Source organism: Andrographis paniculata, unplaced genomic scaffold (genome assembly GCF_009805555.1).
Source record: "Andrographis paniculata isolate CXL003 unplaced genomic scaffold, ASM980555v1 Contig80END, whole genome shotgun sequence".
Taxonomy (NCBI): domain Eukaryota; kingdom Viridiplantae; phylum Streptophyta; class Magnoliopsida; order Lamiales; family Acanthaceae; genus Andrographis; species Andrographis paniculata.
The window spans coordinates 3,386,831-3,447,778 of NW_026137618.1; the positions used below are offsets into that span (position 1 = coordinate 3,386,831).

The 60,948-nt window shown below is 32.9% G+C and overlaps 4 protein-coding genes and 1 long non-coding RNA gene across 8 annotated transcripts; 1 reads left to right on the forward strand and 4 right to left on the reverse strand.

Moving 5' to 3' along the window:
* Window positions 1–1,547: 1,547 nt before the first annotated feature.
* On the reverse strand, window positions 1,548–4,224 carry LOC127240970 (viridiflorene synthase-like). The gene is made up of 7 exons (XM_051259843.1): window positions 3,910–4,224; window positions 3,529–3,802; window positions 2,814–3,186; window positions 2,514–2,735; window positions 2,262–2,400; window positions 1,941–2,186; window positions 1,548–1,853 (listed from the first exon to the last, which is right to left on the reverse strand). The coding sequence occupies exons 1-7, from the start codon at window positions 4,222–4,224 to the stop codon at window positions 1,548–1,550; spliced, it is 1,875 nt and encodes a 624-aa protein (XP_051115800.1).
* Window positions 4,225–8,982: 4,758 nt separating this feature from the next.
* On the reverse strand, window positions 8,983–10,875 carry LOC127241014 (uncharacterized). The gene is made up of 2 exons (XM_051259889.1): window positions 10,466–10,875; window positions 8,983–9,203 (listed from the first exon to the last, which is right to left on the reverse strand). The coding sequence occupies exons 1-2, from the start codon at window positions 10,764–10,766 to the stop codon at window positions 9,187–9,189; spliced, it is 318 nt and encodes a 105-aa protein (XP_051115846.1). The 5' UTR covers window positions 10,767–10,875; the 3' UTR covers window positions 8,983–9,186.
* Window positions 10,876–37,193: 26,318 nt separating this feature from the next.
* LOC127240910 (protein ACTIVITY OF BC1 COMPLEX KINASE 8, chloroplastic) lies at window positions 37,194–42,609 on the forward strand. Its single transcript, XM_051259761.1, has 20 exons — window positions 37,194–37,827; window positions 38,109–38,244; window positions 38,351–38,517; window positions 38,599–38,719; window positions 38,835–38,935; window positions 39,016–39,114; window positions 39,226–39,336; window positions 39,434–39,513; window positions 39,603–39,672; window positions 39,856–39,929; window positions 40,053–40,122; window positions 40,243–40,331; window positions 40,887–41,011; window positions 41,198–41,278; window positions 41,353–41,413; window positions 41,542–41,596; window positions 41,692–41,790; window positions 41,891–41,980; window positions 42,057–42,116; window positions 42,204–42,609. The coding sequence occupies exons 1-20, from the start codon at window positions 37,381–37,383 to the stop codon at window positions 42,318–42,320; spliced, it is 2,253 nt and encodes a 750-aa protein (XP_051115718.1). The 5' UTR covers window positions 37,194–37,380; the 3' UTR covers window positions 42,321–42,609.
* Window positions 42,240–46,840, reverse strand: LOC127240911 (uncharacterized). 4 transcript variants are annotated; one of them, XR_007836410.1, is made up of 3 exons: window positions 45,367–46,840; window positions 44,067–44,538; window positions 42,240–43,937 (listed from the first exon to the last, which is right to left on the reverse strand). It is a non-coding gene; the product is annotated as an uncharacterized LOC127240911 (long non-coding RNA). The 4 variants fall into 4 exon arrangements; XR_007836411.1 differs by lacking the exon at window positions 42,240–43,937 and having other exon boundaries at window positions 43,950–44,538; window positions 45,367–46,361; window positions 46,461–46,840; XR_007836413.1 differs by lacking the exon at window positions 42,240–43,937 and having other exon boundaries at window positions 43,950–44,538; window positions 45,367–45,958; window positions 46,103–46,840.
* Window positions 46,841–50,741: 3,901 nt separating this feature from the next.
* LOC127241039 (viridiflorene synthase-like) lies at window positions 50,742–54,019 on the reverse strand. The gene is made up of 7 exons (XM_051259920.1): window positions 53,668–54,019; window positions 53,294–53,567; window positions 52,771–53,143; window positions 52,482–52,703; window positions 52,239–52,377; window positions 51,330–51,575; window positions 50,742–51,234 (listed from the first exon to the last, which is right to left on the reverse strand). The coding sequence occupies exons 1-7, from the start codon at window positions 54,001–54,003 to the stop codon at window positions 50,923–50,925; spliced, it is 1,902 nt and encodes a 633-aa protein (XP_051115877.1). The 5' UTR covers window positions 54,004–54,019; the 3' UTR covers window positions 50,742–50,922.
* Window positions 54,020–60,948: the final 6,929 nt, after the last annotated feature.

Here is a 60,948-nt window from a genome sequence, read left to right on the forward strand (position 1 = left end):
CTCTTAATTGTCCATCGCATGATCCTCTTTTAATTAGATCTCATTTGCAATTAAATCCCACGTGATCTTTATATTGTCAATTTAGCCCTGAGGGTCTTTCTTCTGTAAATTTCCATAACTTTTACATTGTGTATTTGCGTGATCACATCTAAAACCTTTATGCGTTATGCTTCTTTTTTCCCAAATACGCCCCAAAACTTGTCAACGGCATGAAACCTATAAAAAATACATCATAAGGAGCATATATATACAAATTTTCGCATCAAAAAATTGTCCAAAAAATAGCAAAATATTATCATATATATAGCACATATAAAAAAAGCATTCCATATTAACTTTATCATATTTCTCACAGCCACGCCTGCGCCCTCTTGCATGTCGGTGCTAATCAGAATTTTCAAAATCATTATCCTATGTGCCTCCATATCGAGGTTGTTATTAGTACAAGGAGATATGACTTTGGAAATTCTAAAATCCACCACATGGTATGTGTCCTCTGCCATAGAAACTGCTTTGCTTTTTTTTTTTTTTTTTTTCTTTCTGTGAATAAATACCATATATATCTTATAGAGACTTAAGTTTGCGAAGCTACCTCAATTGGTTTTTTAACTTCTTTTCTCGTTCTTACATTGCTCGTTTTCTTGCAATGTACTTCTAAGCTCTTCCACTGTATATCATCATTGATAAATCATGGGTTTCTTCTATCCCACCGCAACATGCTCAAATTTGGATGTGAGTGTTGCGATATCTTCACTACTTTAACTAACCGAAATAAATTTTCTCCAAAAACCTTCATTTGGTTGATTAGATTTAAAAGTCGAATGATATAGCCACTCTCCGATTATGTTGTTTCCATGTGCAAAAGTTCGTATTGACACCTTGAGGTTTAAAGGCAAACTTTTTTACCCTATCGGCTCCTTTGAATGACATTGTAAGGATATTCCATGTTTCCTTCACGTTATTTGCCCCTTCAATCTTGTAAAACATTTCCATCATTCACACCCTGGTGAATGTAATATGATGTCTTTTTCTTTCCTTCTTTTTATTCTCACGATGAGTAGCCCTCTGAGCATCAATTTCGCTTTTGTCAGTCCCAAGAAATCCATCTTCTATAAAGGAAAACAAATTGATAATAAAAGATCACCCTCATTTGAATACTCCACCAGTTAATGTTCTTTCTATCAAAGATGAGAATAGATGAGGATTGGGAAGAGTTATTAATCATATGTCAAATAAACCAGATTTCAGTTTGGACTTTTTCCAAACACCTTGTGAGCATCAAAATTAAACAAGGTTGAAGAGGATAGAAGGAATATAATCAAAGTAGCAAAGAATAACATAAAATAGAAAACAGAAAGATATTACCACAAGAAGAAGATTACAGATGTTTTTTTAAATTGCAAGGAGGAAAAAAAAAGGTGTAATCTCCACAATTACTTTTTTATTGTCTTGCCATTACACACAATCAATATTAAAAGGGACATAAAATGACAATAACAATGTTATTAAATATAAAAGAACAGGAGTATTCTCCCAACACCATGTATTCATTCATCAATTTCTATGGGATTGAATATCACTGCTTCTATGTAGCTCTTTATCCCTGTTTTTGAATATGTAACAGCATCTGTGCCTTGATTGTAGCATAGGAATGTAAACCGTGCATAGTTTAGTGCAAGCTTCAGAAACTCCCTGGGGACACCCTTTGTTGAAACCCATTCCCTATTTATTTCCATCCTTGCATCCTCGGCGAGCTCACGAACCTTACCCATTGCTTCTTCTTTTGATACACCATAATCTTTCATGTAGAAATCAATTGATGAAGATGGAAATCCACTTGCATTGTGCTCGCGCTTCAAGCCAATCGATGTAAATTAGATATCGATATTAATGTGTGCGATTTATATACTCGAGTATGAGAAACGGGAAGTGAAACATACTTCATAGCTGGCTATGTCATTACTCAATCGAGTGTGTAAACCGGTGGCCTCCACAATTTTAGGCCTCCTCATAAGCCATTGGAATGCTTCCTTTGAGGCAAATTCCATGCCCATTATGCACGATGAAAATACTCCCGGGGCTGCACTGTCTACGCAAGCAATGGAAATACTCTCTTGAAATGTTGGTGTCTCGAGCCCCATACACCACTTGGCTCTTGTAAGGTAACTTCTAACAAGCATTTTCAGCTTCATATATGACCACACAACATAAGAAACTTCCTAAAATGATTTTATTGAAAGTAGGAGAGTGTGCATGCTTACTTCTTCTATTGCATAAGAAACTGCGAAACTTCTGCCTTGTTTGGACATTTCTTGATCAAACTCTTCATATGCACTCAAGACAAGTTTGTAAACAATCTGCATATAATGTGGAAGTCTGTCTATTTTTTTGATATCCCACCTGAAAAGACATCAACAAAAACAACAAAAAGAAAGTATAGTGAACTTAAAGTCTTATTTGTTTACAAGGTAATGTTTTACCTTATGTAATAATGAGATTAAACTATGTTTTACCGTTCTTGCAGAACCTCCAAGAAAATTTTTGTTTCTTCATATGTCGCGTAACTATCACTCGTATCGTTTATGAGTCCCATTAGGATAAAGCTCTTTGCAGCAAAAGATCGTGCAAGTGAGTATTGAGGTTCAAAAGTGAATTCTGTACCAAAAAAATACATTTCCACTGGCCAGTCTCTTGCATATGGAAGTTTCGACTTGAGGTCCAAGCCTTTATACCACCTGTGACCATGAAACACTTGTTCCATTAATTCACCTTATTTTCTTTCTTGCATAATATTTATTGAATTCATTGCTTACTTCATGAATTCGCATAGCTCTTCTCTATATAGATTCTGTACCAAGTTGAAATCTAATTTAGCTAGTTTTAAGAGCAACTCATTCTTGGACTCTTCCTTTGCGTAGACTGATATATAATAATGTGCTTCGACTCTTGGAACACACCATTGAAGTGGTTGGATTAGAGCTCGAGCTACTTTCTCTTTAAGAGGAGGTTCCAATAGCGGCAAAGCTTGGTTTAGATTACAAGTTGCGAAGACATTGGCATTCTTTAAGATGTCTTCTCCCGGATACCTTAGATAAGTTGCTTCATACAAGCTCAGCAAACCCTGGATGTCATTTGAAACGGCTTCATTGAATGTCCCGTCGTCATCCTTAAATTTATTGAAGACGCCTGTTTTAAGAATCACTCGGTCACGTTAGCTTAAATTTAATGGACACCAATTATTAAGTTTCTAATTTTAATGGATTCTGTAAATGATCATAAATCTTACTTGTCTTCGTTCTAATGATCCTATATTTTTAAAAAAGAAAATGTTTGTGAAGGATCAAAATAATAATGAATGTTAGTTATTGGACAAATATTATATTTTTCTAACAAATTAAATATGTCATATATGTTTGAATTAATTAATGTTTCAGTGTATCTTCAAGAAACTATCTCGATTTGAAATAGAATCACACCTTGGATTAAGGAAAATATTAATATATGCGATGAAGATCAGAAGCAACGTACTGCTAGGAGCATTGTAGCCATGTTGTCTGAACAATCGAAAATGTAGTGCAGTCGTGAAAAGGTCACTGTCTTTATCCTCATTTTCCATCTCAGATTCGAAGATCTGTGCGATCTGGTCCTCGATCTCTTTCTCAAAGTGATAGGCCAATCCCAAACGCTCTATTGTGTCGATGAGAATCATCTTATCCTTTGGTTTACTTTCCTTGTTCATCACCATGCTCCTCACCTCTTCCTTCAATCTTTCAATGACCGCTTTGGTTTGTGTTTCATCTACCTGCAGGAGCTTGAGCTTTCGCTTTATTATTTAGTACTCAGAAATCACGAGTTCGATCATGTATATGCCTCAAGAAAATAAAAACTCGAAGCCAACTGGAACATAACCTGATTTTTTGCAGAAAACAAAGCATCATTCCAGAAACTTGCAGGATGATCCCTTTCTTGTCGGATAATCAGTTCTTCGGACACCGGATTGTCGCGGTCACCGGAAACAGCCTTTAGAGTGGTGGTTCTTGACAAGAAGGGTAAACTCCTGTCATCTTGATGCTTTAACGTTGTAGTAAACTTCACTACTGCAGTTTGGTTTGATTCGTGCTTCGATTTATTTCGATGTAATGCAAGAAAGGAGGTTCCTACGTAGTGAAAAATGGGTTTTGGATAATTAGGGAGAAGAAGGCTCCAAGAACATTTAAAAGCCATAGCCATGAAAATCTTATTTTCTTGATGATAACTAATGGTTGAACTTGAAGATGGTGCTTGTTTATAATTTGTCTATATATAATTGTTGGAGATCTTAGATGTGTGTAGTAATAAGTCGGTTCACTTGTTGCGAGACAATTTATCGTTAAAATATATTTATTTGTATAAAAAAAATAAATGTGATAGTTTTATAAATAAATAAATAAAATTTGAAGAATAAAAAATAAGATGCAAATTCAACCTACTCAATTCTCAATTTGTTGGGAAATGTGGTTTATAAAATATAAAAAGGCTAAAAGGTAATATCCCTCCGTCCCTTGAGAATCTATCCATTTTTCTATTTTTGTCCGTCTTATAATAAAATATCCATTTCGTTTTTTTAGTAATTGTATTATATCCCTAACATTATACGTATCCTTCTAATTTACAATAGATATTATTACCTTTATATCATGCAATATTAATAAAGTTAATTTAATCTTTTTATTTTTATTTCTAATTTATCTTAATATAATATTAATATTTCTAAAATTTCACACAGAAACAAATGGATATATAAATATGGAACAGAAGAGTACAGTATAACAAATAAAAAAAAAATTCAGGCAACCACGGGGTTTGTGCTCTTTTTCTTTATTCTTCTTTAAACTCTCATTTATTTAGATAATGTATTGTTTTTTATTTTTGTATCTTATATAATATATGTTGATAAATATATATTTTTTAAATATAAATAGAATTGTTGAAGTAAAGTATTACTAAAAGATATTCCATCTTTCCCATGTGTATAGTCTCATTGTTTACCGAGTGAGTTTGTTTAAAATGAAAATGTCTAAAATACGTTTCAATAAATAAAAATAAATTTGAATTTAAATTAATAATTGAGTGGAGATTATGTAGAATAAAAATAAATAAATAAATAAAAAGACAATATTCCTGGGACAAAGAGATTAGTAAACATAAACCATTGTAACATGTACTTTGCTTGAACAAATTAACATAATTTTTTACAGAAATCAATTTCAATATGATATATTAGGATTGGTAGACAATGATGTATCTTATTTAATCAAAGTAAAGGTAAATGGACTCCATACACTCGCATCAAAATAATTTAATATAGAGAAAAAAATTATTTTTGATCTCAATATAATCAAAATTATCAATTTTGGTATCAATATAAAAATCTTATCAATTTTGATATCAGTATAACCAAAAACTCATCATTTTTTGTCTCAATATAAAATTTTTATCAATTTTAATCTTACTATAACTAAAACTCATCATTTTTTGTCCCAATATAACCAAAAACTCATCATTTTGTCCCAATATAAAATTTTTATCAATTTTGGTCTCAATATAACCAAAACACATCATTTTTTGTCCCAATATAATCAAACCTTATCTTTTTTGTCCCACCGTCAACAAATCGACGGAAAATGCTGACTTGAAAATAAATCAAACCTTATATTTATATTTGAAGAAATTGCATAATCTTGCAAGTCCACGTCAGCATTTTCCGTCGGTTTGTTGAGGATGGTACCAAAAGAAGATAAGGTTTGATTATATTGAAACTAATGATGAGTTTTGGTTATATTGGGACTAAAATTGATAAAAAAATTTATATTTGAACCAAAAATGATGAGTTTTGATTATATTGAGACCAAAATTAATAAATTTTTATATTTGAACCAAAATTGATGAATTTTGGTTATATTGAGATAAAAAATAATTTTTTCCATATAATATAATTGACATAATCAAATCTAATCTAAATTAACTAAATATAATATTCTCTCCGTACATATTTAAAGTATCACTTTTTTCCTATTTCTCCAGAGTGAAGAGGAAAAAATAACTTCAATCCAGGTGCAAATATGCAATTTACACCATCTCTTATGAGAGGATGCTATTTTTAATATTTTTATTATTTGTATTTACTTTTAATTATAAATTATATTTATGTTCTATTTATTTTAGTTTTAGCTTTTTCTAATTTTTTTAAAAATTTATTTTAAAATTATATTTTTGTCTCGTTTATTGTTTTTAGTTTTGTTTATTATTTATAAAATAATATATTCATATTATAATTTTTTGATATTTATAGGAAATTATTTATTTATTTAATGTTTATTAAGATTTATAGTTAATTAATTATGATAAAATAACTATAAATGATTTATATTAAATTTAAATTAATTGATATTATGTTTAATAAGATAATATTGCTTATTTTTATCTATAATTCATATAAATATTTTTAATAATATTAAAATTTTAATTTATTTATTTTAAATATATATTATTTTAGATCAAATAATAAAACTGTTTCCTCCGTCCCACTTAATTTGTCCACTATTTCTATTTTCGTCCGTCCCACATAATATATTTTTTTAAAAAAATATATAATTATACACTTTAATCACTTTTTAAGTTTTATAATTTTTTTATTTTAGTTAAACTATTTAGTCATATTAATCTTAATTTATAATTATTATTATAAAATCATAATTATTTTTATTAATATACTTCTTAATTACTTACTAATTATACGATACCTAAAACTTTATATCTAATCTAAATGAGACAATTTAGTTGGGATGGATAGAGTAATAAACATAATTTATCGGTATAATATTTAAAATGTTAATAGAAAATATTATAATAAGTTAAATGTGTAAAAATAGTAAATTTTTGAGTTTTTTTATCAATTTAAAAGGTTATATAAAATAAAATATAAAAAAGAGTGTTCTTTAATTCTGCGAAAATAGAGAATATGATTCGAAATAACTTAGAGGAGTAGAATGTTTCAAAAGAGAACTGTTTAGGATCATTTCTTGAAGAAACTATAACCGGTCCTATGGGCAAAATGATCTAAACAATGAGAACGGATGTAAAACGTGACTTTTTGTGTCAGAATGTAGTTTATTTACCAGGTAACTGAACTGGATAGTTGAGAAATACTATATATTATTAAAAAAAATGTTATAAAAAAAAAAAAAAAAGCTATTTATTCTATACAAAATTCATTTTTCTTTCCTCAAATCATTTCATCATCCTCTTCTAATTCATATGAGGAACTGTTAGGTATATTAATGTGAAAGAGAAAGAAAAAAAAGTTGTAGAGACACTATCTCACATGGAAACACAAAGATATTAAATTCACTTTAAATGATTATTGTACTCTAATTATTATAAAATGGATCAATTAATTATAAATTGCCCATATTTAAGTCATAGATGAGTCTGGGCCTCGTGGACCGAGACCAAACATCTAAGATCACTTTTTGTTTTTTATTTTTTTATTTTAAATAGGCTCAGTTGCAATATCTGTGGAATGTGGAGAAGGTTACAAAAATAGTGGAGTACATTTTTATAATAAGTTTTTACTTTGCCATTAAATTCAAAGGAAAAATCAGTGAAAATTTCTCTTTAAAAAAAAATATTAGTTTTCTTTTTTTCTTTTGTAATACATTTGCTTTGTTTTCAAAAAAAAAAAAAAAAAACTAATTTTTTAAAAAAATTCTTAGTTAAAATTTTCTAAAAAATCCAGTGAAAATCATACGTTTGGTTCGCCGCGGAGTATGTAACTTCGATCATCATTCTATCCTAAAAAGAGGTCAATGGCGGACCGAAATCACTTTAATGTTCATGTGTAATACAAAGCTCCAATCTAGTATACTACAAGAAACACACAACTATGAAATTTGTTCGTGTGTAATACAATTAAGAGCTTTGTGTTGGATTTTTTTGTTCAAATGCATCCACCCCAATTATTAATACAAATACACTTAATTAGCAGCCCAATACTCCATGGCCCTGGCCCACTTCTCAGATCCGCGACCCGAGCCCACGCCTTGACCCGCGCCCCTTAACTCAACCTAGTCCCATGATCCACTATACCGCCCGCGACCCGAAAACCTGCTGCTCTGACCTGCCTCTAAGATCTACGTCTTTTTATAAAGCTTCATCTCTGCCGTTGAATCTAGATCTTGCATTTGAGCCGTCTATCGTATTAAACCCTAAGTATACACTGAGTGAGAAGGTGAGGGAGTCGTCAATCTATATGCACACTTATTCTCTCTAAAGCTATTTCCCTCTCTAGCCTCCTCCTCCCTCTCTCACTTGTGACCTCTTTTCCGGCGACTTTTTTCGGTGATTCTGCGATGGTGCTTTCCTCCTATTTATGTGGAGTTCCTTGGCGTGATTCTCTCCCTATTTGTGTCGTTCGTAGCCGTAAGGGGCTCATTTAACTTGTTAGGCGTGTGGTTTTGTTCCAGTTGCCTTGTATATTTTTTGTGGAGATATTTTCGTTATGTTGAGTTGGTTTTGGGCCAGTATTTTTGTTTTCGTTGCTGATTGGGTGTGTTTGTGTTGATTTTGAATTTTCGAGTTGGTTTTAAACTGAGCCTAGTCAAATCTAGTTCAAATTCTTTGTCGATTTCGTTAATAAAATCTCAATCTAGTTTCTTTATTTTGATTAACACTTTGTATTACACTACAAGAAATACACAACTGCTAAATTCTCATTCTATCTGTACATCCACTACAAAAAAATACCATATTTGTAACGGAATTTCGTTCCTAAAGTTCACGTAGCTAACGTAATTCTATCACTAATTCCGTCTCTAATATCATTAGTAACGGAAAAAGTGGATTTAAGAACGAAAAAATCTCGTTACAAAATTGATATTTTTTTTGTAGTGATCATTTAGAAAATACAGTTAAGGTTTTATTATTCAATACACAACTGCGAAATTCTCAACAGTCATGTATAAATAAACATATACAACAACCACAAATAAAATACAACATAAATCCACAAGTGCATCACTGAATTTATTACAGTGTAAGAAACACAACACAAGAAACATTGGAAATTATTATTATTATTATTATTATTATTATTATTATTATTATTGCGTGCATTCGACAGAGCAAGTCCAATCCGAATCCGTAGAACTAGCTTGTCTCCTCATCTGCTTCAAAAATTAAGAAAAAAAATCTCATTAGCTGTGTTTAAATATATTTTGAAAGTATTTTTAAATTTTAAATTAGTTTGAACATAGTAAAAAAAAAATACACAACAAAATATTTGATGCAATACAACACATGGGCGGAACTACATGGGGCCAAGGGCCCAAGCCCCCAAAATATATGCATTTTTTTTTTGCATAAAAAAAATAAAATTATATATAATATAGTAATTTGTCCCCCTTAATTTTTTATTTTATAATATAAAAAATCATAAAAATTTTATTCATACGTTGATTTATACTTTTAATCTTTGAATTTTATTTTTTATAATAAAAAATATTAAATTTTATGTAATTTTGTTGAAATTTTTTTTAAAACATTTAAAATTTCTATTTATTTTTTTTCAGAATGTACTATGAATAAAACAAAATAACATTGAATCAATAAAAAAAAATAATTGATATTTTTCCCCGTGAACTTTTATGTTGGTTCCGTCACTGCAAGTAAGCATTATTAGACGTGATGTTTTAATTAGGAATACATTTTCGATATAATTTTTGAAATAAAAAATAAACAACTAATATAATAATTTTTTAAAGAGAAAACTACCAATAAATAAAAATAAAAATATACATAAATAGCAGATCGGATCATCTGTCCCATTAACACACCCATTATGTGTGAGGGGATAAAGGTATGTTAATGGGATAGAGAATCCAATCTGCTATCTATGTATATTTTTATTTATGTATATATACACATTATGTATGTAAAGATAGAATAATAGAGTTTATTTTTAAAACAGAGGATCCCATGGACATAGATAGAGGTTTAGTAAGGTCATCTCTGACCCATCAACTCCATTTATCTAATTTTAACTTCAAATATGCAGTTGCTACAGTAATTTTACTCCAACTATAACTCTATTTTTTACTATTATTCTTCAAATATTCAATTTTTCCTATTATTTTAAACAATTTTTTTTATTTTTATAATTTAAAATAAAATTTTTAAAAATTAAAAAAAATAAAAATTAAATTTAAAAGTCAAATTTATAATTTTAAAAATTAAAATAATAATAATAATAATAATAATAAAGCAACGTCATTTTTTTGCTACAGTGCAACACCAAAATTGACGTTGCACTATAGCAACGTCAAAAAGTGACATTGAATTTGGCGTCGATCGGAGATAACCTATGTCAAATAAGCCAACCCAGCGCCATTAATGACGCTGGATTGGAGATGCTCTAACTAACTCGTACCCTGAGAGCAGACTTGGGGAAGATCCAAACCACAGGATCCTCCCATATTAATCAATGTAATAGGAACTGGGATGCCCGGCAGAGGCCCGGTGGCGGTGCACAGGCACGTGTAGTCGACAGCATCCAGCCCGTCGCAGCAAAATATCTTGTAGCCGCGCGCCAGCAGCTTTACACATTCGGTAACTTCGTTGCCGGGGACTTTCATGCACGCCAGCTCTTCGTCTTCTCGTGTTGCGCCGAATCGGAGGAGGCTGAAGCAAAGAACCATTACCATAATCACCATAAATCTTGAGCCTTCCATCTTCGATTATTCTTCTTTTAGTGATGATCAAATTAGAACTATAATGGCAATGAGCTTATCTATTTATGTATATATGTTTGTATGTAACTAATGTAATGTATTAATTCGTCAGCAGCTGATGCATATTATATATAGAGCAGCAGCCGTGTGGTACAATATATGATTTATTAATATATGTATTTCAAAGAGCACCTAAAAATGGACTTGACTCGGACTCGGGCGTGATCTATTAGTAGATTGGATCGAATCTGACGTGGAATGACTTTTTTTATTAAAAATATTTATAATAACAAGAAGAAGAACACAGAAATATAATCTTATTAAATATATCATCCAAACTCAAAAAATTATTATTATTATTATTATTATTATTATTATTATGTCACTATATATACAACATAGTTTAATAAATACTATCTCCGTCGGACTACAAATCAAATACTCCCTCCGTCCAGTTAGAAAGTATACGTGTTTCTATTTTGGAACGTCCAATTACAAAGTAATCATTTTATTAAATACTCTATTTTTTCTACAAATACCCCTACTTTACATCACATAATTACTTTTATACCAAAAAAGTAAGGGCAAAATTGTCATTTCACTACTTTTACCTACCTACTATAATTAAAATATTATTATTTCTTAATCTCCGCGCCAAAAGTAAATGTATACATATTTTATGGACGAAGGGAGTATTTATTTTTTATGCGAAGTTTAATAAATAATAATATTTTTATTGTAGTTAGTAATTAAAAGTAATATAATAATATCTTTGCCTGTATTTTTTTTAAAAAAAAAAGTAATGATGTGATATAAAGTAAAAGTATTTATGAAAATAATTTGAGTATTTAATAGAATTGTTACTTTATATTGAACAGTCTAAAATAAAAATACGTATACTTTTTTATTGGACGGAGAGAGTATTATACATAACAGGAACTCCCGTTTGTAAATATATGATTAATGATTGCGTTTTTCTAACAGTTCGAGTTTTTAGGTCCGAAAATTCTTAAAGTATGCTTTAATAAATTTTCAATTGAACCTAATAGTCTACCATATAAGTTTGATCAAACAAATTCTAATAGGCCAATATATATATAAAAAGACAAATAAGATGCAGAGACATCGAGAGTTTGAACAAATATATTATTTTATATTGTTTAATTGCACATGTGTTACTGCTATAAAATAAAAAAATTAGGATGATGATGTAGAATGATCAACTAAAAAAAAAAATGATAGTGTAGATTTTAAATAGTTCTTTTTGCATTAGTAGTTGTCCAATTGCATCTATTCAAAGAATTAAAAAAATAGGTTGCTTCTTTCTATATCTAATGTGAGCTTATCTTTACAAATTTGAAAGTATGGTGCGTCCGTGACGGCTAACTGGAGAATTTTGGTTTGTTTATTATTAGACCTGGCAGTTGGTTTTAATTGGGTGAAATCAGCCGATATCGGGTTTGTATTGTCCTGTATATATAATTGAGTCGATATTCTTGATTCAAATTTATTATAATTGGGTTGCCACATCGAATTCGGTTTGAAAGCAACTGAATCCGTAAACCCTCGATCGAATTTAATATACCCTGGAAACTAGATCCGACAGACAAGTTACACTAGACGAATCATGTGTGGCAGGTGACCTGAAGGCGTCGGAGATTTGAACCCCCGACCTCATGGTTATAAGTCCACCCCTACACCTCTAAATCATGCCGAGACTATCTTTTTTTTTCTTCTTATCCAACTATTCCATCCGCCAACATGAAATGTTTTTTTTTTTTTTTTTTTTTTTTCATTTTGGTATTATATAGTTCTTTTTCCTTTTTAAAAATATGATTAGACTATCAATTTCTATATGAACTGTTCTTCTATTTTTATTTTTTTTTCTATCATATCATAGCAATTTAAAAACTTACAAAAATTGTATTAATGTTTTTATTTTCTTTGAGAGTATGTTCCACTGATGTGGCATTTCTATATTAGAAATATATATGTTTGACAACGTATTTAATTTCGTGCATTTTCATAATTTTAGAGTTATTATTTTTAAAAAATAATAAACTTGGATGATTGATTAAAATTTGTTAGAATAAAAAATAATCTAATAAAATTTAAATTTATTGAGATAATAAATAACAATTAAAATTTTAAACTTGATTATGTATAAATTAACTATCGTATTATATTAATTTTATTATTTTTATTGTTATGTATTCTTTTCAGTTTCTACTAATCTGTTGGGTGTTGAATGACCGTCTCACCTAAAGGTCGAATTGTTAGGAAAATACAACAATTAATCATATATTCGAAAACGGAGTCTCCAACACGCCCCCTCAGATGCAGGTGGGGTCTGCGAAACTTGCACATGCATATGCGCCCAAATGGGGACGGTAATAATTAAAAAAAAAATTAGAAAGAAACAAAAAAATACAATGTATGTATTTTTAATTATTTATTATATTATTTTACTAATTAATTTTTTATTCTTATTGTATATGCAATTTTTATAATTGATTTGGTTTTTAATATAATATTTTAATAAATCTTTCAGATTATGTTTAAATTTTGGATTTTTTTTATTTAAAAAAATATTTGAAAAATTCATACAAAAAATTTTATGTTTTAACATATAAAAATTTTATTTCTATTGTAGTATTTCCATTTGCGTATACATATGTTTTTAAATTGTTATTCTTATTTTCTATAAATTATTTTTTTATTATTATTTTGTATGTTATTTTTTAAATTGATTTGATTCAAGTAATATATATTATGTATATATATAACTATAAATATTATTTACTAAAAAATATTAAATTAAAATATAATTTAATAAAAAAATAACACATATATCAGACGAATTACACGCTAGTAAATAAATAAATAAATACTTAAACACGAGCTACTGAAAGGTCTTTGTAGGAACGTTGTCAATTTATTCTCTCTCCTCTACCATGGAGGAGAGAAAAAATATATTTATATAATATAATTTTTCTGTTTAACTATAAAGTATTTATTTTTTTATTTTGGGATATTCGATTTCAAAATAACCATTTCATTAAATATTTTTTTTTTTTCATAACTATTTTTACTTTACATTACATTATTACTTTTATATCAAAAAGAAGAGCAAAAAAGTCATTACACAAATTTTATCTATCAACTATAATTAAAATACGATTATTTCTTAAACTCCACGTCAAAAATAAATATATACTTCTTACTTGGATGGATGAAGTATTTTATATTTTATATACTATTTTCATCGGATAAGAAAGCACCATGAACTTTTTGTATGTTGATTTTGAATATCAATTATTATATTAATTAGTATAAATTAAGAAAAAAATATAAAAATATCTCTATTAGTCTATTACAATACAAATACAAGCTCAAACAATATCATTCTTATCAGATGAAAGTAATATTATAATTATGTATTATAATTATATTTTAACTATTTAATATATAAAATATAATATTAAATAATATGACATAATATTTTTTTATTTTTTAAACAAAATAACATAAAATTCTTTTATAACTTTTAAAATTTTTTAAAAATTCTCGAAAATTCGATAAAATCTACTTGTAATTTTGTAGCATACTTTGTCATTTTCTCTAAATCATACTAACAGATGATAACTTTCATCATAAATGACCGTCAAGACCTTATATTTTTTAATATCGCCATTACCTTCTTTATCTTCCATTTTTTTCTTTCCTTCCTCCTCTCTGCTCGCTCTTCTTCTTTCTTCCCTCTTCTCTCCTCTCCATATCTCCATTGTCATCTTCTTCTACTCGTGGATTAGATTTATGGTCTGCCAACCCGCTTCTCATTAATTTAATTTAATTTTATAACACAAACTGAAATACAGTTGCATATCGAAAATTCAATTTTCCTCGGAGCTTAATGGGCTTGAATACTCATTGAAATCGGGTTTCACGGACCCCCAAAACCTCTCGAATCAACTACCCGGCTTCACGGCGGCGCCCTGCAGTGCGTCAACCCACGGCCCCACCTTCTTCGCCTTCTTCCTAATGGCAGAGGCGGACAAATCGAGTGGCTCTCCGGCGGCGACGTCTTCGAGCACACACTCGGGAAAGTTGAGGCGGGCGGAGGGACCACGGAGGTGGAAGACTCGTAGGCCCGCGCGGCAGCGACAGGGGAGGTGTAGGACCCAACTCAGAGCCTAGAGTGCTTGTTGAGTTCCCGGATCTCGGCAATCCATTTGCCCCATTTCCTCATTCTGATCCCTCTTAATTGCCTCTCCGGCGGCTGCCGCTGCAACTTTCTCTTCGGCGGCGGCTTAATCTGATCGGAGCTGGAAGACGCTGTGAAATAAAGTGGATGAGAGAATAGTATATTTAGGGTGTGTTTGTTTGAGGGTTTGGATTTTGAGTTGGGATTTGAATAGTAAAAATTTTGAATTTGAATAGTTGTACGATGTGATATAAATAGGGTTTGATGTGATGTTTTGAAAGTAAAATTGATTTTTAGTATAATATAAAAAATAAAAAATAGGTGTTTGATTTGATGTTTTTAGGGAGAAAAAATTGGATGAATAGTGGAAATCCACCAAAATCCTTCAAACAAACACACCCTTAATAAAAGCACCAAGGTATTTTAGTAACTTCGTATAGATATATATCAGTTTATGGACCAAATATTATATTTCAGATTTGTGACATACAATAGCAGAATCAACTGATGGAGTTTTTTTACAATATTTTAAAAATTGCTAATAAAATTTTTGAAATTTTAAAATTATGAGGATTTTCAGCCACTTGTGAAAATTACATGAAGATTTTATGTTATTTTATCTATTTTTTAATAATAATTATCATTATTTTATTTTATTTTATCTATTATATATTTTTTATTAAATAATTTATGTAAAAAAATACACATTAATTAGAAATAAATTAAAATATTCTATTAATAATAAATAAGCACAAAATAATTTTAAACATGCTAGATTGATCCATTAAAAGAGGTAAACTACAATACATAAATTTAAATTTCTTAAATAAATAAATAAATAAATAAACTTCTAATTGTCTTCTAATAATCATTTCAATAATTTCTTCTTGAATGTTTCTTCATTTGGAGTTAGTTGATCATTCGCAAGCAAATGTTTTCAAGATTTTATATTTTTTTTCAATTGATTTTTTTTTTCTTATTGCTCTAGTTGTTGTTTTATCTTTTGTTCTTCGAAGTAGATGATTCGTTCTTATTGTTCTTGTTTATTCTTGATTTTTTCTTTTTATAAATTCACAAGACGTTCTAAATATGACATAGTTTGTGTATCGGTAGCTTGCATACCTGCAAAATACTCATCATAATTTTTAGAACTTGATTTTTTTTATACTTTTTTTTCTTCTTTTTACTCACCTTCACACTTGGAGAACAAACAATACAAGGATTGTCATCACTACCACCACATGATGTTGTTGGATTAGAATTTGATGAATATCTTCCAGCTTCATTCATCTTTGACTTCTTTAGGCTACCAACAACATATTGTAATACATTACTTCCGACAATCATTGTAATACATATTGTGTGTGATATTTAATACATTATTTTGAGATTGCCCACTCATTTTATATAGGTTAACTTGCTTATAGCAACCAACAAATTTTGATATTGCTTATTTAATTTTATGTCAATGAAACTTAGATTGAGATATGCCTCTTGAAACTCACTGATCTTTTTTATTTTTCATATAATAGTCCACCACACGTTTTTTTAGAAAATAGAAGCTTTTTTTATAAGGATCTACAATGGTAAATTTGCTTGTGTTAAGTCATCCACTGATGAAGAGAATATCTTCTTTGAGGCTTCACATTTTCCTTGTCTCTCTCTAATAGAATTGATAACTTGCACATCATCATAATCTTGTTTTTAGAACTTGATTTTTTTATACTTTTTTTTCTTCTTTTTACTCGCCTTCACATTTGGAGAACAAACAATACAAGGATTGTCGTCACTACCACCACATGATGTTGTTGGATTAGAATTTGATGAATATCTTCCAGCTTCATTCATCTTTGACTTTTTTAGGCTACCAACAACATATTGTAATACATTACTTCCGACAATCATTGTAATACATATTGTGTGCGATATTTAATACATTATTTTGAGATTGCCCACTCATTTTATATAGGTTAACTTGCTTATAGCAACCAACAAATTTTGATATTGCTTATTTAATTTTATGTCAACGAAACTTAGATTGAGATATGCCTCTTGAAACTCACTGATCTTTTTTATTTTTCATATAATAGTCCACCACACGTTTCAGAAAATAGAAGCTTTTTTATAAGGATCTACAATGGTAAATTTGCTTGTGTTAAGTCATCCACTGATGAAGAGAATATCTTCTTTGAGGCTTCACATTTTTCTTGTCTCTCTAATAGAATTGATAACTTGCACATCATCATAATTTTGTTTATCATGATTGTGAATAGGAACTTGTATGATAGTTAGAAATCGCATGTATTAAATGTTCATATCATATGCGATATTTGAGTGATTTTAATTGGATTCTACCTAATTTATATGCGAATTGTTTATTTGCTGTGTGTAGAGGGCAAATATTAAATTTGACATAAGTGGCAGAAAAAAGAAATAAAATTAATTAAAGGCCCAAAGCCCATCTACAAAATAATTAGGGCAAAAATTAAATAAGAAAGAAAAAGACACGCCTATTTGACAAGGGAGAACGGCTAGGGCAGAAACGCACGGGAGTATGAGACTGACAGATTCATAGACCGCGCAGGAGCAAATCGACAGAGAAGATTTCCCCTCCCACTATGACTTTATTCTTCTCTTTTGTTCTTTGTTATTTGATTATGGAGTAGACACTTTTTTTGTTTGAGGGGTGATAATGTTTTGGTTCTTTTGTTTTGGAGATTCTTGATTTTCTTTATAAAAGTTCTTTTTGATTATCAATATTTGTCTAATTCAAATAATAGCGTTTGTGATTGTTAGATTGATTGAATATTTTGGTACCGATATTTAAATTAGTCTGATAATCTAAAGTTAATTCAAGTAGGATATCCGTAATTGTATTCGCACTTGAATAGGTGACAACCGGGTTGAATAGTTCATTCCCGCGGGTTAGACAATCAAATCTAATTGCTCCTCTAGGTAGTAATTGTTTTGAATTGGGTTTTTCTAAATTGGAATGCGGTTAGGTAATATTCTTATGGGCGCACCTAGGTTTATTTGCTTAATTAGGGGTAGTTAACGGTCGTACCTTAATTACCTACACTGTAAGGAAAAATTGGTTATCAGAGGTTGTTGATAACTGTAACCAATTTATTGATACTTTAATAAGAATTAACTTTATTGAATTAATGATAAAACACAAGTGCCATAACTGCATCATCCCTATCCCTTGAGCCAGACATCCCCTTGATAGTCAGTTCCCCTTTAATTTAATTGCTTTGTTATTTTATTTTTATTAGATAATAAAAGAAAACCCCCCCTTTATTTACTGCATTAGAGTACGAAAGAGTGAATCACAGAATCCCTGTGGAGACGATCCCTTCCCCTGTATTACATTAAATTGTGATCACGGATTATGTGAAATATTTGATTGACCGCGCGACAGGTCAGTGCGCTAAATTTTAGGATATTCACACCCTCATGTCTTTAGTTTGAACCACTTTTCCAAGTACCCGAAACATTTGAAGATTGGTTCATAGGATATGGTGTGCCACCAATTGATTGAAAATTTGGAGGATGACAAAGTTTGGGCCAAATAAAAATGGTGATTGTGGATGGCAGAGTTTGATAATTTTGTTGATGGCTCGGATATTGGGAGTTTTGTAAATCTCCTTGGTTACACAATATTTTCATAAAATTTTGAAAGAAGAAAAGAGTTTGAATGTTTGATGAATTGGAATCCATGATCAAAGAAAAAATAATTAGAGGAATTTTGGATATACTACCATATGCACACCAATAGTCTATTTATATTGATTTTTACTTACATGCATATGTGCCATCAATATAAATAGACTATTGGTGTGCACATATGCTTGTACCAAAAAATATTAATTTCTTCATTGTATAGTCATTTCTTTTCATCAACATCTGATGCATTCTATTTATTGTATTGTACTAAAAGAAATTGATTCTTTAGATTTTGTATTGACACTTTTTATAATTAATATACAATATATATCATATGCTTTATTGTACAAAAAAGAATTAATTAGTGAGTACTATGTTGTCATTTTTCGAATTAATATAATTAACAGACAATGCATGTCTTCATATCTATTCATTATACTTAAAGGAATTGATTTTTCAAATATTTTGTTGTCAATTCTTTCAATCAATAGATAATATTATCATATCACATTATTGTCCTAAAAAAAAATTGATTCTTAAAAAAATTGTACCACTTCTCATTATATCTTACAAAATATATTTTTAAATTATTTTTATTAAAAAAATTTAAGTATATAAAAGTATTTAGTTTCACAATCTTTTAAGACATCGTGTTGTCAATTCTAACAATCAATAGACAATATTGTCATATCACTTTATTGTACCAAAAAGAATTTATTATTAAAAAAATATATTGTCACTTCTTATTATATTTTACAAAATATATTTTCAAATTAATTTTATTTAAATATTGTACATATATATAAGTACGTAGTTTCACAATCTTTTACTATATTTTCTTGCAATACACTAGTATATAATCTCCTTTAAAAAACAAACAAAATGTCACTTACATCCCTTTTGAGTTCGAATTCTAATTTAGATGAATAATTTGAAATTACTTACCAATGGTGGATGTAACGCCGTCAACACCGTGCAACAATTTTGGAAAAAAAAATTCCCACAAAGAGGAAGAAAATTCACATCAAATCTAAAGAAGAGCTTACATAGAAAGAAATCGCAAGGATGACCATAATCGTTTATTTTGCAATTATTTTGATGAGAATCCAGTGTATACCCATTCTCAGTTTTATCGTCGGTTTTGAATGAGGAGACATCAGGTTCAGCGCATTATGGATCGTCTAGAGACGAAGTTTGACTTATTTTAACGATGCTCTGATGCACTTGGTCGACTTGGATTATCACCATTGTAGAAATGTACAACCGCTATACGCATGTTGGTCTATGGAATATCGGCTGACTATGTATATGATTATGTGTGTATTGGAGCAAGCACTACAAGGATGTGTTTGATTAAATTTGTCGAAGCCATAATATCTTTGTTTAGTGATGAATATTTCAGAAGTCCAAGTGCAACAGATATGCAACGACTACTATATGTTACAGAGGTAGGTGGTTTTCCGGGGATGTTGGGAAACAATGATTGTATGAACTGAGAATGAAATAATTGTCTAACCGCTTGGAAATGTTAATTTTACATGGAGATGGTAAACCTAAAATTACATTAGAAACTGTGGCATCATATGACTTGTGGATTTGACATTCTTTTTTTAGCACACAAAATACATGCAATGACATTAATGTTCTTAATCGATCTCCATTATTTAATGATGTTTTGAATGACAGAGCCCCACAAGTAAATTTCGCCGTTAATGATCAGGAATATAGCATGGGGAATTATCTTACGGGTGATATTTATCCTCCATGGGCAACTTTTATTCAATTTATTCGTCTTCCACAAGGTTCTAAGACACAATTATTTGCACAACATGAAAAGAACGTTCTACATCTTTTCGAATTGGTTTTGGAGTGTATAGGCTCGATTTGCAATTATTCGTGGCTGATGTGCTATTTGGGATCTAAATATAATCGGAAAAAGAACAATGAAGGCTTGCATCATATTACATGATATGATCATTGAAGATAAAAGAGATACATATATGCATTATTACGATACTTTACAATTTAATCAAGTGGAGATAGATGCGAATGAAAATTCGTCTTGGTCATACTCACGTGATACACATATTGATATGACAAGTTTTCTATCAAACAAAATCTGACTTCGAGACAGAAGGACCCACAATCAACTGAAATCGGATTTAGTGAAATACATATGGAAAACTTTTAGTTCTTCTAAAAATTGAATTGCATGTTTAAATTTCAGTATTTAGTTATTTGTTATGTTTATTTTATTGAATGGTGATACTATGATTATATTCAAATACTATTTTTTTCAATAACTTCACATGTTAATTTTTATAAATTAATTTAAAATAAATTATCAATAAAATCATATATAAATAAATATATATAATGCACTAATAATATGAATGTAATATTTAAATTTTATTTATTAAATTATTTTAATTTAAGTATTAAATTATTATCGTTAAAATTATTAAGTAGAAGTTATTTTATTAAGTAGAAAATATTATAATGTTTATATAATATATTATTTTAAAAGTTATTATATAAAATTTGTATTAAATAAAATAATAAATTTATTGATGTGAAATAAAAAGAAATTCCGGAAATGCAAAACTCGAATCTACAATATAAGTAAAAAATTACATAAGTTCTTGATGGGTTATAAGTTTATGTAACATGATGTGGAAGAGAGTTTTGCGTTATTTATGGTTTCACTGTAGAACCCAAAATGATTTTTTTCAAATTTTTTTTTCTTTTGCATCAACAAATTTTTTATTTTATTTAGGGTGTGTTTCTTTAGAGGGGGTTTAGGGAAATTTGGGTTTGAATTTGGTTTTTATTTGGGTTTGAATTTGGTTTTTATTTGAATTTTGGGATGAGTTTGAATTTTGTTGTTCCTTTTGTGTTTGGGATGAATTTGAATTTTTGTATGAGTGCAGGCAACACAGGTTAACTCATTTGAGTTTAACACTTTTTTTATCTTTTAATGAATGGCCATGCAAGTTCTCAAGTATTCGTCTCATCATTATACTGCCAGGATACCTAAGGCGATCATGCCATATTTGAAAATCGGTAATCTTTTGATCTACCGTGAGGTGTGTTTTAACAACACGTAATCTGGCATAATATAAGCCAGTAGAGAGTGAGGGTAATATCTCAATTATGCATTTCTTTTTATCAATGATATTGGTGATCAATAAAAATTCACCATCTGTATCACTCATAGTTTCAATGTAATAACCATTTTTCCAAATGTCCTGAAAGCTCAATAAATTTTTTCGAGCTTTAGTGGCCAACAGTGCACACTGTATCACAATTTTCGTCCCCGCGGGAAGAAATATAATGGCTTCTCCAGAGCCTTCAATTAATTTTGTACCGCCACTTATTGTATTGACATTGATTCTTTCCCTTTTCAAATGGGAGAAATATTTTTCGTATTTCAATATAGTATGTGTCGTTGCACTGTCAATGAAACACATATTTGCATAATTTTGATTGGCATCCATTTAACCTTCAAATATAAATAAACGTAATTGTAGACAAAAAAATTGTGTTATATTTTTTTATAAACACAAAATCGTACAAATTACATTTAATTTAATATATGCGGGTCCTATTCTCTATTTGGATCCTTTGATTCTCTCTCCGGGTCGATCCATTTTTTCAATTTGGATTTGGGTGGCTTCTTTGATCCGAAGGGACTTTGGTCTTCGGTTTGACTTCGTCGGTTTTTAGGAAACTTTGGTATCCGTGTTGGCGATTTTGATCGTCGACTTTGGATCGATGCCTCCTTTGGATGATCCGACGGAATTTGACCTTTGAGGGAGGGATTTGGTGCTCCATAACGCTTTTGGCGGCGTGTCCCTTTGACTTTTGGATCGAAGAGGGCCTGGTTTGCGCCTTTTATGAAGAACGCGACGAACATCTTCAAGCTTTGGGAGCGACTTTGGAGGCTCTTCCTTGGCTTTGATGGATTCCTCAATGGCTTTGAGAGATTTGATCCTTCATCCGGCTCGGACATACGACGAAGAACGTTAACTTCATCGATTCGTCAACCAATATTGGATCATTTGTCCAAATCGGTGACTTTTCGACGAAGAACGCTTCGAAGGACACGAAGAACAATGAAGAACATTGCAGAGAGTCTAGAGAGACTTACCCTTGCGCGAGTCTTCAAATGAACTTCGGTGTGTAAATGAATTGGCCAAGGCTCCTATTTATAGGGGAGGGTGGCCTTGGCTTCCTTTTCGGATAGTGCCACGTGGATGGAAAGATTTTATAATCTTTCCTTTTTCATCGGATGCCGTTTTCCATTTTTTGACGGATTTGATTATGCACTTCCTTTTTCGCCAAAATCTTTATATCATTGCCTTTTTTGGAAGATATTAATTTATATACTTCATTTATTGACAAGATCTTTATATCATTGCCTTGTTTGGAAGATATTAATTTATATACTTCATTTATTGACAAGATTAATTTATTTTGCCGCCAAATTTATTATGGCTCTATTTATGCACGTAATATTTGTACGATATCTTCCATTTTAAGCAAATTTTGCATTAATGGTTGATATTTATTGTACAAAAATTAACATATGTGCATAATTAAATACCATATATTTATTTTATTGGAATTTTATTTTCTTCCAAAATACATGATATTTATTGATTTTAGACATATATTTTTAGTGTCTACAAAATGCCCCATCGAGACTTGTTTAAGCCGACGCAAAATGTTTAAGGCGTGAACGAGTCTCGAAACATAGAAATTTTTTTTTTTTTTTTGATGGCTTTTTTTTTTTTTTGCCCTTTTTTTTTTGACAAAGTTGGCATTTTTTTTGCATTTTTTTTTGTAAATGGCGTTTTTGCCATTTTTTTATGCAAAATTGTTTTTTGCAAAATTGTTTTTTTTTTTCTCTTTTTTTTTTTTAATGGCGTTTTTGCCATTTTCTTTTTTATGCAAAATTAGCATTTTTTTTTTGACAAAATTCTCTTTTTTTTTTTTTTTTTTTTTTTTTTTTTAATAAATGGCATCTTTGCCATTTTCTTTAAATGGCGTTTTTGCCAAATTTTTTTTTTTTTATATATATATATACACATATCATATATATATATATTCTTTCCTTTATTCTTTGTTTTTATTTTTTATCTTCCTTCATTTTTTTTTTATTTCCTTATCTTCTTCCTTTCCTTATGCATGTCTTTCCATGTCTCAATTTTTAGACACTATATAAACCCCTCACCATGTGAGAACTTTATCATTCTCAATTTCTCACAATTTTGATTTCTCTCATTCTAGGGTAGGCTTATTTCTCTTGTGTTATTTTTTTTTTTTTTTTTTTTTTTGTCTTTTGATCTTTGCTTATATATATATATATATATATTTTTTAGGCGAGATGGCTTACTTCAAGGATGTCTCCTCCCCCTCTGGAAACGTCGAGTTGGTGATTTGCGAGTTTGAAGGTCAATCGCTGGACAAGGCGACTCGTCTATTGGTGCATCCACCACTCATAGGACGCGGAGCTGCTCGCCCTCGCTTGGAGGTCCCAAATTTCCCAAAGACGTGGTCTCGGAATGTCGTTGGCGGAAAACATACTTTGCAATCCTCACTCCATCAACACATGCCAAACGATGTTCTTCCACTTCCAACCTTGGGGCGGCGGATCATGGAGGGAGCGTGCGTTTGGAATGGTCTTCCTTCATTTGATGGCAACTTTTCGTACGTGGCCGGCTATTGGGAATGGGCGGAGGATGTGCTGGATCGATGCGAGATTCAACTAAAGAGAGGATGCATTTACGATGCGGTCTATGCTTCCTTGTTCTCCTATGACTATTCTCCGGAGATCGTCAAGGCCGTTTGCGAGGCGTGGTGTCCCAGAACCAACACCCTTTTGACTGCTGCCGGTGAAGTGTCGATCTCTCTCCGTGACTTGGCGTCCTTGGCGGGCCTCCCCATACTCGGCTCATTTTACGAAGAGGTGGTACCAAGCGCAAAGGAGCTATATGGCAGTAAAGAGGATAGGAAGCTGGTTCCCCGTTCGTGCCGATACCTGTTGCATGCCTATCACCTTCTTCGGAGTCGTGACAAAGGTCGACGTGGCGTCCGCACAACCGACTGGATTTCTTTTTGGTGCGAAAAGACCGTCAAATACGAGCGTCCTCAAATTCGTCGTGGCAAGGAGTCTACTCGTTCTTCTCGGCCTGATGCGACTTACAATCCTACTGGAGAGATTGGTGCCCATGAGCCATGGTCGAAGGCGCAAGAGTCATCTTTTGCCAAACTCAAAGTTGGACGGGAGCACCTTGAGGAGACTTTTCTCGCAGCGTTCCTTTCTTGTTGGCTTTGCATCTTTGTGCTTCCGCTCGACGATGTTGGTTTGATACGTCCTTCAACTTTCAAGATGGCAAGTGTCCTAGCGTCGGGATTTCCAGTAAGCTTGGCCATTCCAGTCTTAACCAGTATTTATAGAGGGCTAAACCAGATTGCGGATTCATCATGTCCTGGGAAAGTTCGGTCGACAATTCCTCTCCACTTTTTGACCGGATGGATCGCTGAGTATTTTCAGACCCACTACGGCGTATGGAAGGGAATCCGTGGTCCGGGGATGGTGAAGCACTCCGGGGCTGTTAGTGCTCGTGCGTATAGAGCAGATGTTGCATGCCGAAAGATCTTGCGCGGTGACTACTTTCGTTGGGCTTGCACCATGATCACGAAAGATTTCGACGTACGGTTTGTTGATGACGGGAAACGCGAAGACTACGAGCAAGAATACTTCATCTCCATTCACTCTTGTTTTCTGACTTTGCGGGATGGATTTCGATGCTTCGTGGAGCCGTATAGTCCCCACCGTTTTTGCCGTCAATTTGGTTTTTTCCAAGAGATTCCCGGAGTTCTTTTGAAAGACATCCGTTGCCGCGCTTTTGAGGAAGGCTATCAACATTGGCACCAAAGTACTTACTTGAAATCTTCAGCCGAAGTTATTCTTCCACGCATTCCTGCGATTCCGAGGGGATTTTCTTCCGACGTATACAAGAAGTGGTGGACTCAAGTTTACGGGTCTTTCTTGGATAAGTATATCCCGCCGGTACAAAAGACCACCGATCAGACCAAGCCATCGGATAAAGTTCGAAAAATGCCGCTACTTATCTCGGGTGTTCCTGAGTGGAACAATGGAAATTCAAGTACTCACAATGTCGGTTCTTCAAAGCGGGCGGTATCCTCTGTCTCTGAACGAAGCAGTAGTGAGCATGATGTTCATTGGAAGCGAGCTCGTCGAGATCCTCATATCATCAACCCGTCAAGTCCTCGTTCGAGCCGACACCATTCTTCGAGCAATTTTGCGAGAGAGGTAACTTCTATCTCTTTTTTTCTTGTTTTGTTTTTTTTTTTTTTTTTTGACATGATTCGTTTTTTTTATCCCCTTTTTCAGTTGGAGCAAAGAATCCCGAGTATGGATGAAAAGATGGCGAGCCGAGATTCCATTGTTGAGGTGATTGGAGAAAGCAGAGGTGTTTGCAATGAGCAAGTAAAGGATGCTCCAACCAAGCCCAGAGTTGTTCATTCTGTTGTGCCCGCGGTTTCAGAATTCTGTGGCGCGAATTTTGTGAAAGGGATCCAACGCGAATATATAGGAAAAGTATGGTCGGATCTTCGGGGTAAGCTTTTGAGGACACCAGCTCGTTTGCTTTCCTCGATTAAGGATGAGGTTGATGTAGTGCTCCAATCAATGAAAAGCTTTCAGTATTCTGACATTTCTCATATTGAGGACCGAGTCAAGGCCCTTTTTGATGACGCTGCATCTTTTGATGAGGCATGTTCTGACTCGATCGACGCCGTATCCTTGGCGGCTCGTAACAAACAGATTTCCGAGATCAAAGATCGATTGTTGCACCTTGAGACGAGGCATGTTGAGAAGTGCGAAGCGATCAAGGAGTTAGAGGGGTGTGTGGAGAATATTGACGTGAAGCTTCGCTCTTTACAAGAGCAAAAAAGAGAGAATATTTCCCTTATTAAGCGACGCCAAGGAGTTGATGAGAATATCACCATTCAAATTGCTGAAGTCAAGGATGAACTCGCCGCTGTGGAGAATGTCCCCGCGCAAGACGAAGAATACTTAAAAAGTTTAGAAGAGTTGTTGGATATTAGCAAAGAAGAGTTGTATAATCTTAATGTTTAAGATCAATTTGTACTCTTCATTTTGATTGCCAATCAATAAATTTAAATTCTCTTTTCTTTTTTTTTCGTTTTTTTTTTCGAGCATTTTTTTTTTTTACCCAAATCCTTTATCACTTATCTATTTATTTATTTATTTATTTGTTTATTTGACTGAACTTGAAGGTATATCTCAAGCTGCCTACGTACCCGGTAAAGGGATCAAGTCATAACGTAGTTCAAAGCAACTTGAATTTGCTTTTATTGTTATTTTGCAGTTTATCCTCATGCTAAGAGTCTTGATTTGATTTGAAGGTCTCACGCATAATATCTTTTGAGGAACCTCCCGTTGATTGGCCCTATCCGGAGTCCGTCTTGAGATGTCAACTTGTATGCACCATTCGTGTAAACCTGGGTGACGACGTAGGGTCCATCCCACTTGGATAAAAATTTATTTCCCGAACGAAAGTTGATCACAATGGGCCTTCTCACAGCAAGAACCAAGTCCCCGATTTGAAAGGATCGTGATTTGACTTTTTTATTGTAAGCTCGAGACAATCGTGCTTGATAACACTCCAGTCTTTGTTGAGCTTGTAGTCTTTTCTCATCGAGAGCCTCTAGCTCTTCGAGTCTTAATCTGACATTTTCTTCAGTCGTCAATTCTTCCTGGAGAGCAATCCTTAGTGAAGGAATTTGTCTTTCCAATGGGAGGACAGCTTCGACCCCATATACAAGTGAGTATGGTGTCGCTTGTGTTGGAGTGCGGAATGTAGTACGATAGGCCCACAAAGCTTCACCAATGCGGTCATGCCAATCTCTTTTTGATTTGGAGACAACCTTTTTCAGCAAGTTACAAAGTGTTTTATTGAATGCCTCTGCAAGTCCATTTGCCGGTGCATAATACATCGAGGACTTCTTTTGTTGGAAGCCAAACTTTTCACAAAGCTTGTCGATGTGAGTATTGGCAAAAGATCTTCCATTATCAGTGATGATACACCGAGGAACCCCATAACAGTAAATGATGTTGACTCGTATGAAGTCAGCTACCGTCTCCTTTTTGACTTCTTTCAAAGGAACTGCTTCTGCCCATTTGGAGAAGTAGTCTGTTGCGGCCAAGATATAGAGATGTCCAACGGACGACTTTGTGAGTGGTCCTACAACGTCCATGCCCCAGGTATCGAATGGCCACGAAGCAATAGTTGGGTGCAATGGTTCCGGTGGTTGATTGATAAAGTTAGCATGAAATTGACACGGTTGGCAGCTCCGTGCGAACTCTATACAGTCTTTAACCATGGTTGGCCAATAATATCCCATCCTCTTTATTCGGAAGTGTAATTTTGGGCCAGCTTGATGAGCTCCACAGATTCCGGCATGAGTTTCCTCCATAGCTTGTTTGGCTTGATGATTGCCGAGGCATCGAAGGAACATGTTGTCGAACGACCGACGATAGAGTATGCCGTTGAAGTAGGCGTAGCGTGCAGCTCTTCTTCGAATATCTGCTCGTCTGCGCGGGTCACTCGGGAGCTTGTCATATTTTAAGAAATCTAATATTGGTTGCCGCCAATCTTCTTCTTCTTCTTCAATTTCAAACACCTCGATGAGGTGATTTACTTCTTTTTCAACACATTCTTCTTCTTCATACTTGCAGGAATCCACCCAAACTTTGCATATCGGAATATACGCCTGTTGATCCGGGATGGATAGAGTCGATGCCAATTTAGCCAGAGCGTCAGCTTGCCCATTCTCTTTCCTTGGGACATATTCAATAGAGACATCCCCGAGCAACTCAATGAGTGCCTTAGCATACTTTAAGTAAGGGATTAGTTCTGGTTTCTTCACTTCAAACTCTCCAGTGATTTGATTTACAACCAGCTTGGAATCCCCGTATACTTGAAGTTGGCGTTGCTTGATATCTACCGCCATTTTTAGGCCGAGGATGAGTGCTTGATACTCAGCCACATTATTTGAACACTTTTCTTTTAAGGCAAAAGAGTATGGAAGGACTTCTCCTTGTGATGTGACAAATATTACTCCGGCTCCAGCTCCATTTTTGTGTGATGAGCCGTCAAAATACATTTTCCATGGTGGGGTGATTTCGAGAAAAAGCGCGTCTTCATCAGGGAAGTCGTCAGACAACTCCCACTCAGCGGGGATGGGATGATCAGCAAGGAAGTCAGCCAATATTTGTCCTTTTACAGCTTTCTGTGGTACATATATGATTTCGAATTGTTGCAGCTGCAGGTACCACCTCGCGAGTCGATCAGAAAGGACAGGCTTTGACATGACATATTTCAAGGGATTTGCTTTGGACACCAACTGGATAGTGTGCGCTTGGAAGTAATGCTTCAACTTTTTTATGGCGAAGATGAGCGCCAAGCATATCTTTTCCACCGGTGAATAATTTAGTTCATTTGGTGTCATCATTCTACTGAGGTAGTATAGGGCACTTTCTTTCCCTTTATTGGCTTCCTGTGCTAACAAGGCTCCAACTGAACGCTCTTGTGCAGCGATGTAAAGCGTCAACGGATGTCCAGGAATTGGGGCTGTCAGCACTGGTGGCTTTGTCAAGTAGTCTTTGATACTTTGGAATGCCTTCTTGCATGCTTCATCCCAATGGAAAGGCACTCCCTTCTTCATGATTCGGCTGAAAGGTTGACATCATCTAGCGAGGTTAGAGATAAATCTTCTTATATATGCTAATTTTTCTTGTAAGCTTTTTAGCTCGTGGATGTTACGAGGCTCAGGCATTTTTGTGATGGCATCTAAATTTGCCTGTTCAATCTCAATTCCACGACTATGGACAATGAATCCGAGGAATTTTCCAGAGGTGACTCCAAAAGCGCACTTGAGAGGATTCATTTTTAATTGGTAGCGCCTCAACCTTTCAAAAACCTTTCTTAAGTCTTGCAGGTGATCTTCTTTTCTCTTGGATTTGACAACCAAGTCGTCAACATAGCACTCTACATTTTTGTGTAGCATGTCATCAAAGATCTTTTGCATTGATCTTTGGTAGGTTGCCCCAGCATTTTTCAATCCGAAAGGCATAACTTTGTAACAGTAGATACCTTTCGGTGTACGAAAGGCGGTTAACTCTTCGTCTTCAGGTGCCATACGAATTTGGTTATATCCAGATGATCCATCCATAAAAGAAAGCGCTTCATGTCTTGTCGTTGCATCAATCATCAATTCAGTTATGGGTAAAGGAAAATCATCTTTTGGGCATGCTTCGTTTAAGTCTCGGAAATCCATACAAACTCGGATTTGTCCATTCTTTTTCTTTACAGGCACGATGTTGGAAATCCATTGGGGGTATTTGACTTCCCGGATGAACCCCACTTCAATGAGTTTGTTGACTTCATTTTCAATTTGAGGGATGAGTTCAGGACGGAATCTTCGTTGCGCTTGCTTCACAGAGCGAGCTCCCTTCTTCACACCTAGATGGTGGACCGCAACTTTCGGGTCTAAGCCGGGCAGTTCTTTATATGACCAAGCGAAGACATCTTGGAATTCATTGAGAAGTCGGATGTAGGCATTCATATCATCCTCACCCAGCTCTTTGTTGACATAGACAGGTCTTGGGTGATCTTCATTTCCCAAGTTGACTTCTTCTAACTCGTCCACTGCAGCTTTGATCCCTTCTTCAAGCGCGGCGGGTGCATTTCCTGCATCTTCTTCAATCATTGTCTCTTCTCCCCCTTCAGTGATGTAGCAGGATGATGCAACACTTTCTTCATTATCTTCTTTGGGTTTGGTGAAGACAACGGTTTGCCATTTAGCCTTTAAAACTTTACCGCAATGTATCGTCATTTTTGTTTGACGCGTCATGCGGGATGGAAAGCGGCTCTTGATTTCTTCATCCATCTCCACATATTTTGTTGATGTGGAGTTCGTCTTGTTTTTCTCTTTATTGATCTTTGGTCCTAACCTTGTGAAGACAGAAGGTTTTAGCCTCTTGAAAACCGATACTCTTGCATTCTTCCCCTTTTGAGGTGAATTGGAAGGCAAAGTCTCACTTTCGGTGATATGATGATTTGCAGCCCTTTTGATAGCGATGCGTACGGGAGCTTGTGGCATGTACCCAAGACCAGCCCTCGAACCTTGGGTTGTCTGTGGTGGTAACTTTCCCAGCAGTGATTCCTCATTTGGATTATATCCAGCTTTTGTGAGAAGTTTGTAGGCTTTTGGGCCAAAGCTTTTGTCCTTTTGCAATCGCATAGCCTCTATTTTTTCTTCTTTTCCATTCCTTGTCTGTGATGGGGAGATTGGGTTGAGTGGGGTCTTCGGAAGAGTCAAATCTTTTAGAGGCTCAATTAATGAGTCTGCAGAACCTGAGGCAGGTGTTTTTTCTTTATCTCTTAACTTTGCCCCCAAGTTTGGTTGTGGTGCTTTGACATCTTCATGTACCTTGGATTTTTTTGCTTCTGTAGAGAAATATTTGGCGTCCGCAAAGTGTGACTCGGCTTCTGCATATGGCTTTGTGTCTCCGAGAACTTTCTTTGTCACTCCATTTGAGTGTATTTGAAGCATTGGTGCCACGTTGATGGAACTACACCATTCTCATGTATCCATGGTCTTCCCAAAAGAACGTTGAAAGATGTCTTTGCGTCTATCATGTAGAACAAAGGGTTAGTTTCCATTTCATCGATTAAAAGTCTCAATCTTATGGTGCCAAGTGCTCTTTGCCCCTCTTGATTATATCCATGTATTGTCATACGACTCTCGAACAACTGATCTACTGGTATTCCCAATTTTTGCAATGTGTATAGAGGAAGGACATTGACTGCAGCTCCTCCGTCTAAGAATATCCGGTTAATCCTTTGTTCATGGATATAACCCACGACCAGTAATGGACGATTATGGGGTTTGGATCCTAACACCAAATCTTCATCAGTGAAAGTTATCGTAGCACATTCTTCACTCGATTTGTCTCTGATCGCCTTGCCACCTTTCTCGGTAGTGAGACAATATGATTCTTTGTCTTTTATGTCAACTTCGAGAGACCCGAACATGATTGAAGTGACATTAACAGAAGCAGAATCGTCTTCAAGGGTGATCTTTCCTTCATGAGCCAACTCCATGACTTTGTCTTTAAAGATGAAATAGTTATGGATGGGATGTCCCAAGACACGATGGTATTTGCAATATCTTGGGTCATCAACCTTTCCAGCTTCCTCCGGTCTTTTTGAATTCGGAAGTTCAATGAGGTTTTCTCTGAGTAGATCGTCAAAGATTCCCGAGACGTCAGAATCCAAGAAAGGATAAGTTTTGGATTGTAACTCTTTAAGGGTTGGCCTTGGCGGTCTTTCTGTCTGAGTTGATTGTCTTTTCCTCGCAACTTCCTTTTCTTTACTTTGGATCTTCATAGGTGCTTTGGTCGTCGCTTTTATGGCCAAGGCTTCTTTTCCAAAAGACTTGATAGGGGCGTTGTTCCCCTTCTTTGCGGCATCATATCTTTCGTATCTTTTTGCTTTTGAAGATTCTTGAACTGGTGGTCCGTGCATCCCGCTTGAAGCCATACTTAACTCCATGTCATGAGCGCGGGTAGCAAGTTCTTCGAAAGTGTGGGGTCGGATCCCTTGCAGGATGTATTTCAACCCCCAGTGCATTCCTTGGACGCACATCTCTATACCGAAGGCCTCGGACAACCGGTCTTTGCAGTTCAAGCTCAAACTCCTCCAGCGGTTGATGTAGTCGATTGCTGGTTCATCTTTCCATTGACGAGTATTGGTGAGTTCTGTCATACTGACGGTCCTTTTTGTGCTGTAGAACCGGTTCAAGAACTCGTACTCCAACTGCTCCCAACTGTCGATGGAACCAGCCTCCAGGTCGATATACCAGTCGAAGGCGTTGCCTTTTCAAATGGGAGAAATATTTTTCGTATTTCAATATAGTATGTGTCGTTGCACTGTCAATGAAACACATATTTGCATAATTTTGATTGGCATCCATTTAACCTTCAAATATAAATAAACGTAATTGTAGACAAAAAAATTGTGTGATATTTTTTTATAAACACAAAATCGTACAAATTACATTTAATTTAATATATGCGGGTCCTATTCTTTATTTGGATCCTTTGATTCTCTCTCCGGGTCGATCCATTTTTCCAATTTGGATTTGGGTGGCTTCTTTGATCCGAAGGGACTTTGGTCTTCGGTTTGACTTCGTCGGTTTTTAGGAAACTTTGGTATCCGTGTTGGCGATTTTGATCGTCGACTTTGGATCGATGCCTCCTTTGGATGATCCGACGGAATTTGACCTTTGAGGGAGGGATTTGGTGCTCCATAACGCTTTTGGCGGCGTGTCCCTTTGACTTTTGGATCGAAGAGGGCCTGGTTTGCGCCTTTTATGAAGAACGCGACGAACATCTTCAAGCTTTGGGAGCGACTTTGGAGGCTCTTCCTTGGCTTTGATGGATTCCTCGATGGCTTTGAGAGATTTGATCCTTCATCCGGCTCGGACATACGACGAAGAACGTTAACTTCATCGATTCGTCAACCAATATTGGATCATTTGTCCAAATCGGTGACTTTTCGACGAAGAACGCTTCGAAGGACACAAAGAACAATGAAGAACATTGCAGAGAGTCTAGAGAGACTTACCCTTACGCGAGTCTTCAAATGAACTTCGGTGTGTAAATGAATTGGCCAAGGCTCCTATTTATAGGGGAGGGTGGCCTTGGCTTCCTTTTCGGATAGTGCCACGTGGATGGAAAGATTTTATAATCTTTCCTTTTTCATCGGATGCCGTTTTCCATTTTTTGACGGATTTGATTATGCACTTCCTTTTTCGCCAAAATCTTTATATCATTGTTTTTTTTGGAAGATATTAATTTATATACTTCCTTTATTGACAAGATTAATTTATTTTGCCGCCAAATTTATTATGGCTCTATTTATGCACGTAATATTTGTACGATATCTTCCATTTTAAGCAAATTTTGCATTAATGGTTGATATTTATTGTACAAAAATTAACATATGTGCATAATTAAATACCATATATTTATTTTATTGGAATTTTATTTTTTTCCAAAATACATGATATTTAATTGATTTTAGACATATATTTTTAGTGTCTACAGTAATATTAATAAAGGCAAATATAAATATTACAAAATGTACTACAAAAATGTAATATGCGATAATTTAAATATTACAAAATATAAAATATGTAAAATTACATAATATGTTTGTCACTGGGGGTTTGTTGGATCTACGACAAAATCCGCTATATCAAGATGCGTTGTGTCATAATCCAAAAGATCATCATCAGGGTTGTCATCATTATCAACGTGATTAATCTCGACCTCCTTCTATTTTTTCTGCAGTGAGGCTCGTCTAGGTGTTTGGCTGTTCTGCAGGTATTGGCCCAATAATCTTCAATGTCACACCGATTACAAATGTTAATTTGCCTCTTTTCCTGTTTAGCCTTTTCGGCTATATCCCCATATTGGGGTTTACTCTGCATCCTATTAATGTAAAAACTGCGGCGATTGTAAGAGGTATATCGACCGCGTTGACTCTCACAATTGCGACTACGTCCACGGCCTCTACCAAGTCCTCGGCCTTGTTCAGAAAATGTCACATTCGCTTCAGGGAACGGACCAGAACCAATGGGCCAGGACTGATGATTTTTCATCAATAGCTCATTATTTTGCTCAACTAATAAAAGACATGCTATGAGGTGTGAGTATTTTTGAAAGTTTTTCTAATGATATTGCTGTTGTAGCACAACATTAGAAGCATGGAAGATGGAGAGAGTTTTTTCTAATTTACTATTTTCAGTAACATTTTATCCGCAAAGTTTCAACTGAGATGTAATCTGATGGATAGCAGAGTTGTACTCTGTAACAGTTTTTAAATCCTGGAACCGCAGGTTAAGCCAATCATATCGGGCTTTGGGGAGAGTGATATATTTCAAGTGCTCAAATCTCCCCCTCAATTTATTCCACAAATCTAGTGGATCTTTCACCGTTAAATATTCGGACTATCTAGATGGTGACAAATGAAAATAATAACCTTAGCCCGATCTTAACTTTTAGCCGTATTTTCACTGGCAATTGTATGAACAAGGACCATAGAAACCATATGCATTTCTACATCCAAGGACCAAATCAGAAAATTATTGCCGGTGAGAGACATAGATTTAAAAGAAAATTTTGCAAGATTTTCCATAGTGTAGAAAATAGATAATATAGATAAAATAAAAATAAAATTAACCAAAAATAAAATAGACATGAGTTTTTGTGTTGATAACATGTTATATAATAATAATATAATATAACATTGGTAAGTATATTTATATATATATATATCAATGTGTTAATATATTATATATGTATATATATATGTACGCTGTGAGTGTATATTGATATATATCTTAGTATATATAAGACAATATGTACATATATAATATAATACTACCTCCGTCCCACGTATCATGTCTGCTACATTATAGATACGGTATTTTATGAGTGGTGTAATTAGTAAATAATTAAGAATGTATTAGTGAAAATAATTATCCTATAATATAATAATTATAAATTAAGATTAAAATAACTAATTAGTTTAATTAAAATTAAAAAAAATTAAAAAGTTTAAAATGAGATTAAAGTGTATAATCATTTTCCAAAAATGAAAAGTGACATGGTATGTGAAACGGACATAAACGGCAACGTGGACATGGTATGTGGAACGGATGGAGTAATACTTATGCAGAATGTTTAAAGCAAGCCGAAGAAAATTGAATGTAGATTGTTTTTTGATTAAATATTTTGTAACCGTATTTATAAATATGAAATTTTCATTAGAAAGAAAGATAAATAGCAGACATATATACAACATAGTTGTTTCGTGTTACTATGTAGCAGACATATATACAACGTAGTTGTTTCGTGTTACTACGTGTATATATATATCGTAACACACAAATTAATAACATTGTTGTACTTTTTAGTGTTCCAATAAAGAATTCGAAACACCTATATGTCTTGGTTTTTAATCTTTTTTTAATTTTTCAAATTCAAAGCCGCAGCCGCAATTCCTGATTCTTATTTGCCTCGTTCTTCTAGAATTTAATTTAACGACTTCATATAAGGTATTTTTATAATAAGTGAAACCGTCTAATAATCACTGAAACACATCATTTTAATCAACAAAAATTAAAAATCAAGATAGAAGAAGAGCAAAAGACTTGCATGTTCCAAACCAAATTTTAATCTAAAAACTCACCAAAACATCAAAACTTACGTAATATAAAAACTAAAAGCAAGTTTAATCTAATCCTCACAAAAAAAAAAAAAACACTACTAAAATATATAGGCAACAAGACTTGTTACCAATTTTGAATCTCACTACAAAATATTTATTTACATAGGTGAAGACCAAAGAGAAGAAGAAGACATCACTGTCTTCCTCAAACAAATTTGTGTCTCAAGAAGCCAAGTTGAACCTCTCAAAATGAAATTTCTATTGGTTCTGACACCTTGGTATGTATTTTTACACAATTTTTTTGAAATTTTACTATTACATTCTGCGTTTTTCGAAAAAAATATATTTTTTATTTCATAAAATATCTTATTAAATATTATTTTAATATCAAACTCAAACTAAATTTTCTTAAACTCAATCAAAAGAAACACGCCCAGTTTTCGAATACCAAAGGAGTAGGTGAATTGGAGGAAAAATTTTAGAAGGAGGAAATTAAATTTGTATGAGCCTGGGTGAGAAAAATTGATAGAAAGTTGATTCTATTTTACCTGGCCTCTTTCAAGTTTACCCGTGAAACTTTGAAAAATAATTTATTGTATTCCTTCTGTCTTATTGAAAAATTGTTATTTTTTATTTTTATCCGTTCCATTACTTTAGTAATTGTACTACTTACCTAATATAATAAATATCCTTTCAACTTATAATATATTACACAAATGTCATTACTTTTAGCATTTTTGTCTTTTTGTTTTTTACTACAATCTAATATAATACTAATATTCAAAAATTCACTTGTAAAAAACAAATGCCACTTTTTCACCGGCACGAAGGAGGGAAGTATATCGATTTCTCAATCTTAGGAAAAAAACCGCCTTTAAAATAATTTATTGAAGATGCTCTAACCAAAGTACACCATTTACTGCAAATGATATCCAGCCCTTTAGTTTTAAATTTTCTAAAATAAAATATTATAAATCCACGCGTGATATCTAAATTCGTCAGTATTTTGGTCCATCTTTCATTGACACAGGTAGAGAGAGAGGGAGAGAGACTCACGATCTCACAAAAATCCAAGTGAGACAACGAGCATGAGAAATCTGTGTGGTGGAGGACAACCCATGGAAACCCTTCCCCGCCAATCAGAACTCTCCAACTCCTCCTCGACTGATCTTTACCCCTTTCCACTGCCCCTTCTCCCTTCTCAACCTCTCATTCATTTCTCATTCCTCCCCCAAAATATTTATGTTTTTCTCTCATTCAACAGTTCTTGATTAATTTTCGTCCACCACTCTCTCCACCCCCGGACCCCCCAGCCTCTGTTCATTTCACTCTTCAAAGAGATTGGGGATTTCGGCATGAGCTTTTGGGGTTTTTGAACTGCAAAAAAATGGCAGCTTTTTCGAATTGCTTAGCTGCTCCTGCTGGGTTAATTTTTCTTTACTCCACAACCACAACCCCAACAAGAAGGCTCAAGATTTCCCTCCACAGACCCGCCAAACTAAGGCTTCTCGGCACCAAAATTAGGGCTGTCCAGAGAGAAGAAAACGGCAGCGCTGTTCTTGATGCCAAAGACAGGGAATTTGAGAGTGAGCTTAACCGGAGCGTGAATGGGAATGGCAAAGCTAATTACAGCTATACCACTAATGGTTCGGCTGGAAATTACACTAATGGGAGTTTGGTGAAGTATGTTGATGGGAATGGTAATGGTAATGCAAGTGTGGCTGCTGAGGTTAAAGTGGAGGAGCAGGAGAAGGTGACTCGTAGGACGAAGACAATAGAAGAGATTGGGCAGGAAGAGGTTTGGTTTAAGCGAAAAGGGCAAGATCAGGTTGAGGTGTGTGAGAAATTTCTAGATGTTTTTGTGTGCTTTCTATTGTGAATTATTATGTCTTTATTGAGGATCATTTGGATAAATTGTTTGTTTCGGAAGAATGATTTACTTGTAATCTGATCTCTAAGTGTTGGTTCTAAAAAATTTGCTATGGCTTGAGTATATCTTCATTTGATTTGATTTGATTTCCTTACAATGCCTTAATGTAGGATGATGTCCTAGTTTCTACTCATTTGATATGCAAGTTGATGTTGAAATGTTATTTGGATGGTTGTCAATTGCAGGTGTCGGTTGCCCCCGGTGGTCGATGGAACAGGTTCAAGACTTATTCGACGATACAAAGGACTTTGGAAATTTGGGGATTTGTTATTAGTTTTATATTCAAGGCTTGGTTGAGCAATCAAAAGTTCACATACAAAGGTTGGTCACTCAAAGAATTACCCAATTTGGACTGGACATCTTGTGGGTATTCATGTCGGAAGCTCGTAGTTTAGTTTCATATGGATAAAATAAATCAATTTTGCAGGTGGAATAACAGAGGAAAAGAAATCCCAGAGAAGAAAAGTCCTGGCAAAATGGTTGAAGGAAAACATTTTAAGATTAGGCCCAACGTTCATTAAAATCGGGCAGCAGTTCTCCACAAGAGTGGATATTCTTGCTCAAGAATATGTCGACCAATTGTCGGAGCTTCAGGTGAGGCTTTGTTATGCGCAAACAAATCATGTGTTATCTATCACCAACATTATATATTTTGATTGATTCTTTGTCGTGCAGGATCAAGTTCCGCCTTTCCCTTCTAAAACAGCTGTAGCTATTGTTGAGGAAGAACTTGGAGCCCCGGTCGATGATATATTTGAAAGATTTGACCGAGAGCCTATTGCTGCTGCAAGTCTTGGTATTGTGATTTTCTGAGAATGTGAAATGTCAATATTAGTTTATTCCTGTATTTTATACATATATATATATATTATATTGTTTACTCTCGTCGGACTAATGATTATCATTTGTAGGTCAGGTTCACCGAGCTAAGATGAAGGGACAAGAAGTTGTTATTAAAGTGCAACGACCAGGACTAAAGGACTTATTCGACATTGACCTTAAAAATTTGAGGGTTAGTTGGAGTTGCAAGGGACAGTTATAATGGCAAAGCTTAATACCTTACTTGATGTTTTAATCAGTTGATTTCAATAGGTGATAGCAGAATATCTTCAGAAGATTGACCCAAAATCGGATGGTGCCAAAAGGGATTGGGTTGCTATCTACGACGAGTGTGCAAATGTCTTATATCAGGTTATAAGTTTGATACAATTAATGTAAATTCTTCTTGGCTTGAACATTGTGATTAATTGCAATCGAGTGTTTTAATTTTGTTGAATAGCATAAATTTTAATGAACTTTCAGGAGATTGACTACACAAAGGAAGCAGCTAATGCAGAGAAATTCGCAGATAACTTCAAAGACATGGAATACGTGAAAGTCCCGACAATATATTGGGACTACACAACTCCACAGGTTTAGAATTTTTAAAATTGTTAATGTTTCACTCTACATTTTCAGTATAATTTACTAAATATCGATTTATTTGTTTGCATTTTCCCTCTTTGTATAGATTCTAACGATGGAATACGTTCCTGGGATCAAAATAAACCGGATACAAGCTCTCGATCAATTAGGTGTTGATCGGAAAAGGTATTAGCTTAACAAAACCATATTTATCATCTGAATTCGTCGATGAAGTTCTAGAAAAGTTACAACTTGTGCCAGTTAATTTTCATTAGGTTGGGCCGATATGCTGTGGAGTCTTACCTGGAGCAACTTCTATCTCATGGCTTTTTCCACGCGGACCCGGTGAGTTGAGACCTCTAAGCTTTACAGTAGAGTTGCTCCTGAAAATTTGTATAATTATGTATTCCACACAGGTAAAGACAGAAGGTAATCTGCTCATTTATTTAAATAAAGTTTACTTTTCTTCTTTTATTATATGTCTGTTTAATTTTGGATGAATGCTTATAGTATTTGTTTCTTTGACAGCATCCGGGAAACATTGCCGTGGACGATGTCAATGGTGGAAGATTAATATTCTATGACTTTGGAATGATGGGAAGGTAAATTCCCTCCCTACTTTTTTATGGAATTATTTGTCTGCGAAGCGTTGGAAAGATATTTTTCGTTGAGATTTTTCTATATTTTGAGAACACCGAAATAATGTTTGGGATGTATTTGTGCAGTATAAGTCAAAACATCAGAGAGGGTTTACTTGATGTATTCTATGGAGTTTATGAGAAAGACGCCGAAAAGGTAATTTTTTTATGAAAATGTTTAACTCATGTTTGATACTGTTCAAGTGTTCTGAGTAGCATCGAACATGCTTGGTAGAGTTACTAATTTCAGCTGAGAAACTAATCATGTTTGGTTCAGGTTCTACAAGCAATGGTTCAAATGGGTGTTTTGGTGCCGACTGGTGATATGACTGCCGTTCGAAGAACGGCACAATTTTTCCTCAACAGGTTTTTGTTTTTGTTGTTTTTTTTCCTGAAATTCATATTCTCTTCTTCGAATGTATTGTGTTGTTCAATCAAGGAATTTTATGCCTTTTAGCCTCACTCTGTGCGATCAAAATGAGGTTCGGTTCCGATAAAAAAAAAAATAAAAAATGAGGTTCCGTGTCATTATTTAACTCCGTGTAATTGCAACTTTTTAATCCATTACAGCGAACATCGGCAACTAAGCATGCTTTTGGTTATTTCTTATACCTTGATTTGCAATCCTAAAAAATACTCCCTCCATCGCAATATTTAGCCCATAAATGTAATAAAATTAGTGATATTTGTTGTAAACAAGTGTTGAATGAAGGTAATAATTAAATATTGATTTTGTTGACTCTTCCTAATATAGTAATAGGATAAATTTAATTGACGACAAAAATAGAAAGTGAAAATAAGATTGGCGGACAGAGAGAGTATCACCTAACCCGACCCACCCTGGTTCAAGTTGTATAGAACTAATTCTTGCTTAGAGCATTTATTGAATTTGCGTCCCTTAATTTAACTAACATATTACAGCTTCGAAGAGCGCCTTGCCGAACAAAGAAGAGAAAGGGAAACGGCACAGGCAGAGCTTGGATTCAAGAAGCCACTGACCAAGGAAGAAAGGATTCAGAAAAAGAAGCAGCGCCTCGCCGCAATTGGTAAATCATTAATCTCACGTCTTTTTTGTTTTATTTATTTTGTTTTTGAATTTTTCGATACATTATAGACTCGTTGAACTTATGTTCTAAATATAGTGCATTCTCTATGTCAACATGACGACTTACGCTTATCCTGATGAGCTAACTGGAACCCATTAAAAATAAAACTTTGGTGCTTCTTAACAGGCGAAGATTTGTTGGCTATTGCGGCGGATCAACCCTTTCGGTTTCCTGCTACGTTCACCTTTGTTGTTAGAGCTTTCTCAGGTACTTTTCTACGGTTTGAGCTCATTACCTCCCTACTATTACAGCAACAATATTTATTTGAATTTGTCCGACAGTTCTGGATGGCATCGGGAAAGGTCTTGATCCTCGATTCGACATCACAGAGATTGCTAAACCGTAAGCTATTATGAAAGTTTACAGCTAAATGTGTTATTCTTTTCTCTGATCGGTTTTTAATTTTTTTGATCGGGCTAAATGTGTTATTCTTGTTCTTGCAATTAATGTGTAATTCTTGTTTGGTGCAGTTATGCTCTTGAATTGTTGAAGTTCCGTGAAGCCGGTGTTGAAGTTGTAATTAAGGTAAGTTCATCCATGGCATTGCAATGAAGTATATTTCCAAAATGTAGAAACAATACAAGTAAAAGGTCGCTAAAAGTTAACTTGGCATGTTTCAGGACTTCAGGAAGAGATGGGATAGACAATCCCGAGCGTTCTCTAACCTATTCAGACAAGCAGATAGAGTCGAAAAACTTGCCGAGATTATCCAACAATTGGTATACATTCTCTATTTCCTCTTTGTCATAAAATTTCTTAAATAACCTCCCTTCCAAAATTTCAAAACATCGTTGTTATTCTTGTCTTTAATTTTTATAGGAGCAAGGCGATTTGAAGCTCCGTGTCCGGGCATTGGAATCCGAGAGGGCTTTCCAGCGCGTCGCAGCTGTTCAAGACAGCATTTTGAGTGTAAGCTTAAGACAAAAGTTATATTTTGAATTTTGTCCGAGTGAGTGACAATAATCTTAGCACGACTAAACAACAGGCGATTGCGGCTGGAAGCTTGATGAACTTGGCAACAATTTTGCACTTCAAATCCATCCAAGTAAGTCATATCATTGCTCTCAGCTGCATCTTTCCCTCGAGTCAATTCGACGCCTTCTTATGTTCCCGGCTTTAATTCCCTCTTCAGATGCCTTCGACAATCGCATACTTCTTGTGCACCTACTTCGGGTTGAAACTTCTGATCGGCTTAGTGAAGGTCAAGAAAATAGATCAAAGAGAGAAACTCATCACAGGAACTGCATGAGTAAATGACTACGAAATTCAAAATTGCCAGATTTGTTGCTGTCGTTCCACCTTAGCTTGGTGGTGAACTTAGGAACTGATTACTACACAAGATCGACGGCAATGGCGATGTATAATAAACCGATTTTGAGGATCGTATTGTAAATAAAGTGAAGATTCGGACATATATTAACATTTTGAGGTTAGGATAAACTATTTAGATTTTCTGGTTTGGACAAAACATTCTTAAGAACGCAAACTATATGAGTGTGTGTGTTTAGTTTTTTATTTGAGATATTTTGTTATGTTAAGTATAAAGAAATATATCAATAATAATTATATGAATTTTGTATTACTTCATTTAATTTGGAATTACAGAATAAAAACCTATATATATATCCAACATATTCTAAGAATATAAAATTTGTATCTATACTATTCTAAGTACAAAAAGGACCTATGTACAATATATCTAACATATCTAATATTTCCTTTCAAATTGGAGAATATAAATAGTAAGATTTAAGTTTATCACATAGAAATTTACTTGGAGACCTCTAAGAGATTTAATAAGAATATAAAGTTGGTCATTCAAAGCAACATGATGGGTAGTGATGCATCCGTATACACATTCTTTCTAATATAATGACAATCTCTACATGTTTAGTCCTTTAATGAAATACAAGATTAGATACAATATGCAAATCAGTTTGATTGTCACAAAAGAGTTTAATCTCTAAAATTTTTAGTATTTGAAGTTTATGAAAAAAAATATTTTTTCATAATAAGCTCACATGTCACTAATGCCATAGCTTAGTATTCCGGCCCTTGACTTGATCGAGCAATAATATTATGTTTCTTACTCGTTCATGAGACAAAATTACCTCCCACATATATGCATCACCCCAAAGCAAAACGTTTATCAAATGAGGATCATGCCCAATCAACGTCTAACTAGTCAATTACTTTAATGTGACTTTTGATTAGGATAAAATAATATGCTACCAGGAGACCATTTGATGTAGTTCAAAATTCGAATTGTAGCATCCCGATGAGTTGGGATTGAAGACATTGACTCACAACACTCACCGCAACTGAGGGAAAGGTCAAATAAGTGTAAGAGAGTTAAGTTTACCAACTATTCTACAACTTATAGCCAAGCCCCTTGACTTGAAGTTTCAAATTTGGATCCATCAGAGAGTCTATTGACTTATAGTTAGACAAATCAATTTCTTCAAAATTATCAATGTGTACTTCAATTGTGAAAGAAAAATTCCATCACGTAATTGAACAATTTCAATACCAAAAAAAATATGTCAATGCCATGTATCTTTAGTTTGAAAAGTTGAAATAGTTGTTATTTTAACTGGGTGACCTATTCTTGATCATTTTCGGTGAGAACAATATCCTCAACATAAACAATAAAATATAGAAAGTTTCTGCTTTGATGTGTGTTTATAAAAAATAGAATGGTTTGATGCACTTTAGATCATGCCAAAGTCTTGTATAACATTACTAAATCGACCAAACTAAACACACAAATATTGCTTCAATCTGTATAGAGAACAACGTAGTTTGCAAACGAGGCTAGACTCCCTTGAGCAATAAATCCAAGAGGTTGCTCTATATAAATTTTCTCCTAAGTTCACCATGAAGAAACAAATTTTTAATATTGAGTTGATGAAGAATCCAAGAATGCATTGTAGCCAAAAAAAGGAAAAGACGAATTTAAGACATCAATAAACGAAAAGGTTTCAATAATCCTCACCAAAGACCTGTGTGAAGCATATAGCCACTAAACGAGCTTTGAGGCGAGCAACTTCACTTTTTGGACCAATCTTAATAGCATAGATCCAACAGAAGGCCATAGAGGACTTGCCCAAAGGCAAAGGTACCATTAACATGTAAATAAATCATTTCATCCACCACTGTGTATCGCTATTCTGGATAAGATAGTGCCTTATGAAGGGATTCATGAAGAAAGACATAGGATAAGTGTGACACAAGTGTATAGTTAATGGGAGACAGATGATGAAAACTAAAAAATTGTAAATAGGATGTGTATTAAGAGAAGAATGAATACCACAAGGTAATTGTGTAGGATCCGACAGGGTAGGAGCCGCAAGAGGAGAAGAAAATGTCAAGCATTGAGAGCCGGGGACATCTAAAGTAGTTGTAGGAACATAATCATCGGTTCCATCAGAAGAAGACACTAGGGGTCGAGCACGACAACTATAAACCTGAAGAGATGAACGCAATAGAAGAGGAAAGATAAAGAAATAGGCAGCACATGGCTAACTGGTGGTGTCATAGGTGAAATACAAAAATAAGAAATTGAATTGAAGAAAGTAACAAAAAGTAGCATTGATGAGTATCAAGGAAAAAATACTTATAACCCTTATGAACCCTAGAATGGCCAAGAAAGACACTTTATTGCACGCGGAGCTAACTTATTCCAACCCAAAGAGTGATCATGAACAAATTAAGTACACCCAAAGACACGGAAAGGTAAATGATATAAAGGATTCTAAGAAAACAATATATAATGAAGAATTTTATTATGTAGATACAATGAAAGCATGCGATTTATAAGATAACAGAGTAAAAATAGCATAAACCCAAAACCAGAGTACAAGTAGTTTCAATGAGGTGGCTATTCTTATGTTCAATAAGTCTATTTTGCGAGGATTATAAGCATATGATTATTGATGTAAACTGCCACGAGATGACGAAAGTTGAGTTAAAGTAGTAGAAAAATGTTTAGTAACATTGTCGGTCCGAATTATTTTGACAGCAAACTAATTTTGAGTTTCAACATAGAATGTTTCAAAGACAAAGAGTAATTTGGAATGATTTTTCATCAAGTAAAGCTAAGTACATCTTGAAAAATCATCAACAAAAGTGACAAAGTACTAAAAACCAAACATATAAGTAGTTCGACACCCTATGTTTTATAGTGGACTAGGGCAAAGGGCTTATTATTATTAATCTACTGGGGAAACAAAATACAATTATTTTCCTAATTGACAAAACATAAAATAAACTAAAGTGATTTCGATCAAACTTACACAACTTGAAGAGATAACCCATATATTGTAGTAGCATAGAAGAATTGGCAGTGGAACAAGCAATTTGGATTGAAGGTGGTGGAATGTCGAGGTGATACAATCGATGGAACTCAAGCGGTCTTGAATGAAAAAAAGGTATCAGAGTCAAAACTCAATGATCCATAGCCCAAGAGATGTACCAGTGTGGGAAATCGGAGGTAACTGGTAAAAGAGATGACTGACATAGAATGAGTTTCAGCTTGCTTAATAATAATTCAAGGTGGCCAAGCATGTAGCTTAAAACATTTTTCATGGGTATGATCCTAATTGTTGCAATGAGTGCATCGTGGACGAGATGTATTATGACTTCGAAAACTCTTATGAGAACTAGAATCACCACGCACAAATGAAGAATCTGTAGCCAATAGAGCGGATAGGTCTCCTGAAGTAATAATATTATGAGCAACAAATGACACTCATAATAGATAAGAATAAACATCATTAAGGGTCGGAACTGTCGAGGTAGAAAGAAGGTGGTCACGAACCCAGCTCAGATTCGAACCAACATCTAAAAGAGCAAATACCATAAAGAATGTGTCGCGCTGAGCAAGCTCTTCAACAGTTGTTTTCCCCGCATGCAAAAAAAAAAAGTTTAAGCTCTTTATGGACAAAAGCTTGCCTAGATACTCTAGAATAGGCAATCCATGTAGACGAATATTGACTAAATTAGACACCACACTATATAAGCGTTGAATACCATTTGTCTATAAAGTTTTGCCATGCATCTGGAGTTCATAGCAGTTAGTAAAATTGGTAAAGATCGAACGGATACTTGGATCAATAGACCGCCAAAGCAAATTGCATAGCAAGACATTAGGCTTATACCAAACAACTTTGCCCGCCTCGAGGACCTGGTGGAGTGAAAAGATGATTCAACAAACCCTGACCCATACACCACATTTGAACAACTTTATCCAATTAACCATAATTGAAGCCTCTAGCCAGTTGTTCAATCACTATTGCAGAAGTAGGAGCAAAAATCCAGTCAAATAACTAGACATATTGTAAATAAGATTTAAAATGAAAATAGCTTTACAAATCCAAATTAAACATACCGGAAGCGAATCTAAATGGAGCAGACTCGTAGAAGCCCCAATTTAAACAGACGACGAGAAAAATCGTTAACCTACAACAATGAAGTTACCAACGAAGAAAAGAAATGAGAAGAATCTCCAATGCTAGAAAAATAGTCACCACGATGAGGAAAAGAAAACCAAGGTCAAATCGATTGAAGGGATGAACAGGTTGAGAGGGTGAGATTAGATTGGTAGGGGACTTTGATAAGCGGTGAGGTCGAGGGAATTGATTGGCAGTGGGTCAGAGATGAGGGGATTGATCGGCAATAAGGGTGAGGGAATTGATTGGCGATGGGTCGATGTGGTTCGATTGGTGTTAGTCGATGGGATTAAGTGAGCTTTGATACCATGAATGTGTGAATTTCATAATATTTCGATTCATATGAATTACAAAAGAAAAACCTATTGAGATATATATATATATATAATAAATGTCTAAAATATAAAAAAGATCCCCCACATTAATCTAAGTACAAAATATTAACAAGTATTAAAATAACCTCTCTTTTTTTCTTTTTTTTTTTTCCTTTAAATTATTGACTTTTTGTGCATGTAGAGTATATACATTGTATATTGTATAAGGCAAAAAATTGCAAAAATTATCATGTATATGAAGCAAATGATCAGTTTTGTCTTATAATTTTTTTTTTTTTGCAAAATATATTCTACACAATACAAAAATTCACGATTTTCATATTTTGGGGGCACATAGCCCAATAATTGATTTTAAAAGTGAGCTATGGGTTTAATAATCGATTGCATATTTTATTATATTAATTCAGTTGATAATTTGGTTATAGAATTCAACACACGTTTAACTTTCAAATTTTCTTTAGAGAATTGTTAATTAAGATATGAACGTTAATGAATTCTCTAATTGAAGAAGGAAATCCGGGTATAACCATGAATTTGAATTTTCCAGTCCCATTAAACCCTAGAAAGAACAATTATGATTTGTTAACTCCTACACAAGATTATTGATATCATATCGTAAATTTCTAAAATAGTTCGTAAACATCTTATTGTCACTAGATTAAAGAATAAGACAATTACGGATGCAATTATTTAATTGACTATGCATTATTAACTCAATCTAAATATCTGACCATAATACAAGATCAAGAAAATAAACGAGTACACACTAATGAATTTTTTTTAATACCAAGAAACATAATAGAAATTAACAATTAAAGACTCAATCTCACAAAACCATGGTGTTCAAATCATAAATAGATCATTGGACTAGATATAAAACTTAGTTACTCATAAATAAAAGGAAAAGTACAACGCAAACGAGAATGAATGGCATCTAGGACAGTTTTTCACCGGCCGCACGATCAATCAAATAATTACCCTTTATCTACAATAACAAAGTTAATGTTATACAATGAAAATGATCATGTCAACAGGAATTCTTGTGATAATAATATGTTCGTGTTCAACAAAATTAAAGAAGTTATGATTTTGAATTAAAACTAATATAATTTTAGAAATAACTAAACTTTTAAGAAATTAAAGAAAATATATTGCAATAAACAAGCACGAAGCTTATAGAATCTAAGGGCATAGTCTAAGGAATGATTTGTGTATGAGATTTGCATTGAATCATTGATTTTTTACTAGAAGTGGTACTTATGATGATTGATAAACTAGTTATAGACAATAAGCTCTAATAGCATTCAATTTTTCTTTATTGCGCAGATAATTAAGGTACAACCGTAATTGCTCTAATTAAACTAACAATTCTAGGTACGAACATAAAAATTAAATTGCCTAATTATATTATGATCTAGAAAAACTTAATTCGAATTACTATTACATACATGGAGCAATTAAGATTGGTTTTATAATCCATGGGAAATAACTACTCAACCCGTGTGCTACATATTCAAATAAAGTACAATTACGGATACCCTGTCCGGATAAAAAATAACTATATAATTCAATAATCATAAACTCTAAATTAAAAAAATTATAAAATATCAATAATCAATAAAAATATAATAAATATTTTCTATTCAATATTTAGAAAAAGAAAGAAAACAAGTGAAATAGGTATAATATGTGTCGTTAGTTTGTTGTCGAATGACTTCTGCAGCTGACGAATGACTATTGAACCACGCTGTACACTCCTTTTATTTTTGGACTGTATTATCACACTCTACTTTTAGTTTTAATATCTTTTTAAATTTCGACTCGTGAGCCTCAAAAATACAATTGAGCTTGGAGTTGTCGGGCTTTAATTATATTTACCCCAAATAATATTGTTTTCCATTAATTTTTTTAATCAATCTCTAAACTTGTAAAATATCCAAATAATACAAATTCAGTAGAATATTCACCAAATCAATTCAAATACTTCAAAAAATATTAGCAAATAAAGTGAACAAAATGCAAGCTATCAATGGTCTTTTATATATTCAAATAATTTTTTTTAAAAAAAATTAAAATTTTGCAACTCCTTGTTTATATAACAACAAAAAAAAAAAATTAATTCTTTATTACATTTATCTATTTTACCAAACAGACTAATCAATCTTTATAATTATTTTTTCATCTTGATTAAGGGATGTTCTAACATGTGCCTGCTTGCTTAGTTCATTAGGCTGAGTCCAATGGGGTTTCATTCTCAAAATGACAGGCTGTTGGGCTCGCCCGAAGTTGCAGGACGTTCGCTCGATGCTGACAGGCGTCTCTCAATGTTCTAGTTACTTCGATTGATGTATATGGGGTTCGCTTGACATGCTAGACATTTGCTTTTGGGATGACCATCGAGCATTGGAACTTCACTATCAAATTGAGCTTTGATTCTGTTTTATCATTGCGACCTTTGTTCATGCAAGGTCTCATTGATCCGAGACATTTAAAGGCGAGGGTAACACTATTATAATTATCTTTGCATATTTTCAATATTATAAAATAAAGATAATTTTTCTTATGAGATTCTCCCTGTGCTTTTTTGTTTTCTCCCTTCGTAATTAAATGTATTTGTTGGACCACAAAATGAAATGAATCGAGAGGACGAAATGGCCCAAGGAAATAGCGGAATCCAGCTTAAGAAGGAGTGATGATTAGCCCCAAAGAAGGGAGTGTGGATTATAATTTAAAGGTTCAAGTTGATCAAGTATTATGACGTGAGATTTGAATAGTGAAAAATTTTGAATTGTAATAGTTGTATGATGTGATATAATAGGTATTGATCAGATGTTTTGAATTTTTAGAATAATATAAAGAATAAAAAAAATAGGTATTTGATTTGATGTTTTTGAAGAAAAAAAAAATTGATGAATAGTAAGATTTGGATAAAATCCTACAAACGAACACACCCTTTAGTGGATTGGGAAGTTTCGCCTGCTACCAAGAAATGGAGATATCTTAGACGATGAAGAATTAAATCAAGGTTGGAGGTCATGGCTGTTATCTAATAATGATGGAGTTTGAATGCTAGATCATCAAAAGCACGTGAGAGTTATGCAAGTTATACATTCTTGATGGCCTTTAACGATGATGAAGGTTATGGGTAAGACCATTTTTTGAAGAAAAAGCTTGATGAAATCGGTGGCTTTCTTCCTGAATTTGACAATTTCGGCTGTTATGGAGTAATGGATAGTGTTTTAGCGATTCCTAAGGATGGTCATTAAACGAACTTTGATAATACATCATTAACACTACTTGAAAGTTACATCAGTTATATCGGAAAGTGTCATTTATTTTTCCGCCAGTTCTTTTATGTTTTCTCTCAGTTTTATTTCGATTCAGCTTGTAGTTTCCAATTTCTTTACCCTATTTGATTACTATATCCGTCCGGTTCTAAGGGTCAATTTACTTTTTGGATGTTGATATTTGAATATTAATTATTATATGAAAACGTAGTCCAAATCAAAGAAAAATGACAAAACTATAATATTATTATAATGACACAAAAAGTAAATGAGATATTTAGAGCCAGACGAAAGGAAATATAATTTTTAAAATTGATTTCTTGTTCATTTCTTTCGGAGGTTTTATGCTAATCCCATTTTTCGCAGGCACAAAACATTCTATCTTAGGGGACGTTTCAGCCATTTTCCCATTGGTTTTCTTAAGCCGTAAAAAAAAGAATTGAATATCCGAGTCTTCGGATACAACACTATTGATATTTGAAATCAACTTAGGGATACATCCGATTTATCATCAAGATTCCTTACACCACCATTTAAAATTTCATGTGGTGTTCGGACCATATGTATTCAACAGTTAATTAAGTCAATACACAGGAGAAAACACTCTTTATTCCTTCACTGCCATTACTCGATGCAAACTTGGCATGTGCTTATACACTCCTAAAAAAAAATAAAAATCTCATGAATAGCTGCAAATAAATACGTTGGACAGTAAATAGTGTCATCGAAAAAACAAATATATGGTCTCAAGATTTCCAAATTTTGTGGATCGATTTCCTTCAAGCTGTTGAATCAATTGCTATGGGATTGAACAGGACTGCTTCTATGTCTTTCCTCAGCCCTGTTTCCGAATATGTAATCGCATCCGTGCCTTGATTGTAACTAATGAACGTCGCCCGTGCATAGTTAAGCGCAAGCTTCAAAAATTCCCTCGGCTCGCCCTTTGTAATAACCCATTCCCTATTCATTTTCATCAATGCATCATCGGCGAGTTCGCGAAACTTAGCCATTGCTTCTTCTTCCGTTGCACCATAATCTTTCATGTAGCAATCAATTGATGTATTTGGAAATCCACTTTCATTGTGTTCGCGCTTCAAACCAATCGACGTAAATTAGTTATATATATATGTGTGTGTGTGTGTGTGATTTATTTACAAGAGTATGAGAAGTAGGAAGTGAAACATACTTTATAGCTGCCTATATCATTACTCAATCGAATGTAAAGACCGGTGGCCTCCAAAAATTTAGGCCTCCTCAAGAGCCATTCGAATGCTTCCTTTGAGGCGCATTCCATGCCCATCATGCACGATGACACTAAGGCCGGGACTCCAGTGTCTACGCACGCAATAGAAATACTCTCTTGAAATGTTGGCGTCTCGCGCCCCATATACCACTTGGCTGTTGTAAGGTAGCTCCTAGTAAGCATTTTCAGCTTCATATGACCACACAACATAAGAAACTTTGCAAATCTGAAGGATATATCGATGATGTATGTTTTTAACGTCTCTCTTCCTTAATCTCATTTTAACTGTAACAAAAAATTTAGGGTAAATTGATTTTTTTAGTCCCGTTGGTGGACTCATCTATCATTTTCATCGTGTAATTGGAGTCTATCGCAAACTAGTCATGTAACTAAAGAATTTTTGCAATATGTAGCACTCGAGTAGCTCGCCGGAGAACGCGCTGTCCGACCGGTGACACCTAGCGGACACATGATTTTTTTTTTACAAAAATTAATTAATTTATTTTGTCTTTTATGTAAAAATGAAAAATTTTCAAAAAAAAAAAAAATTAAAATTTAAAATTTTTAAAGAATAAAAATCCATGTGTCCGTCAGGTCAGCGATACTTGACGGACACATGTTCTCCGGTGAGCCACACGGATGGCACGTAGGCTTCTCCGATACCGGAGGATTAAAATTGCAAAAATTTTCTACTTACGGACTAGTTTGCAAACTGCTCTAGTTACAGAACTAAAATGATAAAGGTCTAATTACATAACTAAAAGATCAATTTACCTAAAAATTTAAAATAGTAGGATTTTCACACATATATGCGGATGAATGATTTTATTCAAACTAGGAGAGTGTGCTTACTTCTTCCCTAACGTAAGAAACCGCGAAACTTCTGCCTTGTTTAGACAGTTCTAGATCAAGCTCTTCATATGTATTCAAGATAATTTTGTAAATAATCTGCATATAAGGTGGAAGTCTGTCGATTTTTTTGATATCCCACCTGAAAAATATCAAAAAAAAAAAAAAAAAGAAAGAAGAAAGTAGTGGTAAATTTTAAGTCTTATTTGTTTGCTTTAGCTAATTGCATGCATTAATTCACTATACCGTTCTTGCAGAACCTCCAAGAAAGCTTTTGCTTCTTCAAGTGTGGCATAACTATCATACGTATCATCGATAAGTCCAATTAGGACTATGTTCTTTACGGCAAGTGATCGTAGAAATGAGTCTCGAGGTTCAAAATGGAGTGCCACAACCCAAAAATACATTTCCACCGACCAGTCTCTTACATATGGAAATTTCGACTTGAGGTCCAAGCCTTTCGACCACCTGCGACCATCAAACAGTTTGATTGATTCCCGGGCTGATTTAATTATTGAATTATTCGGTTACTTACTTCATGAATTCACATATCTCTTCTCTATATATGTTCTGTACCAAATTGAAATCCAATTTGGCTAGTCTTAGAAGCATATCATTCTTTGACACTTCTTTCGCGTAGAATGAGATGTAATAATGAGCTTCGACTCTAGGAACACCCCATTGAACCGGTTGAAATAGAGCTCGGGCTACTTTCTCTTTAAGAGGGGATTCCAATAGAGGCAAGGCTTGCTTTAAATTACGGGTTGCGAAGACATTGCCATTTTTTAAGATGTCTTCTCCCGGATAGCTTAGATAGGTTGCTTCATACAAGCTCAACAAACCCTTGATGTCATTCGAAAAGGCTTCCTTGAGCTCATTATCGCCATCTGTAAATTTATTGAAGACACCTGTTTCAAGAATCACTTGGTAATGTTAGCTGCTCAAAGCTAAGGAAAAAAAAACGATATATATATATATAGATGTATAATTTTGGTCTTGTAGATGACATCCTTTATCATTTTCTGAAAAATATGCAATGAAAATCAGAAGCAACATACTGCTAGGAGCATCGTAGCCATGTTGTCTGAACAATCGGAAATGCAGTGCAGTCGCGAAAAGGTCCATGTCTTTATCCTCGTTCTGCATCTCGAATTCGAAGATCTGTGCGATCTGGTCCTCGATCTCTTTCTCGAAGTGATAGGCCAATCCTAATCGCTCTATTGTGTCGATGAGAATCATCTTATCCTTTGGTTTACTTTCCTTGTTCATCACCATGCTCCTCACCTCTTCCTTCAGTGTTTCAACGACCTCTTTGGTATGTGTTTCATCAACCTGCACGATCTTTCGATGAAGTATTTAGTACTCGAAATCACAAGTTCAACCATGTGTATGCGTCAAGAAAATAAAAACTCGAAGCGAACTGGAACATAACCTGATTTTGTGCAGAAAACAAAGCATCATTCCAGAAACTTGCAGGATGATCCTTGGTAATTTGTCGGATAATCAGATTTTCGAACTCAGGACTGGTGTTGTCATGGGAAACAGCCTTTGGAATGGTGGTTCTTGACAGGAAGGGTAAACTCCTGTCATCCTGATGCTTTAACTTTGTACTAAACTTTACTGCAGTTAGGTTTGATTCACACTCAGATTTATTTCGATGTAATGTAAGAAAGGAGAAGGCTTTACCACTTTTTCCTACATAGTGAAAATTGGGTTTTGGATAATTAGGGAGAAGAAGGCTCGAAGAACAGGTAAAAGCCATAGCCATCAAGTTCTCTACTTTCTTGGTGATAACTTATGATATGGTTGAACTTGAAGATGCAGTTTGTTTATAATATGTCTATAAATAATTGTTGTCGATCTCAGATCTCAGATGCATGTGGCATTAAGTCTGTTGAATTATTTTATCTATATTTTTTATCCTCGATTTGATAGTATTTTTGAGATAAATTAAAATCTGGATATATTTATTAATATAAAAAGATTATGCTACATGTGATAGTTTTATAAATAAATAAAATATTGAATGATGAAAAATCAGATAGAGTCTAACACACCTTATTTCTTAATTTATTAGAGTGTTTTCTATAAGAAAATTAAATAATTCCTTCCTAATAAATGGTCCTTCCTACGTCTCATACAAAGAGTATGATTTGATTTTTGCACATAGATTTTTTTAATATTAGTATTACATTGGATTGTAGTAAAAAAAGACAAAAATATTCTTATTAGTACAGTATTGTGTAATACAGAGGTGGTAACATTTGTGTAATATACTGTAAGTTGGAAGTTGGAAGGATATTTATTATGTTAGATAGACAGTATAATTACAAAATTAAAAAATGCTACCCTTGTTTTTGGGATGGACAAAAATGAAAAATGGAACCCATTCTTATGGAACGGAGGGAGTACCATTTTCATTTTAGTATACACATAACAAATGATATCTTTTTATATTTGGTAAATTTTACTAATTCAATATATACTTAACACATATAAATAACTTAATTAACTTTATAATATAGACTAAATTGCACAAAATCTATCTGTGGTTTTACGAAATTGCGCCAAATTTCAATACTTATAAAACAGCGTCAAACTCTTTCTTGGTTTCATAAATTTTGCGTCTAATCCCTTCAGCGGTCCTTATTTAACGGTATTTGAACCAAATGTGGCCAGAGTGCGAATAAATTTTAGAATCTCAATTTCTAAACCTTTAAAATTACAAATATATTTATTTTTCTTACATTTACATTTAGCTTAAAAAATAGTAAAAATAAACTTTTAAAACCTGTAAAAAAAATAACTATTAATTTTTTAGTATATTTACTATTTTTTTTATGCTAGATATATAAAATCAAAAAAATAAGGGATTTAGAAATTAAGATTATAAAATTTATTCGCAGTTTGACGTAATTATGCAAATACCGCTAAATAAGAACTGTCGAAGGGGTTAGACGCAGAGTTTATTAAACCACGAGGGAGTTGTACGGGGATTTGACATAATTTAATGAAAACATATGTAAGTTTCGTGCAATTTAGCTTATAATATATAACATCATATATATCATGTAGAGCCACTCAAAAATCTTTTATTTCAAACTTCCTCCTCAATAAATAAATATTTTCATGTACATTTAAAACTCTCTCTTTTACAAAATTAGTTTATGTTAATTATGAATAAATAAATATATTTTATTTATTTATTTGTATTATGAAGTATATAATTTTATTCTATACAAAATGATATTCATATTGCATATATTTTATTAAGATATAATTTTTAAAATATTTAAATACGTATTTTAAATTTATTATAATCACATATACTATCTTCATCCGAAAAAAAAAACAACATTTGTTTTTTATATGTAGATTTTTTAATATTAGTATTATTATATTGGTTTATAGTGAAAAAAAATGTCTCAATTAGATTATGTGATACAAAAGTAATAACATTTGTGTAATATATTGAAAGTTGTAAGTGTATTAATTATATTAGGTATGTAGTACAATTACTGAATCAAAAAATGATATCCTTATTTTGGAACAAAAAAAATAATAATAATATTCTTTTTTTGAGACAGATGAAAAGTATATTTTTTTATTTTAAAATTACTAATATTACTCTTTACATAATAAATAATATCATAATCTTCTATTATTAACTAATAACATAGCATCTCCTTAAAAATCGTGTTTCTAACCAAATGTATCATCTATTATAATAAGACAGAGGGAGTATTAGGTATAATATTAAAATAAAAAACAAAGAAAGGAAAAATATGCAATCGCGGGTTTTGTGCCCTAATCATAATAACGGGATGGAATCACCAACGTCCTCCCCTCCACGCTTCCTTTACGTCCGGTTCACAAAGTGATCTATATATATATATATATATATCAATAAGATATATATTGATAGTTGATAAAATATATAAATAATTTTATTTTTTATTTTATTTTTGTGAATGTATTAATGTAAAAAATAATGGTATTTGTTTAATAATAATAAAAAATAATGAGATAATTTTATAGTGATATGAATATTTATAAAAATAAAATTATTATTTTGAAACTGACAAAAATGGAAAACAATATTATTATATTGAGACAAAGGAAGCATAATATTTGTATGTATATATATACATATAGCGTATATATATTATGCCTATTTATATATCATACATACAGTGTGTATATATACATTGTATTAGAGGGGGCGTTATGTGTTGTATGTGACTATAATATGTGTTATCAGTTTATGTATTGCATTTGTATTATATTAACATATACAATCGTTGTCTGTAATAATACCGTATGCTATCAGACAATACACAATGTACTTTTTAGCACAGTACTAAATTTTAAATTAAGCACCGGAGCCGTCGCCATGGGCTGGTGATCCCTTCCCTATAATATATTTTAATACCCCTCTTCAAACTCAAGATATGATCGAATAAACTTGAGTTTGTCAGAAGTAACCGAAAAAGATATAGTCGAGATCTTCCACGTACAAATTTGAATTCGCCGAGAATGATTGGAAGTGGTGTAGTCATTCATTGATCAAAGCTAGAAGCAGAACTTTCGACAACGTTAGAGCTGGAAACATGACTCACTCGTTCACAACGGAACTAGAGTCGGAAACAGGACTCGCTCGCTCACAACAGAACTAGCGTCGGAAACAGGACTCGCTCGCTCACAACAAAACTAGCGTCGGAAATAGGACTCGCTCGCTCACAACAGAACTAGAGTCGGAAACAAGACTCGCTCGCTCACAACAGAGCTAGAGTCGGAAACATGATTCACTCACTCTCAATAGAGTTAAAAGTCGAAAACAGGACGTATATAAAAAGATAAAATAAATTTTAGATATATTTATTTGTATAAAAAAATTATGCTACATGTGATGGTTTTATAAATAAATACTAAATAAAAAATTGAATGATAAAAAGAACAAGATACAAAATCAACACACCATATTTCTTAATTTATTAGAATGCTTTGAATTTAAATAATAAAAAAAAATATTAGGTATAATATTTTAAAAATAATAAAACAATATAAAAAAAAAAAAAAAAAAAAAACAAAAGAAGCACTGGGTTTTGTGCCCCAAAGATAATAATACCTCTTTGTTATATAATCTAATATCTATTATAAGGGAATTCTTGCAGTGTTAAGAATTTTCACACCAATACACCACATATAAGTAGAAAATACACATTAGTATTACACACAATAGATGCTATGTATTTTAAATGTATGTGCTATTTTTTAATAATAACAAATGTACTATTGTATACAAGTATGTCATATGCTAAAATCAATTGTTGTGTATTGTATGATATTATAACATGTGTTGTATTTTTATTATATTAACATATACAATATGTTGACTGTAGTAATATTATGTATTGTTGAGACTATAACATATGTGTTTTGTTCATGTATTGTATTTGTATTATATTAACATATACAGTGTGTTTCTAATAATGATGTATTGTCTAATAGCACACAATGTGCTGTTCTGCAGCTGCCACCCTAATATACATATATATTTAGGCTTGAAAATGTCGCCACGTGTTGACCGACTGTTTGTTTCTTTTTTATTATTATTAATTTTTTAGTGTAGATCTTACAGTTAAAAATATAAATGATTTTCATAATTTTAATTACAATTGTGATTGACTAAAGAGGCTTAATGTGGGTTTTTTAGATGGTGGATTCCACCACATAATAATATACTCCATCCGTTCCATAAGAAGGTATCCATTTACCTTTTGCATCATTGTAGTTAACATTAAAAATATCCTTATATTTGTATAATCTTTTATTTTAATTATTATGTACTTTTAAAAAAAAATTATATGTGAATCTCATGTATAATGATTATTTTTTATCCTATCATTAATTATTTACTATATTCTTCTCACTCGGTAAAATGGTGCAGATTTTGTTTGGACATTGAAACTAAGAAATAATAAAATTTTAATACTACTTCCGTCCGATTTTAATGGTCTTATTTATTTTTTGTGTATTGATATTTGAATATTAATTATTATATCAAAACGTAATACAAATTAAAAAAACATTGTAAAAATATTTCTATTAGTGTCTTACGATACTAGGACATTCGTACAAAAATTTATATAAATATAAAAATATTTTTAATGTTAAATACAATGACGTAAAAGCTAAAATGTAACCCTTAGAGACGGACGGAGGAAGTATTAAAATAAGGTATGCACAAAATAAAATGAGGATATTATGATAAATTTATTAAAATAAATTATTGAAATGGTGGAATAATTAAAAGAAATAGTGACAATTTGATTATTATTTGTTAAAAGTAAAGATAATAAAATTATAGTAGGATAAAGTTATTTACTTAAAATGAATTATATATAAGTTTAACAGATAAAAAAAAAAAAAAAACATTGATATAATTTTGACGGACAAATGAAATATTATGTTATATTATTATTCGGGAAAAAATCAATTTTGGTCTCAATATAATCAAAATTTATCAAATTTGATCCAAATATAAAAAACTCATTCAATTTCGTCACATTATAAACAATTTCATCAATTTTGGTCCAAATATAATCAAAATTTATTAATTTTGATCCAAATATAAAAAACTCATCAATTTTCGTCACATTATAAACAATTTCATCAATTTTGGTCCAATTTTAAACAATTTCAATCAATTTTGGTCATACCTTTTCAAAAAATTAACGAAAATTGCTGACGTAGACGTAAGGGATTGACGTGGCAGCTGACCTAGAAACTACACGGTCATGTTGTCACACAGTTATGTTATCACACGGCTATGTTTAATTCTACACGGCCGTGTAATAGTTTGGTCTAAAATTTTATTTTATTTTTTGTTATTTTTTTTCTTAAAAAATATTCAGAAATTAAAATAATTGATATAGTTAAAATGGAAAAAATTAATAGTAACCCTAATATGATTAAAATGTATAACTTTTAGTTCAAATATAAAAATTTATCGAGTACGTTCTTTTAGAAAATTTTGCCTAAAATTCAACTATTTACCAAAAAATTTTCTCTTACAAACATTCAATTACACAACTATTATTTATTTTTTATACTACAATATAAAATTTTAGTTTTACATTTCAATACAATTATATATTTCTATGTTGAAATTATATTAAAATGTAAAAATAAAATTTCAATATAATATAAAAAGTTAAAAATAGTTGTGTAATTGAATGTTTGTAAGAGGAAATTTTTTGATAAATAGTAAAATTTTAGGCAAAATATTCCAAAAGAACATACTCGATAAATTTTTTATATTTGAACTAAAATTGATACATTTTAATTATATTATAATTGCTATTGATTTTTTCCATTTTAACTATATCAACTATTCTAAATTCAAAATAATTTTTTTTAAAAAAATATTTAACAAAAAATAAAATTTTAAAACAAAACAAAAAAGGTACACGGCCGTGTGAAAATATGGTCATATATAATTGTGCATTGAATTATACCCGGCCATGTGACAACATGGTCGTATATAATTGTACATGACTGTGTAGTTTCTAGGTCAGTTGCCATGTCAACCCCATTATGTTAACGTCAACAATTTCGTTAATTTTTTAACGGTTGGACCAAAATTAATTGAAATTATTTATAATTGAACCAAAATTGATTGAAATTATTTATAGTTGAACCAAAATTGATGAGTTTTTTTTTTTTATATTGGAACCAAAATTGATTTTTTCCATATTATTTGTTTGATATTCTTTTGAATGTCAAATTTTAACTTAAAATAATTATTGAATTTGATATAAATAAAATTAAGGGGCACTTGGATTAAAATCTCTCTGAACTAAAACACATTTAAATTCATTCTCTCTTTATTTTGAGAGTGCACTGCGCTCTCTACTTTACATTTCAGTTTACCCTTAACCCCCTAATACCCATTTAACGCCTGAAATCACACTATAATGTAATGAATATTGTATATACTTCTGTTTAATTTTATATAAACCTACATTATCAAATTACATACTCCAAAATTATCCTGTTGTACAAAGAAAATGTCAAGTCATTTGCTTGGAATTTTTATTTATGTACTAAAATCCGTTATAGAAATTTAAACAAAAAAACAAAACAAAATCCTAGTAAAACCCATAATCCGAAGTGGTGGCTTGGTTATTTTTTCGAAACTCATCCCCTCTCATGTTACCCTTCTCTTTCGAACCCCCTGCCGAAGTAATCGCCCGTCGAGTCTCCTCGCATAAACTTTCTTCGCCGTCGGAAATCTCCATTCCCTGGTCAGAGCTCCGTTTCCGTTCGAGATGTCGAAAAAAACATTCTCCTCGAAGCGGAGTTAAAAAAATTAAGTTAAAATTTATGTTTTTTATAGGATCAAGTTTTTTAGTTCATTATATGCTCAGATCTATTTTATTTGTGCCTCATTTGGGTTTGTATAAGCTTCGGTGATGGGCCATTTTACTTTGATATTGTATTGCACCATCAGGTCGAATATGAGTTATTTTGATGTGTTTGAAATTATAAATGATCGTTTTCTCTATAGAAGTACGTTTATTGTATTTTTCTAGGTTTATATTTATAGTAAATTAATTGGGATGTGAGGCGGGCGATGCTTCTTGTTTTCTTCAAATACCGTAGGCAAATTATTTCTTGTCGGGTGATTTTTTAAGTACTAAGGTATTGG

Excerpts from the sequence above, each read along its gene's own strand:
- LOC127240970 (XM_051259843.1), bottom strand. The coding sequence starts at position 4,224 with ATGGCTTTTAAATGTTCTTGGAGCCTTCTTCTCCCTAATTATCCAAAA. Across the intron at positions 3,187-3,528 it reads TGGCTACAATGCTCCTAGCA|GCGTCTTCAATAAATTTAAG; the intron begins GTACGTTGCTTC and ends TTCTTAAAACAG. Across the intron at positions 1,854-1,940 it reads ATGACATAGCCAGCTATGAA|CGCGAGCACAATGCAAGTGG; the intron begins GTATGTTTCACT and ends ATTGGCTTGAAG.
- LOC127241014 (XM_051259889.1), bottom strand. The coding sequence starts at position 10,766 with ATGGAAGGCTCAAGATTTATGGTGATTATGGTAATGGTTCTTTGCTTC.
- LOC127240910 (XM_051259761.1), top strand. The coding sequence starts at position 37,381 with ATGGCAGCTTTTTCGAATTGCTTAGCTGCTCCTGCTGGGTTAATTTTT. Across the intron at positions 39,673-39,855 it reads GCTTTTTCCACGCGGACCCG|CATCCGGGAAACATTGCCGT; the intron begins GTGAGTTGAGAC and ends TTTCTTTGACAG. Across the intron at positions 41,981-42,056 it reads TTCAAGACAGCATTTTGAGT|GCGATTGCGGCTGGAAGCTT; the intron begins GTAAGCTTAAGA and ends ACTAAACAACAG.
- LOC127241039 (XM_051259920.1), bottom strand. The coding sequence starts at position 54,003 with ATGGCTATGGCTTTTACCTGTTCTTCGAGCCTTCTTCTCCCTAATTAT. Across the intron at positions 53,144-53,293 it reads TGGCTACGATGCTCCTAGCA|GTGTCTTCAATAAATTTACA; the intron begins GTATGTTGCTTC and ends TTCTTGAAACAG. Across the intron at positions 51,576-52,238 it reads TTTCTTACGTTAGGGAAGAA|CTGAAAATGCTTACTAGGAG; the intron begins GTAAGCACACTC and ends GGTCATATGAAG.